Source organism: Papaver somniferum, chromosome 2, assembly GCF_003573695.1.
Source record: "Papaver somniferum cultivar HN1 chromosome 2, ASM357369v1, whole genome shotgun sequence".
NCBI lineage: Eukaryota > Viridiplantae > Streptophyta > Magnoliopsida > Ranunculales > Papaveraceae > Papaver > Papaver somniferum.
In genome coordinates this window covers 114,153,482-114,225,256 of record NC_039359.1, presented here as the reverse complement: position 1 = coordinate 114,225,256, position 71,775 = coordinate 114,153,482, and the positions used below count along the sequence as shown (strand labels likewise).

Below are 71,775 nucleotides of genomic sequence, written 5' to 3'. Positions count from 1 at the left end.
TAATGGTAACAGTAACATCCCACATACATACGGGTGAGTTTGGATCGTTGAAGCATGATCCACAACTCGGTAGGAAATTTTTTTAAACGATCTGAAAAAATATTCCTCCAAGAGGATATATTGCTGAAGGCCAAACATGAGCTCCATCTTCGAAAACTCGCCGGAAAAGTCATCAGAACTTTTCAACTCGCTTGAAACATGGACATCAAACTTGGGGTACCAATTTTTCCAATAAAAATCGTTACCTTTCTTGAGCCATACAAATTCCAGAATCAAACCAGCAACCCAAGATAACAGCACTACAGGAAGGATTAGAAGCACACGAGCACTAACAACCATCAAATCCACACTTGACAGAGATTCAAAAACCCTAGCAGCACAACTGAGCTCTACTTCTACAGAGAAATCAAGCGCCCACCAGAGATAATCCTCACCGGTTACAACACAGACGACTTGCTTAGACGGATCAGGATCTTGAGTTTCTTCAACATCTTTCACCGGCCGGAGAAAATTGTCGTGATAAATCTGGTCGCTGTAAATCACACTTATTTCAACATTCCTACTACAACATACAAATATATATATAAACTTGCTAAAACCCCATCGTAACAGTTGGACAAGCCCAAAACCAGATGAGGAACAAGAACAAGGTTGAAACTTAAAATACAAGATTTAAAAACTGAAAAAGGATTACAAACTACTGCAGAAATAAAAAGACAAACAAAACCAATAAAAGACAGAAGAGATCTGCTCAGACCTGCTCTAAAAAGAGACGATCTGAGAAGACGAAGAGGCGCCGGCGGTGGGGTTTTAATTTAGGTTATAGAGAGAGAAAAAGAGGTGAGAGAAAAAGAGCTTAATGTTTAAATCATGTCTATATATTACCCAGGGCTCCTCTTTTTAAAATCCAAACTGATGATGATTGGGATTGTTCTTGCGCTCTTGTTGGGACCCAATACATGCTGATTACGTCATTCTTCGGGTAAAATTAAACTCACATATTAAATAATATACATTTGACTTACACAGATCCATGACCAATTTTCTCTCTTAAATTATATCTTATTGCTATCCCTCCCTTTATACATCTATAAGAGTGTGGCCACGTGCATATGCACGTGCTGAGATCGATGGCCGGGAAACGATTTAGAAGGTGGGAGTTCACTAATTCGTGTACAACCCTGTTACATCGTAGAAGTTGGCTAAGCCTAATCTTGTTGCTTTAAGAAGTATCAAACTCGATGTTCCAGCTATTCTATTCTACACCACGTACCACAAAGAGGCATGCATATTTAACAGCTGTTAATGAGATTAGAAAATGTTTTCTTATATATATTTTTTTATTTAAAAAAGGGATTTTATTGATTACGGAAGTAAGATTGGATTAGAATCCTTCATATCTTCCTCTAACTGATTACAAATAAAATCTGGAGGTGTATCCTCCAATAAACATGACAACTTATGCTTCCTAAAGTGTTTAGCTATATTGTCAGCTGCATGATTACGCTCTTTTATTACATGTCTTATTTCCCAAGACTTGATACTACTAAGATAAAATTTAACATCATAAATAATTGATAGATTTTCCCAGCATACTATTGCATTGTCTCCATTGATTGCAGCAGCAACATTTGATGAATCAATTTCTAGAATCACATACTCCAGCTGTTGACTCATTGCCCATCGTACCGCCTCCAAAGCAGCAATGCATTATGCTTCCTCTGCATTCAAGTTTCCTGTAGATGCACTTTGATCATTAATGCCCCCTGCAAAATTTCTCATAATTAGTCCTATGCCACAGTCTTTAGATAATAATTTAAAAGAAACATCAAAATTAATAGTAACAAAAGGTGCAGCTGGGGGTTGCCAATGACTTTTTCTTGGCAATGGAATTGTTGAGTTAACTACTCTAGGTTGTGCATTGTCAGTCCTGATAAATTGTTCTAGACATTGGGCTCTTCTGATGTATGAAATTGAGTTTGGTTTCTTCTTTTGAAAAACTGCACTGCAGCTTTCCTTCCAAACTTCTCATAAATAACATGATATCTGTATAATCCAATCTTCATTAGTAGGTTCATAAGATTTAAACCACCTAATGACCCAATCTTGGATCGCATTTATTCCATTCATGGAATTCAGACCATTAGGAACAGAAGTAAGGACTGTTTTTGTGAAGGAACAACTCATCAGCAGGTGCTCAGTTGTCTCCCAATCTTGCTGGCAGAAATGACAGTATGACACTTCCCCACCAGTATTCCTCTTAAGTCTTTCACTGTTGGATACAAAATCAGTGAGACACTTCCATAGAAATAACTTGATTTTTGCAGCAGTTTTTAGTTTCCACAATCTCTGCCATATTTGCTTCTCTACCCCATAATCATGCAATGAACTGAGTTTGAGCTCCATTAGTTTGTTGTATGCAGATTTTACACTGAACAAACCATTGTTTGTTAAAGTATAGACCAAATTGTCTTCTGACTGTTGAGGGATTCTGATTTGCATTATTTTGTTTGCTATTTCTGGCTGGAACAAAGCATGAACTATCCCTACTTTCCAATATTTTGTATCTTAATCAATTAGATCAGAAACCAGATTAAAGTCTTGTATATTGAGATTGGTGTCAGCAGTTAGAGTAACTTGTTCTTCAACCCCTGTAGCCCATTTATCCAACCAAATATGGATTTTTTTACCATTCCCAACCTGCCAGAAACTACAATCTATAAAGAAAGCAATGATGATGTATAACCTCTTCCAAGCCCAAGTGGCATTCTTCTTTTCATGTGCATGAAGAAGTGAAGTATTAGGGAAATGTTTTACTTTTAAATCTTTTGCCCATAGTTGACTCTCTTGTTTGCATAATCTCCAAGATGATCTTGCCAAAAGAGCTATGTTAAAACTCTTTAAATCTCTGAAACCCAAACCTCCAGAATCTTTGTCTCTACATAGGTTCCTCCATGCTGTGATAACAATACCATTTCTAGTAGTTTTATTCAGCCAAAACTGCCTCTGAACTCTTTCTAATTCTTCAATGGACTTGTCTGGAAACTTAAAAGTACTCATTTGATGGACTTGAATTGCATTGAGAACATGTTTTACTAATGTAGTTCTTCCTGATTGATTAACTAGCTTGTCATTCCATCTGTGTAGCCTGTTCTTCATGTTTCTAACTAGTGAAGAAAAGGAGCATGTCTTTTTCCTGTTTAGGAAAAGAGGAATACCCAAATAAACTTCTTCCATACTCATGCTTAGCACTTTTAGTCTTCTTCATAGTAGTCTACAGTGCCTTGGATGTAAGTTTTTTTGAGTAATAAACTGCAGATTTATGAAGATTTATCTGTTTCCCTGAAATGTCACTGAATTCTTGAATCACATCCAACAGGTTGTTTATATTATGTATATTTGCTCTTGTAAACAGTAAGCAATCATCTACAAATAGAAGATGTCTTACTTGAGGAGCAGTTCTTGAAATTTTTACACCTTGAATTTTCTGCATCAGCCATAGCCTTTGAGAAGACCTCCATTGTGAGAAGGAAGAGGTAAGGTGAAAGTGGATCACCTTGCCTCAACCCTCTAGTTGGTTTGTAAGAAGAAAAAAGAGAACTATTAAGTTTATGTTGATTTCTGAAATACTGATGCATTCTTCAATAAGATCACACCATTGGTTGGAGAATCCCATCTTTTGCATAACTCTTGTTAAGAAAAGAAAACCCATTCAACTCTGTCAAATGCCTTTGACATATCCAACTTGAGAGCCATATAACCTTTCTTCCCTTTTTTTCTCTTCATTGTTTGTATGATCTCTTGAGCAAGAAAGATATTATCTGATATTTGCCTACCAGATACAAATGCAGATTGCATTGGAGAGATGATTCTGTCCATATAGACTTTCATTCTTATATCAAGGATTTTTGTAATTATCTTATAGGTTGTATTGCACAATGCAATTGGCTTATATTCAGCTGGAGTTTTAGGGAGCTTTACTTTGGGTACTAGAGTGATATTGGTCTTGTTGATGCTTTTAAGAAGTTTGCCAGTTCTGAAAAATCTTTGAACCATGTCCACCACATCATTTCCAACAATATCCCACTGAGTTTGAGAAAATCCTAGAGGAAAACCATCTTGGCCTGGTGACTTCCAAGGTTTCATAGACATGAGGGCATTATGTATCTCTCTAGCATCTAGAATTATTGTAAGCACCAAGTTGTCTGCTTCAGTAATATGTTCTGGAATCAGCTCAATTAATCTTTCACTGATAGCTGGGTTAGTTGTTGAGCTGACCTGACTGAAATGCTGATTAAGAAGTACTTCCATCTCATCTCTTCCAACACACCAATTCCCATTATTGTCCTTTAAAGATTCAATTATATTCCTTGATCTTCTTTGATTAGCCATTATGTAAAATTGTTTTGTGTTATTATCTAGATCAATGATATGTCCTTCACCAGATTTTTGTCTCCAAAACTGTTTTTCTCTTGTTTGTCATTCTTCAATTTTTTGTTCCAGATTTTGCACTTCAGTTGTATTACTGCCATCTATAGAAGAACCTTGTAGAGATGTCATCTGATGCTCCAAATCTTGAATCCTGTGCTGAATATTCCCAAAAGTTATCTTGGTCCATTGAGATAAGTATCTTCTAGTAAATTGTAACTTCTGCTCTACGATATATCCAGTTGAACCTCTTGCTTCATTTTCCCATGCTGAGATGATTTGTGATTTATAAGAATTATCCCTTAACCAACATTAAAAGAAACTCCATGTTTTGTGTCCCCCTGAGTTGTTGGGTGATAAATTGAGAAGTATTGGACAATGGTCAGAACCCATCTGAGGTAAATCAAGTATATGAACATCTGGGAAGAGAATGAGCCAATCTGCACTTGTTAACCCTCTGTCAAGCCTTGATTTTATTCTCCCTGTACCATGTTTGTTACTTGTCCATGTAAATGGATTACCATGGAACCCTAAATCAGTTAATCCTGCATCATCAATGAGCTGAACAACACTAGAAGAGGTTGAGGAAGAAGCATTTTTAGAATTTTTGTCTTCCATATTAAGAGTTATGTTTGGATATCCAGTAATAATCCAGGGAAGTGTAGGATTCTCTTTTCCTAGATTACTGATATAGCTCCATTGATCATTTCTTAGATTGGGATAGGAGGTTCCATACATACATGTTAGAAGCCTTTCTAGTTTAGATGGGTCACTAACAATTAGACAATGAATCATATTGTTATCATGTGCAGCTATTTCTAACTTAAAGCCATCTTTCCATAGGATAATAAGGCCACCAGCTCTACCTATACTAGGAACATAAAAGGAATTTGGAAATTTAATAGGTTTTACAAATTTAAGGATTTTATCAGAATCAATCTTGGTTTCATATAAAAACACAATATCAGGATTAACTGATAATCCATTTACATGGACAAGTAACAAACATGGTACAGGGAGAATAAAATCAAGGCTGTTAATCCATTTACATGGACAAGTAACAAACATGGTACAGGGAGAATAAAATCCTACAGTTAATCCTGCATCATCAATGAGCTGAACAACACTAGAAGAGGTTGAGGAAGAAGCATTTTTGGAATTTCTGTCTTCCAGATTAAGAGTTATGTTTGGATATCCAGTAATAATCCAGGGAAGTGTAGGATTCTCTTTTCCTAGATTACTGATATAGCTCCATTGATCATTTGTTAGATTGGGATAGGGGGTTCCATACATACATGTTAGAAGCCTTTCTAGTTTAGATGGGTCACTAACAATTAGATAATGAATCATATTGTTATCATGTGCAGCTATTTCTAACTTAAAGCCATCTTTCCATAGGATAATAAGGCCACCAGCTCTACCTATACTAGGAACATAAAAGGAATTTGGAAATTTAATAGGTTTTACAAATTTAAGGATTTTATCAGAATCAATCTTGGTTTCATATAAAAACACAGTATCAGGATTGTAAAACCTATTTAAATTTTGTATATGATTCCTAGTGTTAACATTTTTGAAACCATTACAATTCCAACTTATGATCTTCATGGTAATAGTAAGTTTTTTGCCTGTATGAATGCTATTATGATAAATGGAGAAAGTATTATGTAAATTTTGAATGAAGCCTATACTTGTAAGAATTTTATAATAGTGGGAAAACAGAAATATATAAGTATGTCTAGAAGATACCTAAGTCTCCACTGTGGTATTGCTAGATTGTGCAGTTCCTTGGATGGTTGTTGGTGGTGCAGATAACTCCATATGCTTTCCATTACCAATTGCAGGAGGGTTAGGCTTTTCTGACTGAGGTACTGAGTTTCTTTGTCTCTTTCCTAGCCTACCAACTTCTTCCAAAGAAGTTTCATCATATTTTGCTTGTTCTTTTCCAAACCCAATGAAAATACCATCCTTTGGTGGGACAAATGGTGCTGCTCTTACCATCCTCCTCTGACTTGTTTGAGGGGCTTCAATTGAGATAGTCTTCTGAGTAGCAGGTTTATTCTTTGAAGTACCAAAATAGTGTGGCTTATGATGTGCAATCTCCAGAAATTTTGCTGTAGCAGCACATGCTTTTTCCGAGTGCTATAAGACAAAGCTCTTGGGACAGATTTTATGTGGTTACTTCTCATAGTAAAAGCGAATCCACTTTGTGTTGCCTGCTGAATTGACTGCCAGAATTCCTCTTCTTAGTGGTGTCTGAAGATTGATTTTCACACAAACCTTAACAGATTTTCCAGGTGCCGGAATTGTATCTTTTAGTTCAATAGCACGAACTTCTCCCATTATTTTACCCATGTCTTCCACAATATTAACCTTCATAAGCTCCAGAAGTAATCCTTTGAGTTCAATCCAGAAATCTTGAGAACACCAATCAAAATCTTTGTAAAAACAACTTTCCCAGTAGTGATGGAGGACAACTAAATGGCCATCGATGCTCCAAGGTCTTGTAATGAAGATATTATTGAGTTGCGTTTGGTTTTTGAATTTGAAAACCATCATATTTGGATCAATCTCAATAACTTTGACTTATTCTAGAGGGATAAAATTCCAAGTGTCTTTGATCTGCTTCTCCACTGTCTTGTCACTCATTTTTCCTTCGATGATAATCATACCAATAAGACAGTTATCCCATTGGCTTCCTTCTGCTTCTTCTTCTTCAGATTCATAATAATGGATAATTGCATCTTCTACATTTCCAAGTTCAAGAGCTGCACTCTGAAATTTTTCAATTAACTCAGTTACAGCTTCATGAGAGTTTTCGGCCATTTCGATGTTCACAGTAATACTGTTGTCGCCTCCAACAAAATTTTATTGTTTATAAAGCTTCGAGTAATTGGGATTAGGGTTAGGGTTAAGAGTAATCCTATAATCAATTGACTGCTGTATTCTCGGGGAAAAAAATATTTTCAAGGCTGAAAATTCTGAACTAACTATCAAAAGGTGGTTGTGACTGGTTGTGCGACAATAAGAGGGGGATAATTGAAATTCAAATTCAAATTTATAACGGCTTTTACGGGGCGGTTTAATCTGAATGACACATGGCATTAGATTTTGAATTTGAATCTCTTTTGTAACCGAATCGTTGTTGACTCGGTAATCGGTTTGAACTCTAACCTTGGTAATGGAAACAATGGAGAAATCTTCAGCTTCAACGAGCTTTTTATCAACCACAGCAAACGCTAAAACCATAAAAAAAAACACTAAGGAAAACACATGTGTGACAAACGTCGAATGGATAAGCGCCATTTTATAGAACTTGCACAGTCTACAACAAACACAATAAAGAGAATTGGTAGTTAATAAGTGTTCGAGGGTGAAAACTGTTTCTGCTGGTTTTGGTAAATTTAGGTGTGTGTGGATGAGAAACGAATCTGAACCCTAAACAAATGCACTGCATGGGAGTACTTTAGATTCTAAAGATCAATCTGTACAATTCTGGCCTAAACCAAGAAATGGTCATTTCATACTTGCTTCGGTCACAAAGTGAAGGAGATGGGGTTGATCTTAGGGAGGGAATCGAATAAGGTGTTGAGATTGTGAAGGTGTTGGCTGTTTATGACTTGTATCAGAATGTTGAACTGGCTTGCATGATGTAAGCTATCAGTTCTGGGTGTTTCTGGATACGGTGTTAACAACAACTTGATTTATTGTGTTGTTTGAAAATAGTTGAAGGACCTATTTATACAAGTCATTTGAGCGCCATCCCCATCTCGTAGGAAATGGAGGAAGTTGAGTGATGGAGTAGTGGGGTCGTGTAGGTGATTATCACACGATCACTCCTTTGCCCACTTCCCTCATCATCGTTAACCGTCCATGCTTCCTGACACGTTCTCGTAATGGGTGTTGCACGCCGTATGTTGTAAACCACCAGACCAATACCCCAGTAAGTATCCCCCAGTTTGTGACATATTTGTTGTCTCGAATGAGTGGGTCGAGTCGTGGGACCCGCCGTAGGAAATATCATATGGTGCTATTAGGTTAAATAACTAAGTTATTTAAGGATTTGATATTCATGAAATATCGTGCATGCTTGATGCATGTAATGCATCGATTTTAAAGCAAGCAGCTCAAAACAATCGATATGCATGAAGCATCGCTGTTTTAAAGCTTGATTGAATAAGTCGCGGATTAAGCGTCTTAAAATGGAAACACGTCCAACCATCTTTGAGTGATCGTTTGGAGGCCACATGGGCGGGCCACCATCTGGTCGATCACTCCCGGTGGCAGAGTAGCGAATGGTAATCACTGAGGCGCTTCATTGATCGCCTAACTTTTAATCTAAGCCTTCCGGCCAAGCTGGAAAAGTTGGACGGACAAGATGATTTACGGCACATATTTGCTACCGTTGATGGATTTTAGGGTTTTTTAGAGGTGCACAACATCCCCTCTTTGGCTTGATCGAATTCAAGCATGGGCACTAATTTTGGTGGGACCGACCGGGAATGCGTGGTACCGACCTGCTGGCGAGCATGTCTACACCTCTCGGTTTCACAAAGATTTGATCTAGGCCACTCAATTTGACCGGCGAAGATGAGTGATCGTGATCGATTTGCGACAGGAATATACTGCCGTAAAAGGTTTAAAAGGTCGTATGGCATGCCACCTATGGGCGTGCGTTTCGAGGCGCCGGGTTCTAGTCTGCCTAGGTCGGCTGGTCATACGCAAAGGTCGGACTACGGTGATCACATTGACATCCTTGGGACCTCTCGAGTCTCTATATCCACACCCTCCGTTTAGGCTGGCAAAGACGGATGGTCACGATCGAACTACGACAAATGTGCATTGCCGCAAACCCTAATTAGGGTTTTGAAACAGTCACGCACACGTGACTTTGACCAAACGGCTTGGCAAGCCGTGATCCTCCTTTGGGGAGATCGATCACGTGGGGCCCATTTTGGGATGACGGTGAACGCATGTGCACCTTCCTGATGGTCCTCAATGCGATCTAAGCCATCCAAATAGGTTGTCTAAGTTGGATGGTTGTGATCGATTTAAGACATTAGTGGAATTCCGTGATCCTTAGAAGCATCACTCCTGCCATGGTTTGAGAAATCGTTTCATTGCTTCATGGCCTTGCCGTGATAAAACCGATCGCGTGAGGGAGAAGTGGGCCTGCCAACGTGTGCTTTAGCGCTTCCTGATCATTCATGGGATGATCTAATCCTTCCAAGCAGGATGGAGAAGTTGAACATTTGTGATGGTTTTAAGACTGCCTTTAACAGTCTATGCTCGTCGGGCTTCTTCCAAAACAGCGTGGCCTCTCTATTTTAGGGATGGCGTTTGACGCGCTAGGAAGTATGGTGTGGTGTTCGACCGGCTAGGGCATAAGTGGGCCCTCCGGTGGTCATCACAACAATTGCCTATTTTTGTCAGGGTTTGGATAGGCTTATTAAATTGCGTGGCCAACTTGCGTGGCCGTGGTCATTTCTGAGACTGATATGGACAGTTTAGATTTCCCTTAAGGAAATTAAACATGTTCGATCGAGTTGTCTTTAAGTAAAAGTGCGTCGATACGAACATCTCTTTGTAGCCTGTGTGGGTATTTTCATGAAGATCTCAATACTGGCACTTCGGGAGATTCATGCTACTCTGCTGAGAGTGAACACTTAATCGTCATGTCATGTCAATAATGAGAGTTCGGCTGAGAACATAGCACGGAAAAATACTAGGAGAGTCAGGCATTAATGGGCAATGCTAGTAGAAGAAGGAATTCACAGAATATTTTGGGATTGCTGCTACGCGCACCATTATGAGTGAATTTCATATATATTGAATTGCTCAATGAACGAGGAGGTTTTTTTCACTCGTCATTTTTCAAATGGTTTCACCCTTTGCAGGGTGACAGTGCATTAAATAATGGTTTTATAATTTTAGCCTTGAACTAAAAACGGCCATCAACATTAAGTCCCCTGCTTAGCACGTAATAGTTACACTATTGCGGGGTAAGCACTAGATGGTGACAGTTAAAGATAAAACTTATGAGACAAAGTTAGATGTTACCAGGAGAGATGAGTCGGCCTGTCCTTGGAACATGTCACGTTCAAGAGGCGTCCAGGTGAGCGTTCCCCTAGCATGATGTCGGTTGGCCCATGTAGATTAGGCTTACGGTTGGTTGGGATTTAAAATCATTCATGACGGTGTCATAATCCTCGGCTCTGACATGGAAAATCCCTACCATGATAAATATCCTTAAAAGGATGCTGAAGCAATTTCTGAAAAACATGTTGGAGCAGCTCCCAAAGAGAAAATTGATGTAGCTTCCGAGAAGGGCGTCGAAACGGCTTCCGGAGAGGATGTTAAAGCATCTCCTAGATAGGATTCTAGTGAAGGCACCATTGGACCTGGCATTGACGACACTTCTTTGATGTTTAGTAGTCTTTGTTTCATGCGGCTGGAGCCAGGGCTTGATCGAATAATAATCCCTCATTCATGTTGTAACTTCCATTTTTTATATCACGCGTGTTGTGATTTCGTGAACAGGATATCCAGGAGTCGTATTTGTTAGGTGCGGAGGCTCTATCTTAAATTAATAACGCGTGTGATGTGATTGGACACGTCTGAAGAAGTAATTGCAATCTGGGAGTACCGCGTGCACTAGCTCGCTGCTTCCTGATTCTGTGAAGGGATTTCCCAAAATATGAAAATTACAGATGGCGAAACTTCTTTCTGGGATATAGGCACAATGAGGTGGTGATTGAGAGGTTGTTTCGTCATTGAAGCAGCTGCACTTCAGGGTACGAATGACGCTTGCCCTAAGAAGCATGTATTGGCTGCTTGATGATTTCTTTCAGTCATCTTGCTCTTTCTGATTGTGATGATGATATGATGGGGATGCTTGTATGGGCACAATCTTACGGAGCCGTTAAATGAGGTAGACAAGCTGAGAGGCGTTCCGTTATCGACGTGCCGCTATCATGTCTTCAAAGACTTCGTTTCAAGCAACATCCTTTGAACCGTCTTCTGAATCTTGGATGGTTGTATAGAATGGGATGCGATTAGCAGTCCCCAGTAACACTTCAGAATCGACGACGTGGCTGGACACGTAAAAACATCTCCGATTTGTACTTTGGAGTCTTTGATGCAATGTACGTCTTCATGTTGAGAATTGTATGCGGTTCGTAAAGCTTCAACAGTGATGATCGTTGATATTAGAAATAAACCGGTTAAGGGACGTGAAGGCATCCTGTGCTGGCAGTCCCCAGGTGTAATTATCCCGAGCTTATTTTCTCTTGAAAGACGTACTTCCATTGCACTTACTGGTAAGGTGTTGAAGCGTCTTCAGGAGTGAGTGTACGTTGAAGCGGCTTCTGGAGTATGCGTTGAAGCGAATTCTGAATCCTGCGTTGAAGCGGATTCTTCTGGAGAGAGTGTTGAAGCGGCTTCTCTTTCAGTTTAATTTTCCCCTTGAAAATTACATGCTTCTTGATTGACCTTTTCTCTTGTGTTTGAAGAAGTCCTTGACTGATGGTGAAGTAATTTCATACTGAGTCTCAGTCCCCAAGCGTGAGTTACATGGATCTATCTTGTATGGTCGGTGGGTTTACCATAATAAATATATCACCATCTCGCCTCCGTACTAGTGACTTTATTACTTCTCCATGGGAAAGAAAAATATGCAGAAGTTTGGATTACCTCTGTCCGTAGTGGTTGTTGCTATGGTGAAGCTTCGGAGAGCAACAACAATTCTTGGCAGCAGCTGTGATCAGAAGAGACTGGCAGGGAGAGGCGTGGTAGCTACTTGCATGATGTAAGTCTTCATATAATGGTAGATAACGTCTCATTATTAGATGGAGAAGCTGATGATGGAACAGATAGCTTCCTTGATGTTTCCTCACAGAATGGAGAAGAGGGAGACATCCCCCTGTCCACGAGTATCTATTGAGCTTTCAACCTGATAAATGTTGTCACGCTGGGTCTCTGAAGAAATAATTTGGGAGAGAGTTGAAGTTGATCCCAACATTGATGAGGATCGTACGAGTTGTTGATCATGAGGCCGTGTCTACGTCGTGTTTCATAGACGTCGAATATCGCTGGTTTTTGAAAATACATCTGCTCTCTTGAGTATGTCCCCATCTTTGGACATCCTGGAATTACAATAATAGCATGCTTGCGTCTCTCTAAATTCATCATCTTTGAGATGGATAGTGCTGAGCAATCCCGAGCTACACTCCTTTGTCTTTATCATCTTTGGATCGTGACTTTTAGGAGTAGGGAAGTTCCTTCATGCGAATGACTTAACTATCATGTTTGTGAAAATATGATGAAGCTCTTAACATGGAGAGTCTATATATACCTATTAAGTCTCAGGTGCGGCCTCCTTCGGTAATGCAACTACTCCTTCTACGGGAGACGAAACTCTGAAAGCTCTCACTGATATTGTTGCCGACAAGCCAGATATGGTATGTCTTGGACGTTGTTTTATCATTGTGATAGTCGTGCATGTGGTACTGGAGTTGAAGTGGGCGATATTGGACGCGCAGGATGTTGTGTCTCGGTGGTTTTTCTCTTGATGCTTCAGTGAAACGCTTACAGAAGGTTGAAGGTTGTATTGCTTGTTGGTACGACGTGTCGAAGAAGCTTTATCCTCCATTCATGTCATGAGCAGCGTGACTGGGTGCACCGAGGAGGTGGTTTCAAACTGGGAGTTCTACTGAGATGTGTTTATGAAGTTTGAATTCAATGCTTCCTGGTTCTATGAAGGGTTTTCTAAAATCCAGAAGCTGCAAGATGAAATAAACGAAGTTCCCTCCGTGGACTTCATTGTTTGGAAATAGGAGGATATCGAGAGGCTATCCTTGGAATTGAAGCTGAAGCAGGCTGTTCTCCACGAAAATGAAAGGCGCTCTTTCCAAAAAGAATGAATTGTTGCTAAAATAATTCCCTTGAATACTTGCGCATTTTCTTTTATATTTTCATTTTAGGTGTCTTGAGTGATGTAAGGAATTCCTTTCACATTTTGATTTTCTGGTTCTTGAACTAGTAGGTGATTGAATTTTGAATTGGTTTATTTTTGAGATGATTTTATAAATGAATTTCTGAAAGGAATTATGTTTGAATCGGCTGAAAGCCGGCATTCTGGTTTTGAATTCGATCGTTCTAAGTATCTCGTAAAAATTGCAAATGTTGCATAAAAAGGGAAACATGTAAAAAGAAGATAATGTGGTGTCTAAGAAAAACTGCATCATTGACTTCCTTCCTCGATGTGGGACGCATGCGTCAAGTCCCCATCAGGCTTTTAAAATGTAAAAATTTTTAACGAAACTTACTTGTTCACAAGATCTCGGTTGAACGACACTTGAATTCTCCAAGGGTGATCGCTTCGAATCCAAGTTGTTATGGAGCGCCTCGAGAAACCCGTAGTTGGTTCGATCACTTCGATGAAACTGCGCACGTTAATCTTCGGACAAAGGGGGTAACTCTCCCGAGTTAATCTTCCTTTGGAGAATATGTTTCGGGCCGTTGCATTCACTGGTAAAGCGGTGAACGAATCTGCGGTAGTGGTAGTACCTCGGGTCCGTCATCTCTTGATCATTTGGATGTTCGTTGTTTCGCTGAAACATTCTTGAGTGATTCTCCCAAACTGCGGATTATTTCTTGACATGATGACGCGGGCATCGTTATCTTCCTGAGGTTGTTCTCTTCAGGTGTCGGCTCCAGTAGACCTGAAGATGTCCCGGGCTCGCTCTTATCCGGGTTGACATAATAGGCGAACCCTTTATGATGTTTTGAAGATGTGTCAAGCCTCCTTTGTTATTGTAGATGTACGAATTCCCGAAATTACACCATATTCTGGATCTACGCGTTTTGTTGATGAAGTGATATCGGATACTCCTGATATTAAATTGGTAGCAGTGGTGGAATAGAGATAGACCTTTTCTTTTGTGACCTCTGAAGGTGTCTTCCCAAGACTCCACTGGTGTTGAATTTATTATCGACTATCTCCATACTGAAACAACGGCTACACGAATCTTCACTTCGTCTTTCTGGGTATGGACCCTTTAAGGCATTTATGGCTTGCTCCATACAACACTTGTGGTGTTGCAGAAAAGGTGATTGCTCCTTCCGGATCTCGAGAGAAGTTGTTGCGTTCTTCTAAGTAGTAGTCGCGTCTTATGTCTCCACGCGACTTTCTGGTCCTTTCATCTAGGAGATTTACTGGTGCTCAACTATCCAAGGTATTTCCAGTAGCATTGCTTGAAAAAGCATTTTTGTGAAGCTTCTTAATTAATGGAACACCGGAATTGAAATTGGTTGTTGAACCTAAATTTAATCTAATGATTGAATTGAATCTAAGATCTTTCCTTTTGAAATTGAGAAAACTGGAATGAATCTTGAGAAACTAATTTTGCAACCGATAGATCAATCTCCCACTGTGGTCGCCAATTGTTCGAGGGTGAAAACTACTTCTGCTGGTTTTGGTAAATTTGGGTTTGTGTGGATGAGAAACGAATCTAAACCCTAAACAAATGCACTGCACGGGAGTACTTTAGATTCGAGAGATCAATCTGTACAATTCTGGACTAAACCAAGAAATGGTCTTTCCAGACTTGCTTCGGTCACAAAGTGAAGGAAATAGGGTTGATCTTAGGGAGGGAAGCGAAGAAGGTATTGAGTTTGTGAATATATTGACCGTTTATGACTTGTATCAGAATGTTGAACTGGCTTGCATGATGTAAGCTATCAGTTCTGGGTGTTTCTGGATACGGTGTTAACAACAACTTGGTTTCTCGTGTTGTTTGGAAATAGGTGAAGGACCGATTTATACAAGTCATTTGAGCGCAATCCCCATCTCGTAGGAAGTTGAGGAAGTTGGGTGATGGAGTAGTGGGGTCGCGTAGGTGATTGTCACACGATCACGCCTTTGCCCACTTCCCTCATCATCGTTAACCATCCATGCTTCCTGACACGTTCTCGTAATGGGGGCGTTGCATGCCACACGCTGTAAACCTCCAGACTAATACCTCAGTAAGTATCCCCCAGTTTGTGACATGTTTAATGTCTCGAATGAGTGGGTCGAGTCATGGGACCCGCCGCAGGAAATAGCATATGGTGCTATTAGGTTAAATAACTAAGTTATTTAAGGATTTAATATTCATGAAATATTGTGCATGCTTGATGCATGTAATGCATCGTTTTTAAAGCAAGCATCTCAAAACAATCGATATGCATGAAGCATCGCTGTTTTAAAGCTTGATTGAATAAGTCGCGGATTAAGCGTCTTAAAATGGCAGCACGTCCAACCATCTTTGAGTGATAGTTTAGAGGCCACATCGGCGGGCCACCATCTGGTCGATCACTCCTTGTGGCAGAGTGGCGGACGGTAATCACTGAGGTGCTTCATTGATCGTCTAACTTTTAATCTAAGCCGTCCGACCAAGCTGGCAAAGTTGGACGGATAAGATGATTTACGGCACATATTTGTTGTCGTTGATGGATTTTAGGGTTTTTTAGAGGTGCGCAACATCCCCTCTTTGGATTGATCGAATTCAAGCATGGGCACTAATTTTGGTTGGACCGACTGGGCATGCGTGGATACGACCTGATGGCGAGCATGTCTACACCTCTCGGTTTCATAAAGGTTCGATCTAGGCCACTCAATTTGACCGGCGAAGATGAGTGGGCGTGATTGATTTGCGACAGGAATATATTGTCGTTCCCTTATCTGTCTAGGTCGTCCGGTCATACGCAAACGTGGGCCCACATTGATCAATTGACATCCTTGGGACCTCTCGAGTCTCTATATCCACACCCTCCGTTTAGGCTGGCGAAGAAGGATGGTCACGATCGAACTACGACAGATGTGCATTGCCGCAAACCCTAATTAGGGTTTTGAAACAGTCACGCACACATGACTTTGGCCAAACGGCTTGGCAAGCCATGATCCTCCTTTGTGGAGATCGATCACGTGGGGCCCATGTTGGGCTGACGGTGAACGCATGTGCACCTTCCTGATGGTCCTAAATGCGATCTAAACCATCCAAATAGGTGGCTAAGTTGGATGGTTGTGATCGATTTAAGACATTAGTGGAATTCCGAGACCCTTAGAAGCATCACGCCTGCCATGGTTTGAGCAATCGTTTCATTACTTCATGACCTTGCCGTGAGAAAACCGATCGGGTGAGGGAGAAGTGTGCTCGTCAACGTGTGCGTTAGCGCTTCCCTGATCATTCATGGGATGATCTAATCCGTCCAACCAGGCTGGCAAAGTTGGACGGTTGTGATGGTTTCAAGACTGCCTTGAACAGTCTATGCTCGTCGAGCGTCTTCCAAAACAGCGCGGCTTCTCTATTTTAGGGCTGGCGTTTGACGCGTTAGGAAGTACGGTGTGGTGTTCGACCGGCTAGGTCATAAGTGGGCCCGCCGGTGGTCATCACAACAATTGCCTATTTTTGTTAGGGTTTGGCTAGGCTTGTTAAATTGCGTGGCCAACTTGCGTGACCGTGATCATTTCTGAGACTGATATGGACAGTTCAGATTTCCCTTAAGGAAATTAAACATGTTCGATCGAGTTTTCTTTTATTAAAAGTGCGTCGATACGAATATCTCTTTGTAGTATGTGTGGGTATTTTCATGCAGATCTCAATACTGGCACTTCTGGAGATTCATGCTACTCTGCTGAGAGTGAACATTTAACCATCATGTCATGTCAATAATGAGAGTTCGGATGAGAACATAGCACGGAAAAATACTAGGCGAGTCATGCATTAATGGGCAATGCTAGTAGAAGAAGGAATTCACAGAATATTTTGGGATTGCTGCTACGTGCACCATTCTGAGTGAATTTCATATATATTGAATTGCTCAATGGACGAGGAGCTTTTTTGCAATCGTCATTTTTCAAATGGTTTCACCCTTTGCAGGGTGACAGTGCATTAAATACTGGTTTTACAATTTTAGCCTTGAACTAAAAACCACCATCAACAATAAGACATAATGAAAACCTGTGAAGAGGGATTAGCAAGGAAAACCAGTGAAAGAATAAAATCAAAATAGTAAAAAACGATGCAGTTTAAACATAGTGACAATGATAGACAGAAAATAGGCCACCATTCATTTACATTAAAAAAAAATAGGAAACGCAGCCCTAAACTTTTCTCTCATGTTTAGTTTTTATTTCTCCCTGAGCATTCTTAGATGCAGATTCATACCTAATCTTGTTCTTTTGATATCCCCCAATATATCAAGATCAAGTTCTCATAACCACTTCTTTTATCTCTTTGATTGCTTAAAGATCTTGAAATCTAATTTAGTCTACATAGGGAGATTTTTTGGGATTTCATTTTACCTAAATAATTCTAGGGTTTTTGAATCAACGTCGCAATGGAGATTTGTAGAGTTTTCAATCGAAGATTTACTGGTTGAATTGTTCTATTTCCTTGTAGATGTTTATCTATTGGGGGATATCAACTCAACTTTCTTTTGAGAAATTCTTGAGATTTTTTTTTAATTGACATTCTTGCAGGAGCTCCCAACATATCAAGTTCTAAAGAAATTCAAATTGATAGAAATGGCGAGTCCTTGATCTTTCTTAAAGTTATATTTATTTATTATTTTTCATAAACTTTACGTAAAATGACCCTTGTGCTTATGATGTACAGTTGAAGCCAAAATTAGCTGCTAAAAAGCAAATAACTCCTACAAAGGGCGATATAAAGGACATTCTAATGTTATGGGTATCATCAATGACTTTTTTGATGGCTTATGATTTTTTTATTTTGATGGAGTTGATAGTGGTACCATTGAATATGTTCTTATTTTGGTGGAGTTGATAGTAAATTTGGTAGCCTTTACTTGGGTTGGTAAATTTCGTGTCTGGGTTGGGAATGATGAACTTAAAGCTAAGGATTATGGAGAAATCGATGAAGAATGCTGCAAGGATAGATTAGGAGCTGATTTGTGCTTGGTGACTAGTGTTTGGAAAATACATCTGAGATTGTACACTCAATCGACATTCATCCTTCGCGAAATAATGCCTGCAGTAAGATTCCTTCTCCACTTCTCTTAGTTCCTTCCAGTAACATCATGCCTTCTTAACTTAGTTTTGCAAAATTAAATGGTGTGCTTTCAGACAACGCATCAGGCTTATGATGCCATCCTGCAGAAAAACGCATGGGGGAAAATCTTTATTTACTCATCCGTTCTCTGTTATTAAAAAGTTAAGACATTTAGTTTCTTACTCACTTAATCTTTTGATAGGTTTTGAACCTTGGAAGAACATTATCCGTTTCACCAGTTGCACTAATTTTCTCTAACATTCTATTTGGTTCAGGCACAAATACTTAAGAAAAATTTCAAGGAGAATCATGTCACTCAGGTATTTGTTTGTGTCTTTAATTTTGTTTTTGAGCTACTTTCGCTACTTGAACAAGTTCACCTAAGTATCATAATGTGCACTACTAATTCGTTATGATTTTCAGGCACTCAATATGATATAATCCAAGATAATTAGGTCTATGGTGTTGAATACAATCATGATTCATAATTAAATATGGTATGTCCAGATTTTCCAGACTGCTCCATGTTCAGATTACGGAGATTGTTAGGTTTCCTTTTTTTTCAACAAATTTAGTAAACTGTCGTTTGATGTAATATTGGGTTAAAAATTTATCCAAAATGTCAGGGATATATCGGAGTTACAAGTATATATGATGGCTTTTGCAATATATTTCTTCTTTCTTGTGTATCTGGAGTTTGCTATTTCTCTCTAACTTAGGTTTATCAATGCAACCACCTGATCAAGAAATTCTAATGTTCTTTTACATCACAAGTTTGCATGTCTTGATAAGTTATGTTTTATATGCTTTCAGTGTTTTCGACTGAATATTAGATTATTAGGGTGATTTTGATATGTTCTCAGTGTTGTGACCTGAATTTTGGCCTGAAAATGTTGCAAGGGACCCTTGACTAGGTCAATAAAAGATTGACTTAAATTTTAATTTCAGTTGCAAAAATTTAGTAACGACCATGAACTGTTGATAAATTTTGAACCAGAATAACAAAACCCGGTCCGGCTAAGATGAGCCATTCTAAGTTTTTTTGGTTCCAAATTTCGCAATGGCTACGTAGCAGTTGCGAATTTTTATTTTCGCAACTGGTTAAAGATGTTGCGACAAAAATATAGCAAAAACAGGAAACAGTTGCGAAATCAGGGAAAAAACACTTGGCTGAACCGAAAACCGTTGAGAGAAAAATTCGCAACGGCTTTAGAGTTGTTACAAAAAAGATGCAACGCCATGTTTCGCAACAACTGGCTGTTGTTGCAAATCCCTTTTGCAACTGCATGAAGCCGTTGCTAAACCCCAAAAATGGTGTAGTGATTACTCCTAGCAAAGGGCGAAACAATCGTCACATCGAAGCAAACATCCCGACCATTATCCTAATTAAGCACTAGAACATCAGCTGGTCTCAGAAAAGTACCATTGTTCGCAAGAAGACCCAAGTACACCTATTTCTGTGCCGGCACTCAGCCCGGTAACACATGTCTTCAATCGTGTCTCGCACCAAGTCATGTCGGAATTTTAACCCCACTTCATTCATACAGTGCACCGCATGGTCACCAAAAACATCTATCTCTCTCTTGCAGAAGAGGCACAAACTGTCCAATTCAAACAAGGGGACACCAAGTCTATAACATAATATCGCACTGAACTTCCTCGCACCAATTTTCTGATTTAAACCAACGATAGGAAAAGCCAGTAAGAAATCCATGGCATGCTCCATTTGGTTACTCTGCCATAGCAATGAATCACGTTCAGACAACTTGAAATTGGAAGTCAAGTTCTTCTTTACTGCATCGAAATAGACAGTTTCCAGAGTTTACATAGAATGGGTGGCAATGCTATCGATGCATATAGGAGAAACGAGACTACACAAAGAGTTGAAAAAAGCTGCAGCTCGCTCAAGATGGGAGCTAAATCCACTGATGCCAGTGTGCCTCGAGATAACAGAATGCAGTTCTAGGGTTTGCAAACACAACGCCAAATAACAATAATGCATTGTGTCTTGCACTGAATAACCGCCTAACCCACCCAGTATGAGAGGCAACGTGGAAAACCTCATTTGCAAGGGGCCGAAACTTGGACCATCCCTTTTGATTACATGTCGTATGAACTTATAGAGACGAGAGTCCAACATATCTTGAGCTGCAAATGTGCAGTCTAGTAAGGTAGTGCATAAAGCAAAATACAAGCGAGAAACTCCAGCACAGTTCCTAAGCAAAAGACGCTCACACTGTGGATCTTCAATTTTTTTCACTACATAAATGAGTTCCACTGTTTATGCACTCTTTTTACAACCAGATCCGCGTTGAATTAGGCATCAAGACTAACAGGAGCACCTAGCATCTTAACCCCCTTCTCTGGCCTACTAATGTCAAATTGAAACATACCTGCAATGGCTGCTCTGGGGTCTGGAGAGAGCCAAAACAATTCAGTCTTCTTGATGTTCAAAAATATCCCCCTAGAAACACCTTCCTCTTGTATAATCTTCAGTGCTATTGCAACCATCATAGTGTCCCTAGTCACCGTACGATCATCAAGGTACCATGCCTGCAGTTCTAAATCACACCTTTATGAAATACTCAAGACTAGCAGATGGAGAGTAAGAGCAAACAAAAGTGGACCTAAAGGATCACCTTGTTGCACTCCCTGAGCTGAAGAAAGTACATGATCCATGTAATATAATCGAGCCGGTGAAGCGTAACAAAACTCAACCCAACGAGATATCGAAGGACATAACCTACGTACCTATGAGATCATGGTTGTCCTATCTATGAGATTGAATGCATTATAGAAATCCACCAAAAACATGGATAACACATTTTGGTCCCCTTTCTCTTCCAGCACGCGATTTATAGCATGTAGAATCGCTTCTCCACCGCACTTAGCCTCCACTCCAAACTGGAAACTACCCAGATAAGAGTTCATTTCCTTGCCTACAAAAGATGCTGCACATTTAGAGACAAGTCTCCTCCAAATGGTGCAAACTTCTATCATACGTAACCCACCACCAGGCTTGATGACTGGGGTGAGAGAAGCACTGGCTACATATTCCCCCAAAATAGACGGACATGATCCTGAAAGCCATAAGTTAACCACTTCTGTGATGGAGGCGAGTAACTCATCTGAAATAACAGCTGTCGATCCACTGAGAACATCAAGAAGATGTTGTGCACGGAAACCATCTCTTCTACAAGATGTCCCCTTAGGTAAACTCTTTAATCTGCTCAGCACCAGCTCCGTTGAAGCTATCATAGCTGAAAAAGCGAGGGTACAATAACCACACCTAATATTTCGCTTAGCAATCTGTATGGACAAACTCCAATATAATTTCTAAAGAATCGACTAGACAGTCAGACTCAATATAGATGAAAAGTATATCAAAGAGTTAATATCTCAATCTCTCGATTTGATATATACTCAAGAAAATAGAAATCTGCGAGTCTTTATCAAATACTAGAGATATAACTTGGATGGTACCAAATACCAATATCCAAGTGTCAATCAATTTAAATCAACAACCAAAAGGTCGGATATTCTAATTGATTGAACAATGCACAACCTGTGATATTTCAATTATATAGCAAAATATAATGCGGAAAAGAAATAACACAGACACCAGAATTTTGTTAACGAGGAAACCGCAAATGCAGAAAAACTCCGGGACCTAGTCCAGATTGAACACACATTGTATTAAGCCGCTACAGACACTAGCCTACTTCAAACTAACTTCGGTCTGGACTGTAGTTGAACCCCAATCAATCTCACACTGATTCAAGGTACAGTTATGCTCCTATGTCTCTGATCCAAGTAGGATGCTACGCACTTGCTTCCCTTAGCTGATCTAACCCACAACTAAGAGTTGCTACGACCCAAAGTCGAAGACTTTAGTAAACAAATATATATCACACAGAAAAGTCTACGGTAATAGATAAATCCGTTTCCCACAGAAATACCTACGAGTTTTGTTCCGTCTTTTTGATAAATCAAGGTGAACATGAACCTATTAATAACCCGGACTTGTATTCCCGAAGAACAGCCTAGTATTATCAATCACCTCACAATAATATTAATCGATGCGGCGAAAGAAGATATTGTGGAATCACAAACGATGAGACGAAGATGTTTGTGACTACTTTTTATCTTGCCTATCGGAGAAATCAATCTCAAGCCAATTTTTGCGGTTTTACTCGTACGATAGAAACATCAAGATCAGATCACACAACTACGAGAAAGTAGTATCGGTCTGGATTCACAATCTCAATGAAGTCTTTAAGTCGTTAACCTGGTTTAGAGAAGAAACCAAAGGTTAAAGGAGAACTTACTCTAGCTTACACAACTAGTATCACACTTAAAGTGTGGAGATTAGGTTTCCCGGTTGCTAGAGTTCTCCCTTATATAGTCTTTCAAATTAGGGTTTGCAATCAGTGTTAGCTTGGTAACAAAGCATTCAATATTCATCGTTAGATGAAAACCTGGTTAGATTCAAGGTAATATCTTTCAACCGTTGGATCAAAAACTTAGCTTGTTACACACAATTTAAATGCACGATTTTAGGTTTGTGTAACCGTACCCAAACATGTACATTTGTTATTTCAACAATAATTAACCAAATGGTTAGCCATATGAGCAATTTCATATCAACCATATTCTTATTCACCATAACTAGTTCAAATGACTCAAATGAACTAATTAGAGAGTTGTTCAATTGCTTGGATCTTATGTAACTACACAAGACACAATCGAAGCAAAAACGATTTGATTCACTCGAATAGGTTCATGAACTTTACAGCCATGGTTTGTAAATGCATTCCTTAGTTTATATAAACATGAGTTCAAGAACAATCGTCTTTAGATATAACCAACTCAAGTTCGCGGACTGGGTTCGCATACTTAAGTTCCCGGAAGGAGTTCACAAACTCCAGCAGATTTTCTCGGGTCGAGAACTTCCGCCAGTTCGCAGACTGGGTCCGCGGCTCTTGTTCTAGTTCTCTTGATCAATAAAGTTCTCAAACTTCAGTCAAGGAATAAGGACTTATACATATATGTGTTTCCCAACAATTCTTATATCCACCAATGGTTATATAATCTAAACTCTCATTTCAATTATTGAAACATTCTTAGAGGACGTTATATAGTTGTTGTTCACAAACCATTTCTCGTCTAAGCAATTTTCAAAGTGATTGAAACATAACATGACTTTCGTCACTAGGTAAAGATGAATTTGGCTAAAGTGAAAGCTTACAACCACATATTTCGAGAAATATATAGACGAGACAAACTCGGCTCGAAATATCAAATATGTATAATCAAAGTCTATATGGCAAAACGACTTTTGTCTCAAGATAGGAGATAAATAGACTTCTGAGTGATATATAAGTTCAAGTCTCCACATACCTTTTAGTCGATGAAGTTCCACCAGTTCCTTGAGTAGTTCTTCGTCTTGTGTGATGATTGCCATGGAGTTACTGAGCTCAACTACACTTTCTATCCTAGTCCGAGACTTTAGCTATAGTAGACTAGAAATCAAGACTTATAGTTTTGATCACTAATATTGACAAACATGCTTGAGATAGCAACACATGCAAGTTCGACCGAGCAATGCTCTAACAATCTCCTCCTTTGTCAATTTTAGTGACAAAACTATCAATACATATGGAATAAAAAAAATATATAAATAACTTTTGTAGCTCCTATTCCACATGTCTAATCTTCAACATTGCTCGAAATCTTTGTCACTTCCAAGTACTCCAGTGATCCCAAAGGTTGTAAGTTCAGCATCATCGTTGTTGAAAATCCGTAGCTATAACAATGAGAAAACATAATTCTCGATCATTGTTATACAGTATCATAGTATCATTACACAGCGTCAAAGTTCAATTGTATCACAACTTCAACAAAAATACTATGGTGATATATATCACTCCCCCTTAGTCAATACTCCATCTCACATGGAAACCACTCCCCCTTACATAATGATCCGAAAACCATATATATTTGTAGTGTGAACTACATATTAATTCTCCCCCTTTTTTCAATAAAATTGGCAAAGGTACAAGAACGGGATCCTAATGAAATTTCCGAAAGAGACATTTGATGACCAAAAGAAAGCACATATCATCTAATTATTTAGATGCAATCATAAATCCGAAGCTAAATGCATTCATCAAGGAGTTTAAAAATACAAGATAACCCCTATAATATTCCACAGCCGCACTCACCACAAAGATTTGGCAATTAAGCATAAGTTCAATTAATAACTCTCCCCCATAATATGTCATTCCCGAAAGAACAACAAGAGCGGCCTTAATTTCGAAAGAAAAGAAGGATTTCTTTGGATATAACAAATCACATACAAGTATGAATTTGAATCCAAAATACTCAATTAAATTAATCACAAGAGAACCCATGATTAATTTAATCGGAAATGCTCAACATAAGTGAACTTATGGAGGCTCAAAAAAACACTCAATTAGATTAATCACAAGAGAACCCACAATTAATCTAATCGGAATACACAACCAAACTAATCACAAAAGTAATCAATTTAATTGGTCATGCTCGACATAAGAAAACTTACGGAGCAACAACTAAATAACCAAACAAGATGATTAATTTAGTTGAATATGCTCGACATAAAGTATCTCAAGGAGCAACACTAAACCAAAACAATAACTCAGTCGATAGAGATCAACATAAGACACCTTATGGAACAACACAGTATATACACAAAAATTGTGGATTGTAAATCGACCTAATACCGTGGAATAAGCAAGGACTCATTCTATTTTTCATCACTATTTGCATAATGACATACAATAGACATAATCGTTGTAAACAAAATATTTTAACCTATCTTCCATCAATATTTGACATAATAGGCTTAACTTTTTTATTTGTAAAAAATCCATTCACTCTTTTATCAATACATGAATATCGACTTACGAAAGACTTTACTTTTGACAGGATATGGGACAATCATAGTTCACGGGCGCAAAAACACATATCCCATAACTGATTGCAACATATAAAACCATAAAGATTAATACTGCAAAAATCATCTTCCAAACAATTTTAGAATTTAAACAAATAAACCTAAAAACATGAAGATGAAGACGTTGTACATAGCTATGTGTAATCACAATGATGGCTATTCCAAACTCTAGTTATTCTTCTAAATGAAACAAGAAAGTAGAAGATTTACTAGGCAATAAACTTAACAGCCTAAATCAAAATCAGACTCCTATGCCAAAGCCTGACATGAACTGAAGTCAAATAGACGGTTCAGGATCCTCATAAGTGTTGAGGTCTTTGAGCTTGTGAACGATAACATCCTATGCAAATTTTGAGAGAATATCCTTATTGGAAAGTTCTTTAACACAGGTCTTCATGAGAAAAAGGTCAGAGTTAACCTTTTTCAACTTAGTTCTTACCACATCAAGACACTTCATTGTATCAACTAGTTGTTGCTTTGCATCCTCAAAGTTTTTGAGGAAGTCAATAACTACTTCAGACGAAATCTCTTAAACCTCCTCAATATCTGAATAGGAATCAGGAGATTGAGGAAAAGATCCTTCAACTTCAACAAAGGTACCCTTCTCTTTATCGAATTCGAAATATACCGCATTATCAACGAAGTCTTTAGGTAAATCCCAAGAGCAAGAGGGAGAAGCCATTGATAATAGAAAGCATAGAGTGAGAATATTCAACTCAATAGGATAGGTATATAAACAAGTTTCGAGAGACTTAGGGTTTACAGGATTGGTTTGTGAGAGAACCCAAAAACCGTACGTGTACCCTTAATAAGGGGGATCCACTTTGTTGATTGAAAAGGTCCATGCTTTTATTCTTCAAGAGCAATTTGAAGGCATAGATCCAAGAGAAAAACACTAAACAATGACAAACTTACAACAAATACTTATGTAAAGGTGCTACTTGATGATCCATCTAAGAACGATAAGAGATTAGCTAGACAATTAGAGACACTTTACAAAAGTATACCTAATCATTTCTTACTCAGTTAGGGTTTCACAAGTGAGATTTCAACCTTGTGATTATTTAACACAAGTATGAGCCATTGACTCATTAAATGGACATTAATTTTGGTTATCCTTTTCCTTACGAAATGTTGTAGGAAAACCATTATGATGTGAAAAGTAATCATAAAATTCATCCTTACAAAAATATGACTCAGAGAATTGATTCTTACATGTAGGACATCGGCTTCTTCCTGATAACTTGTTCACATCAAATGTATTATTAACTCCCCTTTTGACGATGGAAGGAATCTGATCATCTCTCAAATTGTTAAGACATTTGTTCTGAGTCAGAACATTTAAGGAACTTGATAGACACAATTTTGTGTCTTATTTGTCTCGGTTCTATATATTGATAGTGCTCATTTTTGTACTTATTATGGTGTTTTATGTGTGTGTAGGTATTTTTGGCCAATAAACATTTTTGGAAAAATCGGCACGAAAAGTTGCGCGGGGGACCCCCGGAGGACAGTTGCTAAACGGACCCCAGAATTGGCTAAGGAGCACCCAGGCTATGTATAGCCCAAATTTATCCTCAGCACCCACATTTGTCCACAACACCCAAGTCACCTACTATCGACACCCCCTACTCTGGATAGGGGGAAACCATCTTCTTCCCCAAAATTCAAATTCATTTTGGCGGGAATATTTGGCAGAAGTGAACAGATTTAGGGTTTGAGATTCAAGCGAGTTTTAGAGAGATTCAAGCGCTGATTTTCATGGGGCTGGACTTCCTAGAGCGTAACAGGCTTGGAATGTTCGTTTTGATCGATCGAATTTGGCTAGATAAGCCGGAAAAAGGAAACAAAGGTGTGGAGTTTCACGGGTATCCTGATTCGGTAGTTGGAAGAGATTTGGTCGGATTTTTCTCGCGTTATGGATTAGTATAACCCTTTTTCGTCTAAACAGGGAATGTATGGCGGCCAGATTCGAGAAAGAAGGAGTTTCCATCGTGTTAGACCAAAACAGAGTCATGGAGAAATATTATCGGGATTTTAGAGTCCATGAAGATTTAGGAAAGAATTTAACGCCCAGGATTGAGTTAACAGGGTCCTGCTGGACTATTGTAGAGGTGGGATTGACCCAGTTGACGCGTACAGAAGAGAAGAAATAGAAAAATCCGTGACTTGCCGTGAAAGAAGAATGAAGATAAACTCGAGTTGTTTAGGGTTTACTTGGGGGCTGTTGGCTATATAGGTTGGTTGCAAGTCAGAGAGCGGACGAACAGTTAGGGGGTAGTTTAGAGAATCAGAGGAGACAAAAATCAAGAGTTGCAGGAAAGCTGTTCTGTTGGTGCTGCTGAAGAACACGAAGAACATCAACACACGCCCAACTGTCGCAGAACACTGTCGTTGTTTTACAGCACTTCGCTTCTATCGTTATTGTAGCAGTCTTATTCCTTATGTTTCTCTTGTAACAGTCGATCTGCAACACATATAAACGTTGCGATTGAACTGTTTTACTCCTTTTGAGTCTCTTCACCTTTGAAAACACCTTTTGAGCAATGGAAAAATATTTTGAACCTGTTTTTGATATGAGGAGCTAAACCCCATTGCTGAGGCGATAGAGGAAGCTATTTTTCCAATAAAGAGTGGTATTTTCTATTTATCTTATTTATTAAACTTATTTATATGATTATTTGCCTTGTTTGAGAATTGTTTTAATGATTTTTATTCAACAATTGTGATTTCCATTGATGGTATATGCTTGGACTTAGGTTTTTGATATCCCATGCTTTTGATTTACACGTGTTATTTTAAAAATCTACTTGTTGCAACATCTTAGAATCAAATTAAACGAAAAAATTGAATAAATATAAATATTGGATTTAAATCACTTTGAACTTGGAAAATAGTGGAATCTTAGCCTCAGTTGTCTTTTAATATTGATATCAACTTTGTCCGTGTTTGCTATAATTATTAGTGAGTTTTCTATTTTAGCTTTAGAATTTAAGTCTATATTTTATCCTTCACAAGTCTGAGAATCGAACCACTTTTATCACTATCTATAAAATACATCAGAACTCATAGAACTGACTTTTCTGGTAGGATACACAAGATGAGTACTGAAACCAATTGATTTAGACATATGAAAGTCAGTTATTCCATTGAATATTACGTCAAAGGTGGGTTGAAGATAAACAAGGAAATTGTTACTCAACCTAGAGTTTCTCATTTTCCTGACCGGTCCTTTTGAATCATAAAAAGGACATACTTTCTGAACATTAGAAAACACTATTTTAACACTCTGTGGAGGTTTCCTCCTTTCATGTGATGTGCACCATTTTTGACAAGAGGGTATAGGCACATCTTTTCCGAAAGAAGAGGATACTGATTCTTCTTCTGGATCTTCCTCAGTCACAGTAGTAATTAATGAAGATGGTCTAGAGAGATTTCTGAAACATCCTTGAATTGAGATCTTGTTCAAGCGATGTTTAATTTCCAAGATATCCCTTTCAAGACTCGCCTTAAGAAGAGATAAAGGCAAAGCTTCAGAGTTTTTGGAATTGTAGTCTATTATTTACCCAAAAAGAATTTTGACATGTTGTTTCAATCGATCAGCTTGAAATTTAACATAATTTAACATCAATTCACATTCTTTAGTTGTTTCCCGTTCATTTAGAGAGAAAGACTCTTTTGAAGGGTAATCGGAATAACACATGTAGGAGCATGTATGTCTTGTTTGAACACAAGGTTCGTCTATATTTGAGATTGAGGAATCTTTCTCTTTAATAGAAATAGGTGAGACAGAACTTTTATTTCTGGTGACACGTTTATCAGAGATACTACTCATGTCCATAGAGGCAGATCGCTACAAACACATACTTGTAAGGTCTTAAACGTGGTTGCCCGCTCTGATACCAATTGAAAAAGCTGAGGTACAACAACCACACCCAATATTTCGTTTAGCAATCTGTATGGACAAACTCCAATATACTTTCTAGAGAATCAACTAGACAGTCAGACTCAATCTAGATAAAAAGTATATCAAAGGTTAATATCTCAATCTCTCGATTTGATATATACTCAAGCAAATACAAATCTGGGAGCTTTATCAAATACTAGCGAGATAACTTGGATGGTACCAAAGACCAATATCCAAGTGTCAATCAATTTAAATCAACAACCAAAAGGTCGGATATTCTAATTGATTGAACAACGCACAACCTGTGATATTTCAATCATATAACAAAATATAATGCGGAAAAGAAATAACACAGATACCATAATTTTTTTAACGAGGAAACCGCAAATGCAGAAAAACCCCGGGACCTAGTCCAGATTTAACACACACTGTATTAAGCCGCTACAGACACTAGCCTACTTTAAACTAACTTCGGTCTGGACTCGTAGATGAACCCCAATCAATCTCACACTGATTCAAGGTACAGTTATGCTCCTACGTCTCTGATCCCAGCAGGATACTCTGCACTTGATTCCCTTAGCTGATCTCACCCACAACTAAGAGTTGCTACGACCCAAAGTCGAAGACTTTAGTAAACAAATATGTATCACACCGAAAAGTATATGGTAATAGATAAATCCGTCTCCCACAGATATACCTACGAGTTTTGTTCCGTCTTTTGATAAATCAAGGTGAACAGGAACCAATTGATAACCCGGAGTTATATTCCCGAAGAACAACTTAGTATTATCAACCACCGCACAATAATCTTAATCGACGCAGCGAAAGAAGATATTGTGGAATCACAAACGATGAGACGGAGATGTTTGTGACTACTTTTTATCTTGCATATCGGAGATATAAATCTCAAGCCAATCTTTGTGATTGTACTCGTACGATAAAAATAGCAAGTTCAGATCACACAAGTACGATAAAGTAGTATCGGTCTAGCTTCATAATCCTAATGAAGTCTTTAAGTCGTTAACCTGGTTTAGAGAATAAACCAAAGGTTAAAGGAGAATCGACTCTAGCTTACACAACTAGTATCACACGTAAGGTGTGGGGATTAGGGTTTGCAATCAATGTTAGCTTGGTAACAAAGCATTCAATATTCACCGTTAGATGAAAACCTGATTAGATTCAAGCTAACATATTTCAACCGTTGGATCGAAAACTTAGCTTGTTACACACAATTGAAATGCACGATTTTAAGTTTGTGTAACCGTACCCAAACATGTACATTTGTTGGTTCAACAATAGTTAACCAAATGGTTAACCATATGAGCAATGTCATATCAACCATATTCTTCTTCACCATAACTAGTTCAAAATGACTTAAATGAACTAGTTAAAGAGTTGTTCAATTACAAGGAAATCTTATGTAACTACACAAGACACAATCGAAGCAAAAACGATTTGATTCACTTGAATCAGTTCATGAACTTTATATCCACGGTTTGCAAATGCATTCCTTAGTTTATATAAACATGAGTTCAAGAACAATCCTTTTTAGATATAACCAACTCAAGTTCGCGGACCGGGTTCGCGTACTTAAGTTCCCGGAAGGAGTTCACAAACTCCAGCAGATTTTCTCGGGTCGAGAACTTTCGCCAGTTTGCGGACTGAGTTCACGGCTCTTGTTCCAGTTCTCTTGATCAACAAAGTTCGCAAACTTCGGTTCAAGGAATAAGGACTTATACATATATGTGTTTCCACAACAATTCTTATATCCACCAACGATTATATAATCTAAACTTTCATTTCAATCATTGAAACATTCTTAGAGGATGTTATATAGTTTTTATTCACAAACCATTTCTCAACAAAGGAATTTTCAAAGTGATTGAAACATAACATAACTTTCGTCACTAGGTAAAGATGAATTTGGATAAAGCGAAAGCTTACCAACACATATTTCGAGAAATAGATAGACGAGATAAACTCGGATCGAAATACCAAATGTGTATAATCAAAGTCTATACAACAAAACGACTTCTGTCTCAAGATAGGAGATAAATAGACTTTTGAGTGATAGATAAGTTCAAGTCTCCACATACCTTTTAGTCGATGAAGTTCCACCAGTTCCTTGAGTAGTTCTTCGTCTTATGTGATGATTGCCATGGAGTTCTTGAGCTCAACTACATTTTCTATCCTAGTCCGAGACTTTAGCTATAGTAGACTAGAAATCAAGACTTATAGTTTTGATCACTAATATTGACAAACATACTTGAGATAGCAACGCATGCGAGTTTGACCGAGCAATGCTCTAAAAATAGCATCATGTGAAGGTGGAATAGAAGGGACAACATGCAAGGCAGCAGTAGGATGTTTGCATTGAAGTTCAGTCAGAGTACCTTCATTGTTGGGTGCAACTCCACTAGAGGTGAGAGTGCAACTTGCAGCATCAAATAAAATCGTGTCTGAGATTACCCCTGCACAATCTCAAGTTTATGTCTTCCTAATCCTCCTGTTTGGGCTTCATCTTTACTTTATCTAGTAATTTCTTCATCTCTTCATGTTTCTCAAGAACACTTTCAACCATCACAGCACACCCATTGGGTTCATTCCAAATACGTAGTGCATGATTAACTGGATTAATCTGAAGCTTTCTCCGGGTGTCAGCTTTCACCTCTTGGTACTCAGCAATATGAAGAGTACAAACAGGGAAGAGCAGTAGCTGAATCCATGAAGACAGTTCGTTAGGCATGGCCACAACTTTCTGCAACACATACCTGAAGGTGCGAGCAAAGTGCAACCTACATTTAGCTGGAATACTATAGATTTTGGGAGTCTGAGCTAGAAACACCATGTTCAATAGCTCAAGACCCAGAGTGGGCGTAGCTACCTCAAGCTCAGCAGCAGTATCAGAAGCATTATTGCTAACAGGAGCAACAATGCCATGTATTGAAACCGAAGAAGGATCAAGCTCACCCTTCTCTATATGCATACATTTTTTTCCTAGGCATATATGTGCATACAGCAAGTACACAACTAGCTCTCAAGGTGCGACAAAGTAGACTCTCATGCTTGGTAAACTTCACTGCAACAACGTACTCTCTCTCGACATCTATCAGTTCCTCCTTCCCTCTTGTAGTGTAATTTTTTCAAATGATTCAACAATGAAACCTTCAATAAACCCTTCCCTTTAACACCATTTTTGCACCCATCATAGTCTTTGAAAGGGCATTGATAAAGATCAGCTCTGCCATCAGAAACACCAAAACCAGGGCTTGCACAGGGGGTCGCAGGAGCAGGAGAAGATTAAGGGTTCACAGATGTACAAGTTCTCAGCATTGAAAAACTATTAAAACCCCTAGAAGAAACTCTTGCCTGATGCTAATGATGCTCACGCGTCAAGAGTGGTATTGATTTGTAAAGACAAAAAATGAGAAAATGATGAGAAATCGAAGACAGAAAGAGGAGATTAAAAGGAAATGGTTTGATCTGATGAAAACCAATATCCTAGAAATCTCCTTCTGTCGCCGGAAAACGACCTCTCCGATAAAAATGACATAAAAATTTGTTGGGTGGTAGCAAATTTGTAAGGAAATGGTTTCTAAAAAAAAAAATTTGTAAGAAAGTAATGGTAATTCTTTTCCGGGGAGTATCATTTAGCGGGGTCTGGGTTGCACCGACGCGGACGTGTCGACGCGGACGTGACACGAGGCGGACGCGGACACTACAAAATTCTTAAAAAACTAGGACGCGGACACGTATATACACATTTTATTTATATATACAATTATGTATTTATACAGCTAAGCTAAGTGTTTCGATCCTAAAAATTAAAAAATAATGCTACATGTGTATAAATTTCAAAAGAAAATGAGAAATCGTTTGTTTGTACACGTCGAAGGTCAAGCAATCAATTACTATTAAACACATGGCACAATCAAAATGCATTTTTAGAACAAAACCTGCCCAACCAAAGGTATATGTGATGTCATTTCCAATTTATTTTTATTTATTTTTTTGAAACTAAAGATGAATATATTGATATTAAGTCATTACATATGAAGCTTCAGCTTCTAGAAGAATGTTTATCTGACTAGGAGGATATTGTATCCAAGTTTGATTTAGCTTATCTACTCTAGCTAGCTTGGACAAAACGTCCGCTATTTTATTCTTCTCCTTTTGGACATAATAACAGTGTCAGAAGCTAAAAGCTTGAAAAAAAGTCTTGATATCTCTAATGAGATTATGCAATCTCCAATCTATGTTGTAAGTGTTGTTTTTCACTGCATCCACCACCATCTTTGAGTCCAATTCAAAGTGCACTTCTCGCAAATTCATCTCTTTAGCCCACTTCACCGCTTCCCATAAACCATTGCACTCTGCATGTTCTGGACTTGAAGCTTTAGCTAGATAGATGCACCTTGAACCTTTGTGACAACCTGCAAAATCACGAATAATTAGACCAATGCCTCCATAATAATTATTAAAAGAACCATCAGAATTAATAGTAAGAGTTCCATTAGGAGGGGGAGTCCAATGTAAATTCAGTCTTGGTTGTCTAGTTGTATTAACAGGTTTTTTACGCGACATCTCAGTAAACTCAGTTAAGAACTTCCTGCATTTCTTGATGATTGATCTAATTGTTTGTCTTTCTTCATTTAGTTAATAATAGTAAAAATAAAGGAAGAATTTTAAATGAAAATGAAAAAAAATGCTTTAAACTCGAGTCATTGGTGCGTCCAAACAAGACGCCCGCAGGACGCGCATATTGGTGCGTCGGACATGCGTCGTGTCAGTGTCCAATGCGCATCCTGTGTCCGACGCGAGTCGAACGCGGACACGACTCAAAAAACGGAGCGTCCGTGCAACCCAAAGCGGGTAGTAGCGACATAAAAATTTGTTGGGCCTTACGTAGAAGACTTATACTGCCATCCTAGGGCGGGGGTAACGAGTGAAATGACCAACAGAGGTAAAGAGTTGGCTGCGCCTGCCCCAACAAAACCAGACCTCTCCTTCCTCTTTCATGTCCTTCAAAAAATAACCTTCGGAAAACCCTAGATTTCTACATATCCAGATACCCCGACCTATTCTGTTACTTCTTCTTGATACGAATTGAGAGGAATCTGGAAATTTCCCAATCTTGCAATAAACAGGAACCATCATTATTCAACTTAATCAGTCGTATGCTACACCTCTTAATGATTCTGATCTTGATCTTGAAAAAGGTACGGTTTTTGTTCAACCTAATCTCTACATTACTGAATAAAAATCTGATCTTTGAAAATTTCAATGGAAATGTCATATGGGAATTAAACACTTTGATGTATTTGGGTACTTTGTTATGGAACTGTCTTCCGTGTTTGATAAAATGCCCAACTGAAAAAAGTGCTTTGTTATTGAACACTGTGAAGTTAAAGAGAATATGAAGAAGAAATCTGAATGCTGCTTTATTAGTTGTAACCATGAATCTTATGGTTCTATTTAGTCGTACAAACAGTATGGGCATTTCTCATTATCATCGCTATGTTTCACGATTATTCCTTTGTGATGCTAGTAGTAGTAGTTTCAGAAACAACAATATTGATGAGAATGCATCTGATATTACTGCTGACGACTTTAGAAAAAGTGCAAAAACGAGTTTTGGTTTTGATTCTGATGGACAAAATGTTTTCGAGGAGACACTTTTAGGGGTTTCCTCTTATAATGATAGTGATGATGATTCTGAGGAGTGTTTATGGTCGAGAAGGAGGCCGTTTTCTGATATTGTGGTGGATGTTGATAGAATTTTGAGAGTACTTCAACAAGATAGACCTAGTTTTGATACTATATTAGCACTTGATAAGTTACGGCTCAATGTTTGTAGTAAGATAGTTAGAGAAGTTCTTGTAAAGATCTCGAAAAGGTTTAGTGCGAGTAAAGTAAGGTGTGCTCGCTTGGTATATGAGTTCTTTATGTGGTCAGCGAGGCAGGAAAGCTACAGACATACATCGAATGAATATAACTTAGCGATTAAGGTATGTGCTGAGTGTGAGATGTACTCGACTATAGAGGAGTTATTGGATGAGATGATGAAAAGTGGTTGTAGGACTACAGCAAGAACTTTTAATCTCGTGATGTATAATAGTGGCAACGTGCGTAATGCGAGGAGATTACTTTTGCGGTTTTTTAATTCTAAGACGTTTTATTGTGGGCCATTCAGACTTTCATGTAATGCCATTTTACATTCTCTTCTTGTGATGAAACAATACAAATTGATAGAGTGGTTTTACAGACGGATGCGTTTTGAAGGTCATTCCCCAGATACTCTGACTTATAATATTATTTTATGTACAAAGATTAGATTGAAAAAGTGGGGTCAGTTTCATGACCTGCATTGTGAGATGATTAAGAATGGGTTTCTTCCAGACCTCCATACATATAATATCATTCTGTATATGCATGGAAAAGCAGATAACAAACATTTGGCGATTGAGGTCTTGAATTCCATGAGAGAAGAGGGTTGTGATCCTAGTGTTCTTCACTTCACCTCATTAATATATGGCTTGAGTCGGGCTGGAAATCTGGAAGCATGCGAGTTTTTTCTCGATGAGATGATAAAGATAGGTTGCATGCCTGATGTAGTTTGCTATACAGTTCTGGTTACAGGATATGTTGTGAAAGGCCATCTAGAGAAGGCTCAGGAAATGTTTGATGAGATGATTGTCAAGGGGCAGTTACCCAACGTTTTTACATACAATTCTATAATCCGTGGGCTTTGCAATGCAGGGAAGTTTTGTGAGGCACATTCCATGCTTGAGAAAATGGAATTTAAAGGTTGCAATCCGAATTTTGTAGTGTACAGGACTCTGTTGATTAGTCTGAGAAGTGCTGGAAGATTTTCCGAAGCTGATGAAATACTAGGACTGATGGTGAAGAAAGGATTCAAGAGGTATAAGTTGTATCAAAGTGACAGATCACGCAAAAGTTGAAAATGTTCGTTTCGATGTGAACTTATTTGGTATTGTGTGACCCAACTCTTTTCCAGTTGGACGAAGTTATTCCAGGGTTGAGCATCATGGATGCAGAAGGAATTCCTTTTGATCGTCATGGAAAAGGAATTGCTTTTGATAATTAAAGTCAATTTATTGAAGAAAGGAGGAAAACGATGTATTAGGGAGAGAGGAAAAGTAAAGGTACGCATAGCCACAGCCATCCTGATGTTGTACAACAAGAGAAATATAAAGCCTTCAAAGGGATACAAATAACACAGAGACTGGGCATTGGACTACTTGAGAATTAGTGATGATCTTGTTGCTGCCCTCATTGTTTTGACTGAAGCGTCTCTGCCATTGAAGACGAGATCACTTTTCCTCTTTTTTTTTCCTCCCAATTAATCAGTCAATAGCCAGACGATTGTGCTCCACAACAACATCTCTCTCCAGGGGACTAAGAAGCAAACATCCCCAAACACTTGCAGTTGACAAAACCAAGTTAAACATCTGGAAAAAGATAGACATGGTATGTATTCTTTCTCTACTTCTGTTAGACATAGAGTGAAAGCTTTCTCTGTTACTTTCCGTCAATAACATCTTCTGTCTATTCTCACTAACTCAACTGGTCCCTTATCGCTTGTTCCAGAACTGAGGTTCTTGCTCAATAGCCGAGCGAAATCTTTGAGCCCAGCTGAACCGGGATTAATGGACACGTTGTTCAGTGCTTTTGAGGTGTTTATGAGGATGTATGCACTGAGATTTTCTGAAATAAGTGTGGTCATCTATTGCCTCTATGAGCATATTGGAACCTCGCATCAGCGATGGGTATATCGAATTTAAGGCTACTGGAGCAGAGTAAGAGTTTATAGAAACACAGATGCTGATTCCGCAGAGCTGGAAGCTTTTGGTATCTCCAGAGAGTAAGAGTTTGGCTGCTACCATGTGCTATTACTGCAGTAATTTAAGCGTATCCTTTAATCTGGTACTCTGTCAATGTTATGCTTCAACTTCATTAACTTGTTTAAATCTTTGCAATCCTCTCAATAGTTGCTTCTAACGTTGTTCTATTATCTTTTATGGTCATGCTAATGTATTTTGAGGTCATATCTTCAAAATCCATTTGTTTCAGTGCTTTTGTACAATTAAAGGCTTTTTCTGTCAGTGTACAACATCTTTTCTCCTTCATATTTATATTTTTCTGTCTAAATTAAAATCAGTATCAGTGGTGATGGTTACCTACAACATTAGAACTTCATGTAAGAATCTGTTCTATAATTTTTGTTCGTTTGTTTGGTTTATTGAATCGAGGGGCTATGCTGATTATCCTAGCTGCCTACAATCAACAGTGCTAGTAACTAAAGTAAATTTCGACAAAAGAAGCTGTTAATATGACTATAGGAAACTCTCATTACTTATGGACAGGTAACATTCTTTTGTTGAGTCATTCGTGTTCTATATCAGGAAGAGAAAAAAAAAAGTTTCAATAAACAAAGCAAGAAAAACGAAGATTTCCTGAAGTAGTCTAGTATTCAAATCGACCATAACCAGATAAGTGTCTTTTATACGCCTCCTTGGACTCCCCACAGGATGCTTCGAAATAAGGCATTACCTTTGCTGCCGTTGCCAACATCAGATGTCTCCTTAGTCTTTATTCCGGGACTGCTTCCTTCTCCAATGTATTTTTCAAACAAATTCATGTTCTTTATGATATTTTTCTTATTTTCGCCAACTTTTTTACTCTTGGTTTTGATGTTGTTGAATTTGGCCTTAATTCTGGTGAAGATGGATTTTGGTCTTGCTGTTTTTGATTCTGGTGCTGATGTTGTGGCTGTTTTTGATTTCGGTGATGATGCTTGTGATACTGTATCTTCACTCTTGGTGTCCATCTTTTTTTCTAGAGAGCTATTGAATGGCAGGAAGCTTATGCAAATTGTAGCAAGCCAAAATTGAGAGGTGGTGCGTGCAGAAGTATGTATTTATAGGGGTCTATAGCAAGATTTGTCATAGTTGTACATGGAATCCTATCCCGTTCCTTTCAGGACAGGGAATTAGAATTCTACTAGAACCATGTTTCAAAAATTAAAACTCACACTAATAGATATTACAGTAGGGACAATTGGGCTAAGGCGCGATCCGTGGATAACCCATAATATGAGGCCCTTAATTAAAAGAAGTTTAAATCTAGACCCCGAGTTATTAAAAGACATTCATGCCTTTTAATTAGGGCTGCACAAGACCCGCCCACGATACCCAAACCCACCCGTACCCGTTAAATCCGTGGGTTTTTAATCCATACCCGCCCGTTGTGGGTGCGGGGTTGGTTATGAAAAAGAAAAACCCGCTGTCTGTGGGTGCGAGGTTGGTTTAAGCTAATACCCGCCCATACCCGCCCAAAAAACCCGCAGATTATATACCATTAGATAAAACTAATCCTAGTCGTCCATTATGAAACCCTAATACTAGTAGATAGGATAACTGATAACCCTCATTCACTTTCTACACTCTTCTCTCTGTTCGGCCTCTCCTCTTCTTCCTCCTCAGTTCTTCTTCTTCACCTACGAACGACAATTACCAGAAATCTTCACCAGAAATCGACAACAACAACTTCGAATCTTCACCAGAAATCGACAACAATCGAAAAATCAACAGATTCAACACTTAATCTTCATCTGTGAACTTCCTAGATATGAATATTTTGGGGGTTTTGGTTTTTTTTTCTCACTTAATCAAGGAGAATAGAAGTTACTCTAAATACTTGAATATAAAGCGGGTTTAAACCCGTTTAAACCCATACCCGCCCAACCCGTAGCGGGCGGGTAACAAAACCCGCCCGCTGTTTGTGGGTGCGGGGTTGGTTATGAAAAAAAAAAAACCCGAAGTCTGTGGGTGCGAGGTTGGTTTTAGCTTATACCCGCCCATACCCGCCCATGTGCAGCCCTACTTTTAATATATTGTCAAGCCCCAAATTAAATAAAATTTAAATTTAAGCCCAGAATTATTAAATATAAGCCCAAAATTATTAAAGTATAGTGTGAATGTGTAAACAGAAGTTACACATGCATATGACATGTGTATCCAGAAGTTACACATCCTTATGCCACGTGTAATGCAAAGTTACACATCAAAAAAAATAGACATAAAAAAGAACGCATACAAAAAATACATGTATTACTTTAATATTCATTTACAATAATTTTTAGCATGTGTAACTAGAAGTTACACACACTTCTGTCTAGTGTAATTGAGAGTTACATATGCATCTACCTAGTGTAATTGAGAGTTACACATGCATCTGAGTTGTGTATTCAGCGTCAACTCCAATTCCAGCGAGACCATTATCACATTTAAGCAATTATCTTTTATGAAGTTATCTGAAACCTGAAATATAACAACAAGCAATTAATATTTATAAGATTAAAATTAACAGTACATACAACAATGTATATTTAGTTTCACCTACACGAAATCACATTCTATCATAAGGAGATGTGAAATCAAGTAATTAAAAACCAGAGCTTAAGAAACAACTTTGCTGTAAGAATTCAAATTTTTTGCAAACTCAAAACAAGTGCTCATCAAACACACCAAAGTATAAGCATATACAACAGATACACATCCACATAACATGTGTAACTCATAATTACACATTCAATTAGCATGTGTAATTTATAGTTACACATCTAATTAGCATGTGTAACTAGCAGTTACACATCCATAAAGCTTGTGTAACTGGCATGCGTAATTTTTTGGTTACAAGGTTTGTTCATTTTAGCATGTGTAATTAGAAGATACTCATGCATCTGTCTAGTGTAATTCAAAGTTACACATGCATCCTACTTGTGTAATTAGGAGTTACACAAGCATATAACATGTGTAACTAGAAGTTACACATGCATCCTACTTGTGTAATGTGAATAAATGCGCAGTCTAGACATAGAATTTGAAACAAAAAACAACAAGAAAGGGATCTAAAAAGGTGTACCAACAAGCAAAGAAATATCGTCTTCCCTGTCCCGTTTTCACCAAGCATAACTACAATCCGAGGATCAGCAAACTCTCCCTCCATGATATGAAGCTCAAATTTTCCTATCTGCAATACGAAGTTAACGTCGAAAGATGAGGTCAATTCATGAACTATCGCATCATTGAAAAGGTGGTTAAACAATAAAGACTTCAAACACATATGTAAACGGGAAAATAAACATCCCAATTAGAAGCTTCACCAAAACTTTTCTCATACATTAAAACAACTGAAAGTCCTAATCATTCAGCTAACGTTTAAATCAAATAGGGATTTTACTGAAATTGAATCTTAACTGTAGCATAAACTGAAATCAAATAGTTACCTATGACGACTGTCACCACCACTTTCTAGCAAACGATCATCATGCATATAACATAGACTTTATATCCAATTAGCATGTGTATCTATAAGTTACACATCTAATTAGCATGTGTAACTAGTAGCTACACATCTAATTAGCATGTGTATATATAAGTTACACATCTAATTAGCACATGTAACTAGTAGCTACAAGTCCATTTATCTTTCCAAGTTATAACACTCTGCAAATATGATCAAATCATGAACTGTAAAATAAACGTATAATGTATGTTGATGTATATAAGAAATCACAGACCTGCTCCGCAGAACGATACATGGCATGACTATGCATTAAGATTCAGATACACCAGATTGGCCTCCAACAATAAGCACATAGTTCTGTACAAGAACTCCAGCATACTCTGCCCCATCGTGCAATGTAGTTACCATCTTTTCAGAGCTGAACGAAAACTCAAAAGTATTATATTCCAAATTCTCTCATATTTCTTTTGTTACGATCTGAAACAAAATAAACAAACCTTTCAGTCGGCATTGTATTAAGATCAACACCAATACTAAGCATCGAAGCAACTTCTTCTGCTATCTTTTGCTTCTGTGCCTAAGCTACTCACAAAGAAAAACTTCAAAAAGAATTTGAGTGCATTGAATAGTTTTTTACTTTTCATGGAAGAGTTTTAAGATAAATAATTGACCTGCTTTACTCGCTTCTTTAGCTAGATCATCATCCAAACCGAATGATGGTCTTTTACTGAGAACAAGCTGGCCATAAAGCAACTGCCAACTAATGTTATCTAGTCATTCCAATATGCATGATATACCTTTTCATAAGAACCTGCAATATATAGAACATAAACTTTATATCCCTGGATGTGTAACTAGCAGTTACACATCCTGCTAGTTACTGCTAGATCATCATCCAAACCGAATGATGGTCCTTTACTGAAAACAAGCTGGCCATAAAGCCACTGCCAACCAATGTTATCTAGTCATTCCAATATGCATGATATACCTTTTCATAAGAACCTGCAAATATAGAACATAAACTTTATATCCCAGGATGTGTAACTAGCAGTTACACATCCTGCCAGTTACTGCTAGTTATAGTTTTCAGATAACTAGCAGTTAGACATCCATATGCCAACATATATGGATACCTAAATGTGGCAATCACAATCAAATTTTATGGAGTCATGTTTACCTGAAGCTCACTCGACAACACCATCCTCATCTTCTTAACCACTTTTGTGGTATCAATATCAACACCACCACTCCCTGCAATCCACATATACACGTAAACAATGTATAGAGTCATTAAGAACTTTATTTTTCTGAAACTTCATTTGGTCAATACTGTCCTAGCAATTGAAAACAGAAACACTGAATATATACTTTGCTTCATGTCTTAGCAATTGAAACTCAGAAACTTACATTCATGGACAAGCATTATAAGATTATTTTGAATTAAATTATCTTTTGCGAAGGTACAGAAGTATAGATTGACTTTAAGGTAATGAGAATTACAGAACATTTAGCTTATCTGTTTGAGCAAGATTGTTACTGAAATTTGAAACACTCAAGTTTGTTGAAGGATAAACTTCAAGACCTGCATCTGTGTATTCCTTTTCAATCATCATAAGAGAATGGAATTACCGCAACAACTAACGAAACAGAACATGTAGCTTATCCAACAAACACAGTTCTGATGCCAGTGAACTTCCCTCTGAAATAAGAGATAAGACAAGTTAAAGATCACCATTACTTCACATATCAATTTGTTTACTTTACAGTCCACCTACATATCTTTCTGAATCATAATTTCAGGACTGCAGTAATGCACATATTTCAAAAAACAAACATATAAAACACTAAAATAAATCATAATTTCAAATCATATTCACATTAAAAAAAAAGTTCACACATATTTTCTCTTCCTGTTCTACAAGTTTTATCCATCAATCTCATGAACCGTAAAGAAGCTCAAAGAAACTTATCTAATTTCACTGAGTTTCTGTCGAAATTGTTTAGATTCAATCGTACGCTACCAGGTATCTTCGTTGATTAAGCTTTAATCCGCAGGACAAGGTACTGAATGTAGAAAATATATATTGAACTTAAAACAATCTGCCAAAGATGAGCTCAAATCAGTTCGAAAATCAAAGTAACTGAAATTCGTATCAAATAAGTGGGTAAAAAAGATAATGATTCACAGATTTCGAATCTGAAAACCGATTTTCGATCAAGATAAGAGATTAAAAGATAGATCGAATTTCGTTCAAGAACCCCAGAAAATTTTCTTTGAAATTTCTTTGAAAATTTTTCTTTCAAAAGTAAAATTGAGGTGAGATTACAACAAATCGAACTCTGATTATGATTTCAGTAACAGATTTGATTTGAAATCAAACTATTAAATTTTTCCAAATGATTTTTTAGAAAATAAAAATCGAAATCTAAGAATTAAATCAACCGATTGAATTGAAATGTTACCTGTTCGTTTGATTTTCCAGGAGAATCTTCAGATTCAGTTGTTGTTGATGATGATTATCAGTCATTGTCTATTGATTTTCATCGAATCTTCAAAGAACAAGTGATGTTGATGACGAATTTATGTTCAGATAATCAGGATCTTTGTTTGTAAAGCTTAGATCTAGGTTTTGAAATCAATTTTCACTGAAAAATTCGCTTAGAAATCGTTCTCGGCTTGTTTCTTCATCAGAGAGAGAGCAAAAGAAAATGAGAGAGAGAGAGTGAAAAAGAAAATGAAAATGAAACCGAAAATGAAATTTAGACCTAGTTTTATTACCTATATATACTAAAAGGCAATCTTGGTATTACGAAAATGTCACTTTATTATCAAGCCCTGAAAATAAAAATATTGGACCTAGAAATATCAAAAAGTGAAAGTATGGAGTTGATAGTGGAGGATCCATCTTGTGGGACTTCTAAATACTGAACCCATATAATAGGGTGGTTCTAGTATTATTCACATTATTAGGAAATAGGACAATCCCCAGCATCAACCATAACCATAGAAGTGTGTTTATATGCACTTCGAATTCATTTCCTGGTAGGCACTCAACGGCTTAACCTACCAGTCCCAGACTTCCAGCACTATCACTATTAGATAAGCCATCAATGTGTAGTTTAACAAGATTAGGACTTTGCCAAACAAGATTAATTTATGCCATATACTAGTTTCTGTTACGGGAATTCTCAAATTCCTTACCTCAACTGTTAAGAGGCTCCAGAATGGCCTCTTCCTAAGTAGCTCAAATTTTCTCAAAACACTGATAGAAACACATTTTCTATTTTATGCAAGGAAGCAATCATAATCAATTAAATCATTTGCTAAAAGAAACCATTAGTTCACCACAGTATTTACGTCGGAGATTGCTGATAAGCAGAATGCACTTTTGATTCCAGCAAAGATACATGCTTGTCAAGCACAGAAACTACAGCTTCAAATTCTGTCAATTGCTGCTCCATCGCTTCAATTTGCTGAATGTATTCATCAAAGTTTCCATTTTTTTCCTTCAACTGCTCCACAAAAACCCGTAATCCAGAAGCTACATCACCCAGACCCTTGTATTCCTCTGCTACTCTGGTATTCATCTTCTCCAAAAGTTCCAGCAAGTTATTTGTGCCCTGACAACATCAGATAAAATCAAAATTTAAACCCTTCAAATGGTATATCGGTATTTAAGCCATTTCTAGTGCAATCTGAAACTCTTTTCAAGGAAATGTGAAAGAAAACTAGGCAGAGACAGTAATTCACTCTCATTGCATGGAAAGTGAATCTGAACTAACCAATTTCAAGAAGACAATTCTATCTCCGTTATTAGTATATTGATTGATCAGAAAATCCAAGATTACATACTAAAAGGGAAACGCAGAATAAGAAGAAACCACTCTTTTAGAAGAACCCTATACAAGACAAATACCACCCCAAGACGATCAAATTATAGACGAGGTAGTGAGAGACCTGGATTCAGATGTGCAATTTGACTAACAGTCTAACACACAAACGTAAGAAAAAATTAAGTGGAAAGAGTTGAGACCTGGAGTTCGCCTTTGATCATAGTAGAGACATTGGTGAAGAGATCGTTCAGTGATTCAGAAAGTTTATCCACCTCCTCATTTGCAGCCTTTTCCCCCATTCTAACATATGTATATTGATTCAACTTTGATACTTGGATGATGGTCTCATCTATAAAAAAACACTTAATCATCTTTCAACAAATCACACAGATACAGCTAACAACCAAAAGGACGCAAAGAAACCAACAGTAAATCTTAACCAGATGTGTCAAATTAATCACACAACTACAAGGAGTTGAATAATCGTAAAGCTAATAAGTTAAAAATTCTGTAAGACCTTCAAAATATGCACAACTCAGAGTGACATTTGAAATAGTAAAGGTGATATCTTAAGACTACAATTTACTTGAAAAATACAGCATCTTTCGCCATATCTAATCAGAACCCGAAAAGATAAAACAATTGGTAGAGAAAGAAAAAAAAAAAGAACTCACATAATTGGTTTGATCTACAGCCCTGCAGCTATGACATTAGAAACCTTCGGAATGTTGGGTTTTCCCTCTAACCAAAAGAGTGATAAATGACAAACAGACAAAGTGACTGAATCAATGAAGTTTCAGAGAATTTGATAAGTTCAAGTACCTTCTTAAAATTAAAGATGCAGTCAAAACTTTCTCAATAATCAATATTTAACAATAGATTTTTCAATCGCAATTAGGTTTCATTGATGCAAAACCCTAAACAATCGAAAGAACTGAACCATAAAACGAAACAAACCTTTAGATTTTTCAGCAGCAGATCGCTATACAGAGAATCCCAAAATAATGTCAAAATCAAATCGAAGTCTTTTACTCTGTTTCTAATTCTATTGACTGGGAGATTTTTTCTAAAATCGAAGAGTTTTCTTGTCCATTTTCTCTGTGAACAATTTTCAAGGCACCTTTGATTTGACTTGTGTTGACCGTTAGACCATAAATTGACCCAAGAATATACTCCATTTTCTCTGTGAACAACCCACTGAAATTATGACACTGCGAACATTACTACGTTAAGCTTTTTTTTTTTTTTTGGTAAAGTACATTAACCTGCTCAATGCTTAATACATATCCATTAAATAATCATGACTAAACTGGGGCATATGCCACTTAAATGGAGCCTATAGATTATTTCATCTACCCAATTCACAATGATAGGGGGTGTCTAATATTTATGTAACTACCAAAATTATCCTCAAAAAAATATTAATATTACTAAATTATCCCCATCAATCCTTAATAAACCTAACTAACAAAAATCAGTTTTTATTTCTAACGTGAAAACCGATTCATCTCCTCCACTCCCTCTTTTTCCATTTTTTTGAAACCAAAATTCGTCGATGATCGAACGATTCAAAAATGATTAATCGTTTTCTTTCTTCCATAAAATGTCAAAACCAACAAGAACTAAGTATGCTACTAACATGAATCATTCTAGTGCCGACAATCCCGGACTTGTTCAAGCAATTCGAAATAAAACGAAGGAAGTGCAACAACAAATCGAAGCCGATCGTATCGCATAAGAGGAGGAAATGGATCTAATCAGGTACTTTTCTATCAACCCAATCCTCTAAACTAGGTTTTAGTAACATGCAATAGGTTAGAAATCGAGAATTTTGAAATCAAAAAAATTTAGTGTTCACAGAATCGGATTACGTTAATCACGAAGTAACCCGATCCTTATTAGAAACAGATTATGTTCATAAACTTATAGTCTGATTGTTCTGCATGTGAAAGGAATCGGGGAACGTTAGTGTATAAATAGCCCGATTGTTGTAGCCAATCTTCCTGAATCTTATTTTGTTGGAATCAGATTACATATGTCTCAACAAAAACCAATTGTTTCGTTCAGAAACAGACTTTATATGTATATCGAGTAAACTGATTTCGTGAATCGGTTTACATTAGCACTTGCAAAAATCCGATTGTTATTTTTATATGTTTGGAATCGGATTTCATATGTATATCGAGTAAACCGATTATATACCCTGGCTTTAAAAATGCATTCTATTCCATTTTTTTTTGTCGCTTAAATCCGTATTCTACAGGAAAAAAAATGAAGGAGAAAAGAAATATAAGAAGAAATATGACCATGTTACTCCTAAGCTTTTGGGACTTCGTCGAAAAGACGGTAAAAATTTGAATGCTTCCCGCCTTTGTCATTGTTCACCGGCCTTTCCCATCATGCGATTATTGGGATAACAGAGCGTTTCACAAATATCCTTTGGTTAGTCCATCTCGAACAGATGATGAGGCAATTCCGGGTTACATGTCGTGGTACCTCAATGTTTCGCATACTCGAGTGATACGAGTAGATGAGAGGCCCATGATAGAGGACAAAGATACGACTCTCGAATACTTGGTGCGTATTGTTACTCAATTACGATTTTGTTAACGGTTTTAGCATTATATATTGAATGTTTGTGATTTGAAATTGAACAGAGAAGACGAGTCGAACACTTGATAACCCAAGCAAAGCTAGAAATCCGGGAAGGGAAAAATGTGAAGGCTAATGAAAAGCTGATTGATGAATTGAACGGTCTCGAAGATATAGAAGTTGGTGAAAAGTTTGGGGAGGAGGAGGAGGATGATGAGTAGGAGGAGGAGGAGGAGCCAAAGAAGAAGAGAAAGAGAGCCCCCCCAAAAAAGATGTCTGAAAGTGCATCGAGCAGCGCCTAACCTGGTAACACAAGGACGTGGTGGACGTGGTCGTGGTGGGATGTTCATGAATGAATAGTTATATTCATGTTTATGACTTTAAGTATGGATAATTATGGAGTCAAAACTTATGTCTTGTCTTAAAATTATTGTCGAATTATGTTTGGTTACACTCTTATTCTATGAATTACTTAATCTGGTTTCTAGTTTATGAATGACTTAATGTGTGTGGAAAAAATGGAGGATCCTGGCATTATTTCTGTCAGAATCGGTTTACATATAAAAGTATTTAACCTGATTCTGACTGTTTCCCAAATGTTAAGTTTCGTAATCGGGTTACATCTACTTATATGTAATCCGATTGCTAAGAAGAAAAGTTATGTAACTTTTAAAATCGGTTTAATGTATAAATATGTATTCTGATTTTGGTGAAGAAAAGTTTTGTAACTTTGAGAATCGGTTTACATGTGCATTACAAAAGCCCGATTGTTTGGATTGAATTCAAAAAAAAAATAGCCGTTGAGACTTCATCTATATAAGGACAACCTCTTTGAGCCACTCCCACATCAGACACTTAGCCTAGAAAATGGAATGGGAACCCTTTGAAGATTTGTGTCTCGTTAAATCCTTTGCTAATACGTTCCGTGAACGTCCGAATGAAATCTATTCAATGTTTTGGAAGAGAGTTAAAGAGTTCTTTTACGGGCGTACCGCGAATCCCAATAACCGAAAATGGAGATACTTGGCTTTTCGATTCAACTACATAAAAGGCGCAATGCGAGAGTACGTAATAGTTAGAAATATGGTGTACCACTATCATCCACGAGCTCCTCTTAGGGAAAAAGTGAGTAATGCTATCATTTTTATACCCATGTCAACTACACTAGTTTACATACTAACATATAAGAATTCAGTGAATTTCAGCTGGAACGTTTCAACGGGCTATGGAGAATTCGTAATGGGGAAAGAAAGTTCATTCACCACAAAGAATATACGACGTTGTACCGACATGCTCGGAGGTTCATTGATGAGCATTTGATGTGTCAAATTCTAGAATTCCCGTACTGAATCCTATATATATGTAGTGGGCTAATTTCCTAAACTATGTAATGAATATTTTGTTTCTGAAAGTAAGCCATAATCGGTTTACATGTGCATTACAAAAGCCCCGAGTTTTGGAATCGGGTTATGTGGGTATTGATCAAACTCCGATTATGGGTTTACATCTTCCTAAGCATAAAACTCAACCCATAATCAGTTTACAAATGCACTAACATAAACCGATTCTGGATCGAGTAAAAACTAAATTTTTTACAAGTTTTGATTATCGATTAATGAAAGTTAATTTCATGATTAACTTGATTAAACATTATTTAATAATCCGAATCAGCAATAATTTAATAAGAATATATTGGGCATTAATATAAATATTGAATAAGGGGTTTCTATGAATTTTCTCCCAATGATCCTATTTTGTCATGTAGTTATAGGCCCCAATTAAGTGGCATGGGCCCCAATTTATCCAGGTAAATAATTACATGGTTTAAGCTTAAATGGCCTAGCATTTTTAGGGGTGATCCCAAAAGAATATTGGGGGCGATTTTTTTATTCCCAACCCATAGACAAGGTTATGGGATGTCTTAAATATTCGGAGAATACCTCAATGTCCTTGTATAATCGGTAGTTATTATAGTGATATTAGTAACCGATTATTAGTTTGTTTAAGAATGAGATATTGCAATAATCAGTAGATTAACAACATAACATAACTACCGATTGTTAAAGTAGAAAACTCGAATTTCATCTGTTTTGAAAAATTGAATCTGTGGCAACTTGTAATCGGAAGATAGACAAGTTAGATTATCTTCCCGATTATGGGAATTTCAAAATTTAATAAATGAAGGATTCTAGCAAAATCAAAATTTGGGGCAACTAATAATCGGAACGATGGTGATAATCGGAACATTGAGTAACTTTGTATGCTTCCGATTATATGAGCTCCAAAATTCGACTACATAAGGATTATGGTAGTCTCTGTGCCATCAAAATCTATGGATTTTGGCAAAGATTGAATCTGGGGCAACTTGTAATCGGAAGATAGACAAGTTAGGTTATCTTCTGATTATAGGAATTTCAAAATTCAATAAATGAAGGATTCTAGCAAAATCAAAATTTTGGGCAACTAATAATCGGAAGTTAATGGTGGACTCCATAAACTTCCGATTGTGATAACCGGAACATCTAGTAACTTTGTATGCTTCCGATTATATGTTATTTTATGTGCTGACCAGTCTTATGTTGCGTACACTCATGTTACACCTCGTCTCAACGGCTAGTTTTTCAAAAAGTAGAGTCGTTGGAACTCTAATCTATATAAGGAGGGTATCCTCTTCCCCTATATGCAACACAAATACATTTTAACTCTCTCCAACATCAAAAAAATCATCTTCAAGATAATGACCCAACCATTCATTAATCTTACGGAGTTCACGATAGAAAAAGTTTTATCTTTATGTAGGCGCTATGTTCAATTCTATCCAAGACGAAGAGAAGAACGTAGGCAACGAGGTGTAATGAGTATGAGTTATTTGGGGAGAATTCACGAAAAATTCTGCGCCGACACCAGTAACCCAAATAACCGTCACGTAGGAGATCTTTTCTGCCGAGTTGGTTCAATAAACGGACACGTCGAAGAATTCGTCTATTTAACTTATCTTGTGAATCAATATCGATTGAAGGGTGAAACCAATGATGAAGTTATAGCACGATCTCCCGGGGAATGGCGGAGATGGAAAAGATCAAACTTCCGTTACGATGCTCATTTCAGAATCCTTAAGGCGATTGACAGATTTAATCCGTTTAGTGCTCGTCCAAGACGTCCAAGGCACTAGTGACAAGTCATTGTAATATAATTGTAGAAGTACAATTAATAGTTAATATTATGATATATCCATCTGTTTAGCCTCCCTCATTGTAGGTGAGACTGTTATCATATTCAAATTATTTGCAACAATCAGAAGTTTATGTTATTAACTAACTACGATCATTCTCCAACGGCTATTTCCTAACTAGCCATGCCTCAAAAACCACACACAATCGGTGAATAATACATATTGATAAGCTTCCAACTATAGGTGTTGATTGAAACTGAGAACTCTGTTGTCAAAATTGCACATAATCGGTAATATATAACAATACATAACTTCCGATGATGTGTAATCAAAAACAGTTTTCAATATTTTGCTACCGATTACGAGCAATAATTGTAACCATATTGTACGTAATTTTAGTACACTATTGTAACAGTGTACATCAACGACCATATTTTCAAAAAAAGAAAAAAAAAGACGTTGTGACTCTCATCTATCCAAGGAGGGTAAGCTCTTCTTATTTATGCACTAAACTACACATATATGGCGTCATGTATTCTAAAAATAGATTTTCCATCGTCAACTCATTCTATGTCTCAACTTAGAAGAATGTCAACGTTTGACGCAGCTGAAGATTTGGCCATTGTCAAAACATGGTATCACGAAACAAGATGTGAAGATGTCATAGACGGGAGGATCGCACCCGAAATATTTTTGGGGAGAGTATGGAAATACAAAGCAAATATCACTCCAATAAGTTCACAATTGATACCAATTTATCCAAAAAGGAGAAAATGATTACATAACGATACAAAAGCGGATCTTTAACACTAGCCATTTAAGCTTGTCGATCCAACAATTTGTAAGTATTTGCATACTTCTTTTACATAAGACCGGGTGCATAATATTCCTTCCGAAGACGAGCTTCGCATTCTTTTGTATTTGTTGGTTTATGTAGGAGACACTCGCAAAAAGACACTACTTAGTTGAAAAGGGTGAAAAATTCATATATGATGGAAGTTATGAATTCCTGAAGTCCGTGGTCACAGTATAAAAAATGATTGTTATAATCGGAAGTTATTGTATTATTTTGTCTACCGATTCTGGGAATATTTTCCAATTTTTTTGTCAGAGTTTGGTAACAATCGATAGTTATTGTATTATTTTATCTACCGATTCTGGGAATATTTTGCAATGCCAGAAGATTTATTAATCTAAAGCTAAAGTTGCAAAATTAATAACCGATTATAAGATTGTTTGAATTTCTTTACAAAATCTTATACAATTGGATGATATATCATATGATATAACTACCAATTTTATCATATCTTCACATGATTTTCAAAAAAACATGTACAAAAAGGGCGGTTCAAAATACATCTTCCAAACGTAACGATTAAACATTGTCATCATCCGAGGGGATCAATTCGAGTAGGCCTTCCGGAGAGTTGTTCATGACACGATCCCAATCAAATACGTTGGTCTCATATTGTTTCACCGAATCCTTACAATGATTCTTTGGGATAATCCGTCCACTTACTCAACGGAGGTAATAGGCAATCTTTCTTTACCCTTAAACCGATAAAATGCATCTCATTCACAAATGCTATAAAAAGTCTTCTATCTTTAACCGGCTCCTCGCAAATCGTCCTTGTAGGTGCAAACGTCATACTAAGTCATACTTAGGAGGAACAAAAAAATGTACAACGCAATTCAAAACGTCCGCTAGGAGATATCCACATTTAGGCATTGTCATCCAATATTTGAATCTGATTGTCTTCAACCCCTTTCGGCACTTTAAACGCGCAACTAATTCTTTGAACTCTTGTTCTTTGTGGTATTTATCTCCTCGCCTCATCATCTCCATATAGAAATCCTTGTCTTTCATTAGTTGTACCACCATCTTATTTCTAAATATTTTCATTGGGTGACATCTTCGATAACCGCTTGTCTAAGGTGACCCTTTTGTTCCATAGCGACATGAAATCCACAGTTGCCATCCCCATCAACCTCGTCGGTGGACAAAGAAAATGGATTAATTAGTGGATGGAGTTGTTCCAAATACTCTTCGTATATTGTACACGTGGTTTGATTTGGTCTTCCATGAAGATCCCTTGGGCAACGAAGAGTACCTTTCTTCTGTTTTATAATCACAATTTCCATTGGTTGGGTTCGTTGCGATGCGCCCGTTTGCTCAACAACTTCTAAGCTAGTTTGGGTCTCCACTAGCACAACTTCTTCGACCACCTCGGCTTGACTTACTTTAGAAGGCTCCGTAGAGACCTTTGGTCTCACTTGTCATGCGGTTGGTCCACTTTGATCCTTTCTTGGACGACCTCTTTTCTTAGGTTCCGGCTCATCTTGAAATTTTTCTTTCGTATGCTCATGCCTAGAAAGGTCTTTTTTATGAGACAAATGCTCCTTCAACTCTTTTCTTTCGATGCTCCTTGACATTTCGGTGCTCGGCCTACCCACCCCTTTTACTTAATAGGTTCATCAACCTCCCTTAAACAAAGGTGAAGGGCTTCCTCCAAATGGTGCATCAATATTTGCTTCGTGGCGCCATTTGATGTTGAGTAACGCTCGGCTATTCGTGCACACAATTCCGACTCCAAAAACGACGGACCATCAACTACCGGTGTGCTTGGAGTGAAAGTTAATCGCTTCCAAAATGGATGAATATCATTGATGTCAATCACTTCAACATACCTACCCAAATTATGACGACACGGGATCCATTATTAACTTCGATTTCGTGTGATTCTTCGTTTTCTTCCATTAAATCATCGTTTAGGGTCTCCTCTCCACAAAAATTTGGATCATTCAACATATACCCCAAATCGTCCTCTCTAAACGGTAGTGAACCTCAACGTTAACTTCCTCGCCTTCTTCTTCATATATATCCATGCTTGTTGTTGAATTTAAGAAAAAAGGTTTTCCAAAGGTTTTCCTAAAACTAAACATATAAAACTTAACTACCGATTATTGAAAAATTACCAATCGATTATATAATTCACCTCCGATTATGGTTTCCGCAACACAAAAAAAAAATGCTGGTCAAATTAAACAGCCGATTGTAATATTATCTACCGATTATTAAGGGTATATTTGCCATTTCGAAAAATCAGAGATAAGGGATGGCTTCATTTTTGATTTAGGTTACCCTATTTTATCTTATTAGTCGTCCCTAATTCTTTCGGGGTCGCCCCTGAAAATGCTGGTTAAATGGGATGCAAATTCAACCAAATGTGTCGCAGAACAAAATGCAACGTACTCGGACAATCTTACAACACAAAAACCAATATTTAGATAAAAAGCGATTAGAAGGTAAATGATAGCAGTAAGCCTCTCCGACGGCGAAGTGGATCTTGAGAGTATATGCAGTAGAACCCATTGCACCCCTTCAGGAAGCGAACTAGAATATCTTCCATCAAAATCTTCCTCCACCTATATGGCCTAACACCACACATTTATGTCTGATTGTGGTATTTGAATCTAGATTACATACTAGATAACCGCGCGCGGTGAGAGGCTGACGAACCCTCGCAAACACGTATTACTTCCTTAAAAGCATCTTCAATAGAGGGTGAGAGTCTTATTTTTTTTTTTGACACATAGGATTTTAGACCTCCATCTAGATTAAATTCATCTCCAACAGTAGGTCCTATAAAGTCGTAACGATGTCAAAATAAATATGAAGATCTTAGAGAAAGTCTTATTTAGACGTTGGGAATGACCTCCATGTCATCTTTTTGACTATTTTTTTAATTATAATTATTAACTATTTTTTTTTAAAACAATAGGAAAAAAAAAATCATTTTTATCTTTATCCAAAAACCAAATTCTAAAACTAACACCCCACACTATTGGAAATGGTTCATAAGAAAACATTACTCTTTTTGCTACATGTATATAACCTCACAAATAAGGATCTAAATAAAAATTCCACATAAGATTAGTAGCACCGACTAGGGATGCACAACGGGTAGGGTGGGTAGGATATGGCCTATACCCGCCACCCTACCGGTTTATTGGCGGTTAAGAAAATCTTTACCCGTCACCCTACCCGCCAAATAGTGGATAGGATAGGATACGGTTAAAAAACTGGCGGGTAGGGTAGGATTGGCGGATATGGGTAGGGTATGTGCACCCCTAGTAGGAATTGCTCGAAGACCAGTAGGGTAGGATAATTTCGAGCTTTACCCACCACCCTACCCGTTTATTGGCGGTTAAGAAAATCTTCACCCGCCATCCTACCCGCCAAATAGTGAATAGGGTAGGATACGGTTAAAAAACTGACGAGTAGGGTAGGGTTGGCGGGTATGGGCACCCCTAGCACCGACTGTTGGAGATGCTGTAAGCCAAGGAATTTTAACAAAAGTTTAACTCTACCTGTGGAACAGTAAGGTTCACATCCTAACCATCTAATCCACTTACTTGAGTCACAAAATCAAAGCGCTAGGCATAAAAACCACGTGTAAACTTTTTGCTAAGGGGAGGATTATTTTTGTCATTTGAAGACAGATTTTTTTTTTTTTAAATTTTAACATAAATTAGAAAAAAGAACTTTTCATCTCTCCGCCGCCTGCTGTGTTTCAACAATCACCACCACCATCCCTCACCTCTTGATAATGATACTATTTTCCACTCTCTAAGTTTTTATTTGAAAAAATGGGTTTCTGATTTTATTCTTGGCTTGAGGAAAAATTAGAGAAGATGATTCAAAATTTCTGCTTTAAACATTTACCATGGAAGTGATGTAGTGAAGAAAAGAGCATGAAAGGGCAAAGCTTCAGTCGACCGGGATACCCCTCATCTTCTTCACCTTCTCTGTTACTATAACAGTTCAAAAAAATAACAATCTGCTATTGCAATTGATCAAGTTTGATCAGTCGTTATGCTATAAATCAACGGGTCTAAGCACAAAAGCTTCAGTTCAATCATAATTTTAAAATCAGCAGAGAACCTTTTTTTTTTTTTTTTTTAATGTAAGAAGAAATGGATCGATTCCAATCGATTTAATGGAGATTTTGATATACTTTAAACATGTAATTTGTTGATTTGATTGTCTTTGATTGATATCCATTATCAATTTTATCAATCGTTTCAAGCTTTTTCTGTAATTTCAGAAATTGAGTATTTTGTTGAGTTTCTTTGCACAAAACTTGTGACTGACAACCATACAAATTCTCATCCCTAAAGGACTCCTCCCTTCGATAGTCGTCCGAAAATGGAATTTAATCTCAAACCGTTTCTATAAGTTGGAATCGAACCCGAGAAATCCTCTCATCACCACGACCACACGATTAAAAATTATTAGTTCACACAGTAATATAATATCGGATATATAGAAGTACAATCATAATCGTAATAATCCAACACTAAGCAAGAAACCCACTGATTTAATAAGAAAAACATTTAGGAAACCTGAGAATTTGTTGATTGGCCTAAATTTTTACTGAATATGATGTGATCGACAAGCTATATACAGAAACAGTCCAAATGGAAACCGTCGAAGTTTCATTTGTAGCACCCCATACATTGTTTTTTTCACCATCTAGTTATCGTCTTTGGTTATGTCAGATAGGGAATGGTTAAATTCTGTTAGGAGTTGGGAGTTTCCTTTTAGTACTTCAAATCATGGAGAAAATAAACCCTTGGTAAACAAATCAGCTGCTGCTTGATGCAAAGTGAAAATATAGACCAACAGTAGGCCTTTGGACTGAACTAACTCCCTCACAAAGTGAAAGGCAATGGACCCCTTTTTGTCACAAGCAACTGTAGGAGGAGCAGGAAGATATATGTAGAGATCCTTTAAAACTTGACAAATCCTCAAAACCTCAGCTGCAATGGAAGCAAGAGACTTGTATTCAGCTTCTTTAGATGATCCAGAAACTCCAGGTTGTTGTCTGGATGACCAAGAGATGGGATTTCACCAAAAAAAATAAATACACAAAACCCTGCCAGCCCAATCTACATCCGTGAAACCTTTAAGACCAGTAACACCCTTGGTAAACAATAGACCATTACTGCATCAAAAAAATAAATGAATAGACCATTACCAATTGTGCCTTTGACATATCCAAGAGCCCTTTTAGCTGCACTGAAATGAGAGCTGGTTGGAGCTTGTATATATTGACATATATGATTTACTGCAAACTGATTTCTGGTCTTGTCCAGGTAAAGTATTGTAAAGAGCCAACAAGAGACCTATATTCAGTGGGATTTGGCAATAACTGAACATCTGTAGCAGACAACTTGAAGTTAGTTAGACAAGGTGAACTGCAAGGCTGGATACCAGCTAAATTGGTCTTCTGCACTTCCAATCCCAGCAAGAAATGAATATTACCAAGATTTTGATAGAAAGTATGAGATTCTAGCTGAGTTTATGATGGATTATGAATTGATGGCAACAAGTGAAGAGGCAGGATGGTGGAGAAACCTACTGTCTGACATCCCTATATGCCATAACAATTCCACCCAATGCCATGGTAGGCCTCACAGATGATCTAAGGAAGAAATGGTAGAGGAACTAAATAAGAGTACAGCCTCAAGAAGAGGTGTTTTGGTTACTGTAATCTATACACATGCAAGTATAACATGAATAGATAACAGAAGTTGCGCACAACTCAGTATATTTCATCGAACACCATAGAAAAGGATAGTCAGTTAACGCAAAAGTATCCTACAACAACATTTAGATGAGCAGTTGGATTACAACATAAAAATTGCAGAAAAAAACTTTAAAATACCAGAGCTCTCTACTTCTTCTTCCCAGCTTTTCCTTCCTTTCTTCTAACAATCTCGTCAGCATATTTAACTCCCTTACCTTTGTATGGTTCTGGGGGCCTCCACTTCCTAATTGAAGCAGCAAACTGACCAATTGCACACTTGTCATAACCACTAACGGTTATTCTGGTGTTTTCTTCGACTTTTACTTGAATTCCATCCGGAATTGGCATTTTAACTGGGTGTGAAAACCCAAGATTTAATACCAATTCGTTACCTTCCAACAGAGCTCGATACCCAACTCCTACAAGTTGAAGTTTCTTGTCAAACCCCTTAGAGACACCAACGACCATGTTGTCAGTAAGGGTCCTGCACCAAATCACGAAACAGAGCTAAGCAGATATTCAAGTTTCTTTTCTCAAGGATGATTCCTACTATGTTTATTTAGAGTCCTACACATAAGTACCAGGGACTCATTTATGTGAAGTTCAAGTTCCTTTTGGGGATCTGCTTTATCATGTAGAGTTCTAGAAGTAAATAAATTTAGAAACTTTCAAGCAGAAAACGTTTCAGAACTGAAACAAGAGGCAACCATTAATTATCAAATACAACAACAACATATTCACAATAAGAAACTATTCTGCGATGCAGATTAAATAAAACCTAGGAAAAATCAGTTTACCTGAATAGACCATGCATCTGGTTAGCTCTTCTGGTGTCCATTGCCTTAGTCACCTTTAACACACTGTCCTGTCTCTCAACTTTGACCTCACGTGGGTAAGTCCTTGACAGCTCCCCAAGAGGACCCTTAACTTTCAAGTCCTGTCCTTCCAGCAAGATTGTCACATTTGATGGTACTTCAATTGGATTTTTCCCTATTCTCGATTCCTTACACTCAATCGCTTTTCTTAGAAAGCCTAATCGAGTCGTGGGAGTGCTGCACACATGCATTCCGCTCGTCTCGCCAAGAAATACTGATCTAAAATTGCTGAAAGAGGAGAGAATTCTTTCAATAACCCCGACCAGCTAATGTGATAAAACATAACGTATCTACATCTAAGACAACCAGATAGGATAGGATAGATACTTCACTGGACCTCTGAAGTACATTTTCACCCAGACTCAATATAGAAAACATCCCAGGCAATTGGGATAAAAGCAATAATTACAATCAACAAACTCTAAAGCTCAAGAGAGAAATTGATTGAACATTTCAAATTACCCAGAAGTTTCATTTATGATAAGCATTCTCTTGAAAGTCTTATGTTTACACCCAGATTCAACACATAAAATAAACAATTAAAACCATCTAAACAAGACATAAAATCAGTTCAAAAGCTTTATTCACTTGTCAATTTCATAGCTTCAGCACAACAAAATAAGTTAAAGATCCAGCAATTTAATGAATTTATTTCACATTATGATGAATGCACATGGCATTAAGCCATAAGCTCAAGATATTCTGAAAGATAAAAAAGAGAGAATTGTTTCAATAACCCCGACCAACTAAAGGGATAAAACATAACGTATCTACATCCAGGACAACCAGATAGGATAGGATAGTTACTTCACCGGGCCTCTGAAGTACATTTTCACTTAGACTCAATACAGAACACCTCCCGGGCAATTGGGATGAAAGCATTAGATTAACAACCAACAAACTTGAGAGAAATCGATTAAACATTTTCAGATTACCAAGAACATTTATTTAATATAAGTCTCTTCAAAGTCTCATGTTTACACCCAAATTCAACAAACATAAAAAAAAACTATCTAAACAAGACATAAGCAGAACCTCATTCTTCGATTGCCAACTTTATAGCACCTCTCACCCAGAATAAAATACTTCAACAAAACTAAGTAAGTTATACTCCAGCAGTATGATGAATGTATGGAACATTATAATGAATGCACATTCCATAAGCTCAAGAAATTTCAAGTTCTCTAACAACAGAAGTAAAACAAGATGAAGGACAAAACCCTAGAATTAAAATTGAAAATGTAGTAGAATAAAGGGTTGAAAAATGACTTACCATGTCTGGAAAGAACCAGTGAGGGATGAAGCCATGGTTTCCCTTCTTTATCTACCAGAGTGCCTCTACTTGTGTTGTTTAATGGCATCCCTTTTATCTTCCGTTTACATTATCCACGTCGAGTCCAATTTTAATTACAATAATACCCTAAACTTTTATACACCATCTTTACACTAATCTCTATCTCAACCGTACATTTATTCACCTCTGATGTTAGGCTTATATGGACGGTTATTATTAAAATGCTATGAAGGGTGCGCAGATTAAGTGATTTGAACTACCGGCGCAAAACAGAACAAATTAGCTCTTGTTTTTGTTTCTTCTCCTTTGTTCCATTTTTTCTAGGTCTAGACTCTGGAAGAACATGGCAACAGAGGAGTTGCAGAAAGGGGAAAGTGGAGGAGGAACAGGAGAAGAGAAGATGATGGAGAACTCGATCTCAATGTTAAAACTTTCACCAGAAGAGGAAAGATTAGTTATTAGAGATAGTGTTTTCGCTGCTGAATCTCAGTGCAAAGAAGGAGATACTTTTTATCTCATCACTCAAAGGTTTTTCTTTATTTTCTTTTTTCAATTTTTTTTTCTTTGAAGTTTTATAATTTTTCATTCAAGATATTATAGTGGTCAGAAGGATTTTGAGAAATTAAAACTACTGTGATTCAGTTTTAGACACAAGATCTTGATGCATGCATAGATTTTCTTATGTTTTTCACTAAAAGGATAACCTTTATTTACATTCATGTTTTAATGCAAATACAGCATTTGAAATGCCCTAGTAGAATGTATTAAAGATGATATGTGAAGGAAATGGAGAAGTAGGTGGACTAGGATTTAAAGGTTGAAGTAGTTGTAGAGTAGGGAAAAACATCTTCTTTTCGCTTATAAATTACGTGTCAAACTTAATTGCAATGCCCATGAGATTTCTAGGTCTTTCTTCTTTGGCTTTACTGTTGTCACTTCTCTCCTTCAAGATTTTCTTTTATGAATCCCGTCAGCTCGAGGTTCACTAGATTGGATCACATTACAACATGGATCAACTGTTGGTCCCATTTATGTTATGCAGGAACTAGCACTACAGGTTATTGGGGTTTTAAATCCAGGCCCCTTTTGTGGGTAGCTAATTTCTTTTTAGTTCAGTTTTTTCATGTACATTTTTGTAAAGGTGTCTAGCCTTGCGTTACTAGATTTTTCGAGCTGATTTTTGTTATTTTTTTGGTACAAATTACTAATTGAACTGTTCTGTTCGATTGTTACTGATAGATGGTGGCAACACTGGCTTCAATATGTGAACCAAGGCATGGCAACTACCACAAATGACGGTGCTTTACATAGTTCTGAGTTTTCTGAATTGGCTTGTTCAACTGCTCAGAAAAGGCCCCCTGCCATTGACAATTCCGATTTAATAAATGATGCAACATCGGAGGACTCCAGTATTGGGATAGAGCTTCTTGATACGTTGGTGGAGGGGCGTGATTATGTATTGCTTCCAGAAGACGTGTGGAAACAATTGTTTATGTGGTAAGTAGAGTGAAATTTTGAAAAGTACATGCTAATTGTAATGCAACTCATGGCTTGCCCTCCTCTCTGATGGTTATCAAATCGATTCCACTTTTTATCATGTTTGTTGGTTTCCTATTTTTGAGATTGCTATGGTAGTTGGTAGATGAATGCAACATCTGCCGTTTCTCTTCGTTTTACATTTTTCTCCGAGTTACCTTGTTGGGTTCCATAGTAGGGATCTCCGATAGTGTATGAGGTTTTCTGAAAAATATATCTTGATATCGGCATTCTATTACCTTTCTGATATACATTATTAATTTGAAGGTTTGTAAATATGGTTTAACTTTTAGTAGTTCGAGATGACAAATGTTTGGTTTTGGTTTGTTTGCGCTATCTTATTGTAATACTGTTACTCGTGGAGTTATAAACTTGTTCAATTAAAATGTTCTGGTATCCTAACCTTCGCAAACGTTTTAGAGGATTTTAACTGCTAAAGTTAAAGAGCAGACTGCCAGCCCCCCCCCCCCCCCCCCCCCCCCCCCCCCCCCCACCCCCCCCCCCCAATAGTTTTATTTGATTCATTGACAGATGTGAATCTCTTGCATCAGGTATGGTGGAGGGCCAGTATTGCCACGTAAAGTGATAAATTCAGGTTTGTCTCAGACCGAGCTTGGCCAGTTGACTGTAGAGGTCTATCTTCTGCGTCTCCAGCTTATTTATATGCCAAAAAGAGAACGCTCTATCATTAGGATAAGCAAAAAGGTATCGTTAAAACATCCAACAGGCTGCACTTTGTATCTAATAAAGTAACTATATTATCCTTACCGATATTTTTAATTCTAAAAAAATTAGAATTTAAGGATGAAGTTTTACATTTTGGTCAGGAAACAATTCGGGAACTCCACCGAAGGGCTTGTGATGCTTTCAATCTTGATATGGAGCAAGTAAGTCCTCAGGGATTCATAGTTTCCTATATCTTCTTCATATCACAGTTCAATAAAATGCTAATATTCATTTTCTTTGAGGCTGCAGATTTCAATTTGGGATTACTACGGCCATCGGAAACACGATCTTATGAATAACATGGATAAAACTTTAGATGATGCCAACATACAGATGGGCCAGGATGTATGTCCTTACTCTCTGGATGTTTCTTATTGTATATAGTTTCAGTGACATTATATGATTCAACTTGCCCTGCATTGGGACCATGGGATTTTTTGCACGCTGTAATTTTGATTTGCCTTTTGTTAGTAGTTCTAGTTAGTAGATAGTAGAGAAACTCGATGCCTAAAGTTTAGATCAATAGCTAATTTATGACTTATGACCTAATATATGTCTTATGTCTTCTCATGTAGCCTCTCTCTCTCTTTCCAACTTTTGCTTAGGTTGGTGTATCTTGAACTTGTCAAATCCAATACATATTGAAAAATATGAGCAATTATTGCATCTGGAGAATCAGCAGCAACCCATAAAACTTATAATTGTGATGATGTACATACCTTTTTCACATTGCCTTGAGCTTTATTTCTGTTGCTTGTATACCATGCTTAGCATAGATGTCAGTAGTCTAGCATATCTCCAGATATCATTGATGTAGGGAGTGACCCATAATACAGATGTATATATGTTTAAAGCAAGATTTTGGTTCCACTGGCCTCTCTCTCTCTCTCTCTCTCTCTCTCTCTCTCTCTCTCTCTCTCTCTCTCTCTCTCTCTCTCTCTCTCTCTCTCTCTTACATATGTATCATGGTCACATCTGATTCGCTTTCCTGTATGAGCAGATATTAGTGGAGCTTCTCGGAAATGAGAGTGATACATTTGGTGGTTGCCTGAGTTCTCTGCAAGAAAATGGATCAACGTCTGCCCTTATTGAACCTAGCAAATCAAGCATGTCCATTGCTGGGGGTCTGTCAGCAAGCAGAGGTGTTTTCCGTGGTTGCAGTACAGAGTTTTCTCAGAATCACTACGGGGCTTCCCAAGTTGGAGAAGTGGATAATTCTAATGGAATTTGTGGTGTTGTTACAAGAGGAGCAGCTGGAGGCTTGACTGGATTACTTAATCTTGGAAACACTTGCTTTATGAACAGCGCAATACAGTGCCTTGTGCATACACCTGAGTTTGCTAGATATTTTCGAGATGATTATCATCCAGATATAAACAAAAATAATCCTCTGGGGATGGTTGTAAGTACCTGATATGTGATTTACTCGTAGTGACTTTAGTTTCTCCTTTTTTTTTTCTCCACAAAATTTCTTTTTAGACAAATCAAAGATCTGTCAGTGGCAGTGCCGATCTGTTGGTGAACTCAAGTTAGATTACTTTGTGAGACCGGCCCTAAAAAAGCTTACTTTAGTCTCGTAGGTTTTATTTATGGTTTCCTATCACTGTTTTGAAATTTTAGTGTCATTTATTGAGTGAGCATGTTAGTTCTGTAGGGTGAACTAGCTTTGGCATTTGGTGAGCTGCTCCGGAAACTGTGGGCCCCAGGACGCACACCTATTTCTCCTCGTCCATTTAAATCCAAACTTGCTCGATTTGCACCCCAATTCAGTGGATATAATCAGCATGATTCACAGGTTTAGTAATTTTCTTATGCTGAAACTTTTTTTTTTGACCTGTACACAACAGCATATATTTTATCAATCTATTTCTTCAGGAGCTTTTGGCGTTTTTGTTAGATGGGCTTCATGAAGATCTAAATCGTGTAAAGCATAAACCTTACATAAAGTCTAAAGATGCAGATGGTCGACTGGATGAAGAAGTTGCTGATGAGTACTGGGCAAATCACATTGCTCGTAATGACTCCATAATAGTTGATGTTTGCCAGGTAAATAAATCTCAATTGCTTTACAAAAGCTGTTGTTTCTCTTTAATCTGAATTCCTTGGAGGTGATACTATTATTGTATACTACAAAATTAGTCTTCAGTTTTAGGCAAATATTGTATTTGTGTGGTATATATAATATAAAAGCCTTTCAGCATTCAACACCAACAGAATATTCTTGTGCTTCTCTCACATAGCACATGAGAGGATTTTCTTTATTGACAAGCACAAAAGAGCCATTACCTTTTCCATCTAAGTTCTATCCTGATCCTACATAACATTTCCCTATATTTCCTCTGTGTGTGTTCTTGTAGTGGTAAGGACTGTTAATAGCATAGACAAATTTTGTAGTGGCTTCCAACTGCTGTTAATTTTTTATCTGAGTAATCCAAATTTGACAGGGCCAATACAAATCAACTTTGATTTGCCCCATATGTGCCAAAGTTTCTGTGACCTTTGATCCATTTATGTACCTCTCGTTGCCGCTGCAACCTACCAACCATCGGTCGATGACAGTTATGGTTTTCAATAGCGATGGTACTGCACATCCAGAACCATGCACTGTGACTGTTCCAAAGCAGGGTCGGTGCAGGGATTTGATCCAAGCTATCAGCAACGCTTGTTCCATAAAAAATGGCGAGAAGCTTCTGCTTGCAGAGGTCAGTAAGAGTTAAGAAGCATTAACTGTTTTAATAGGTAATGAATACGTGATTCATCCGTTTCACTTCTTGTGCATGCTTCTTCTTCAGATACGTGGCCACCAGGTTCATCGGTTTCTTGAAGATCCTTTAATATTGTTATCCACCATTAAAGACGATGACCATCTTGCTGCGTACAAGATACAGAAATTAGTTAAGGACACTTTGTATCTTCAACTGATACATCGACGTGAAGAGCGGTATGTATATTCAACATTAGGAAATGCTCTTAATCTCCGTAGTAAATGGCATGTTTTAATCTAGAGATCTAGAACCAAAATTATTGCTTCTCAACCTTAAAGGTCTTAGTAGTGCCATCCTCAATTGAAGTATCTGACTGACATTCCCATGGTTTCGAATTTTGATCTTGATCCACATAACTCTCTTGTTTTGTCACCAGAAGCATTGCATTGATGAAAAGTTTGAGCTATTTGACTTGTAAAAGTTGACATCGACCAGAATGTACTCCTAATTGATCTTATAGCAATCTTCCCTGGAATTGCTTCAACTGCCTTTTTCATATTTAGTGTTTAGTTTTTCCTCTGTATATTGGGAGTGAGTAACAGATTAGTCGGTTTTAGTTTTTAGGCTTTTAGAGTTTTAGTTATTATAAGAGAACAGTAGTTCCTCACCCATAGTTTGTCCAATTGAAACTTCTAAAATCCAAAATCATGGTCAACTGTTTAAACATTCTAAATTTGTTTGATATATGTTTCAGGGAGTCCAGCAGTGCCAAAAGCGCAATGATCTCGAAGCCTTTTGGCATACCACTTGTCTCACCAATCTCACGTGACCGTCGTGTCACGGGAGCTGATATACAAGAAATAATTTGCAAAATGCTCTCTCCACTAGAAAGAGTTGGGACTCTTACTCCTTCTCGTCTTGCTAATAATACAAGTGTCTCAGAGTCAGGGGCAGCATCAGACCCTTCTGAAGATGCAACTGCAAGTGGAACAGGTACAAAATCTGCTGCATCAGACTCCATGGATGAAGATCCAAGTGACCCTAAAATAGCGGGCACATTGGAACTGCCTCTGCAATTGGTGACGGAAAAGAATGAAATGATTGATCTCTCCAAGGAGAAGGAGAAAACTATCAGTCTATCTTCATCGTCTGCATCAATTTGTGTGTTTCTTGATTGGTCAGATAAGCTTTTGGAGAAGTATGAGACACAGTATCTTGCAAATTCACCTGAAGTGTTTAAGTATGTACCAGCTACTAAGAAAGCTCGTACTGAACCACTTTCCTTATATACCTGCTTAGAAGCTTTCTTGCGGGAAGAGCCACTTGTGCCTGAAGACATGTGGTAAGCTCATTCACCTATTTGAGTATACTTTGCCGTTGACATATGTTGCTGACCCTGGAAGACTTGTAGTAACCAAATGTTAGGGGTCAAATACCCTTGGAAACCCTATTCAGTGAATCAATATGGTACCTCAACAGTGCCTGTTTTGGCTCCATGGGAAAGATCTCATACACACCCTTGTAACATGGGTGAACATCACTGCTTTAGATGGGAAGCTTCAAGCAGATTACTTAAGTATTCGAATCCCTTAGGGTGCTAGGGTTTCTATACATTTGATGTTCAGTTGGTCCAGACCTTTGGATGGTCTTGGCTAAAGTGTGTCTACTGGCAGTATGGTGCATCTTTTAAGTCTATTTATAGTTCTGTACAATCAGATCCTGATATTCTTTTCTCTGTGAAGGTATTGCCCACAATGTAAAGAGAGGCGTCAAGCGAGTAAAAAGCTCGATCTATGGAGACTTCCTGAAGTGCTTGTCATTCACTTGAAGAGGTTCTCTTATAGCAGGTCAATGAAGCATAAGTTGGAAACGTTTGTCAACTTTCCAATTCATGACTTTGACTTAACAAACTATGTTGCCCATAAGAGTAGTTCTAAGCGTCAACTCTATGAGCTATATGCATTGAGCAATCACTATGGCGGAATGGGAAGTGGGCACTACACAGCACATATCAAGGTGAGTGCACACCCTAAAACATCTTTGACCACATTTGAATTCTTTATTTGATCATCAGGCATATTTTGCAGTGGCAACTTAGGTGCTCTGGTTGGATGAGCTTAGGGCTTCTGGACCAACTGGTTTGGTCACTATCTTCTAGAGTGGTTGTAGGAAAGAGCCTTATAGGATAGCTGTTGTAATAAATGAAGGATTAATTTCAGTTACTGCAAAAAAAATTTGGACCATCCAAAAGTTGGTGCTTAATCTAGGATAATTTTTTTGCAACTTCTGGCTAATAGCTCATCCCCCTTTAAGCTAACTGACGTGGACCAAAACCCAGCAGCTTTATGGTCCATATTGCTGTACTTCTTATTGGATATGAGAAGTTATCTTGTTTACTGCCTAAAGTGGCAGAGTATCCAGTACGCTTTATCTGGAGTGCTGCTATTTTTTCTTTTGTTATTTCATGTTTTACACAAGGGGTACTTCAGTCTCCATCTTGTATGAGATGATCCCGCACTGGATCAGATGCCCATGTGCCATTAGTTGTATAGGTTTTAGATTTGAGTTCTTATTAATTTGAATGCATGTGATTGATGCAATTCTTATCTAGATGCAGCTTCTGGATGAAAATCGGTGGTATAGCTTCGATGACAGCCATATTTCCCCGATTAATGAGGAAGATGTGAAGTCAGCTGCTGCTTACGTGCTTTTCTACCACAGAGTGAAGGGTGAAGATGTCACTGTAAGCAACGGAGAGCATTCTTATGTAGGACACAACAATATTTTGACTCAGAAGTAGATTAGTATTCTAGGCAGTTGTAGGGAAATATAAGAGGGTGAAACCATTGTTGCTGTATATAAATTATCCCAGATAAGAGGTTGCCCATGCGGAATCCATAAGAAACAGAGGTTTGTCCTAGCAGAAGAATTTCATCTCTATTGTATTTTGATACGCCGTGAGATTTATTATTATTTTCCTTCTTTTGGAAAGTGCGAAGCGTGCAAGTAAATGAATTCTGCAGTACAGGACTTGTAGCATTCAAATATTTATTGAGCATCAGATAACATTTTATTTATTTTTTCTTGAAAATGATTACATCAGTCACTGACTAACCATGCTATTTCTCTTCTATTATTCTATATATATATTAGGTTTTTTTGTATGCCATGTGTTTCTTTTTCCTCATCCTTTTACTATGTGTACAATAGAATATGGGTTTCTAAAAAAATTGTTAATAGGATTTTAGATGCTCTTAACCAAAAAGATAAAAAATTCTCTCCGATAGTGTTTTTTTTTTCTCTTAAAAAAAATAAGCCTCCAATGGTGAATGGATAAAGTAAAATATGGATTAGCATGAATTTTGAGTATTTATTTTCGGAGGCTCTTTTCGGAGACTCTCGTCCAAATACATGTCATTATTTTGGGTTTTTGAGAGTTTTTAATTTTTGTGAAAATATTATTATTTCAGCCAAACATACATATCCAAACCCTGGCTTGATTGGGGTTATATCCAAATTAATTGGGGTATACCTAATGAGACAAAACCCAAGACATTAGAAGTAAAATAGCCCACCCCTTAACTACATATTTTCTAAATGAGATTAAACCTTTTATCTGTCTTATGAGTTTGATTTCGATCAAAAATTTGGTTTTGAAAATGTGAAAGGTCGGCAAGGTCTACGTTTGAATAAGGTACCGACTAAATTCCACCGGCATCGTCGCCGTTTGAATAAGGTGCCGACTAAATATAACCGGCAAGGTCCGCGGATGAAGAATACGCCGGCCGCCGGAAGGGTCTTTGAATGAAGAATATGCCGATTATATTGGGCCAGCAATCTTATGGCCCACATGTAAATATTTCCTACAATGCCGGCTATCTTATAGTCGGCATGCAAATAATTTATAACATTGTCGGCTGACTTATAGTCGGCATGCAAATAATTTCTAACATTGCTGGCTGTTGAAAAGTCGGCGCCGACCTTTGCAGAAAACAGAATATGGGAAGATGTAATCCACTTTATTCATGCAATTTTGGTTACTACATTGATTGAAACATAAAATATAACTCCTTGTCGACAGAAAAACGAATGCACTTAGCATGTGCATCAAGCCTTTGAACCCCTAGGCGACCCTAGTGGACGAGTTATAGTCTCGTGAGGGTTTACATAGAGATCTACCCACAAAACCTACACTAAAACCATCAATCTTCGTTGGAGGAATCCCAGTCATCTCCCGCCTCCATGAAGTCCGTGGCATACTCCGGGGTATTGGATACCATGAATTGATAGCTTGCGTCGAATGCGAATGCTTCCCCTTTTCCATCAAATAGCGCGCTTTGACGACTTCATGCTACAAAAGAAAAACACAAACTTACTTTGTTAGTGGTGTTTATTAGGAAGAGCAAACAACATGGATCACGTAAAATAAACCACAAACAATACTTACAAATTGTTCAATAGACAAGTTGAAGTTGGTAGCGTTGAAAATCCGGGGTTGGAGAGCTAAAAAAGAGTATCGCATTTTCGATGACTAGGTGCCTATCATGAACTTGTTGAACACTTCTTCCATTAGGATTTCCAAACCTTGCCTGAATTTATTGTGTACCCTAGCCCAAAAGGTTACGACATCCACCCTTACGGAGGACTGATGTCTAACTCGAGTTTTCGCGTACCACGCTTTGGTGATTGCCAAATCTTCATTTGAGTCAAATGATGCCATTGTTGTACGTAGAGATATTGGGAGAGTTAGATAGAGTGTATGATGATATGAGCTTTGGAGAGTATATGCAAATAGGTGTGTGTTGTTTTGTAAATAGAACTAGTATATTTATTGGATAGTGCCCAAATTTGGCCATTATAGTGCCTAAGTACAAGTCAATCAATGCAATTGTACTTGCAAAAAATTTGAATTTTGAATTCGCCGACACGGTTTTGTTCCCAATATGCCGACTAAGTTTTGCCGGCAGGGTCTTAATTTTCTTACCCTACGGACCTTATTATGATTTTAGGCATCAGGAGTTCATTTTCTTCTGTTTAACCGTCAGAATGGTATTTGGTCATTAGCGTGCCGACTTGATTATAGTCGGCAAGGTCGTAATTTTATAACCCTACGAACCTTATTATTTTAAGGCATCGGGAGAAGGTATTTTTTTGCAACAGATAATCGGTAAGGTTGATAATCTAATACCTTGTCGGCTGTCAAACAACCGGCAAGGTGGTAATTTGCTTACCTTGCCGACCCTGGTAACTACACCATTTCTGCTGTCAGGGACGACAGTATGACAGTTCATAACCTTGCCGGCACTGGTTAAGTCGGCAATGTAACTTAACAAAAGCATGCCGGCTGAACTATTGAAACTTTACATAGCTAAATAAACCATTCATTCAACAACTAGAAATCCAACATTTTTTGTCCAAAATACGAAAACATGTCCCTTAAACCTTAAAAAAACATTTGTCCAACCATTAACCTTAACATTTTTCTACCACAACATAAATAAATAAATTAGGAATGCATTCATTTACCATCACGGTCACGACCACGACCACGGCCCCGTTTAGGAGCACCACCACTACTACATTCACCACCACGGGAACGACTCCTCTTTTTGTCAGCATTCATCTTGGATTGTGCTTCCTTCCTGGATTTTTCTTCCCTCTTTACTTCAGCATCAGCTTGCTTGAACAATTCATAGGCATCCTCATTGTCAACATTGCTAGAAAAGTCAATGTGCTTACTTTTGTCTTCAATCGACAAAGGCTCTCCTCTTTCTCTCGCGCCCTCACAAGGCTCTTCAAATGCTCTTTCTATTTTCAATTAAACAATAGACAATTAATAGAATGATTCGATCATTTAATCTTAAAACAGTAAGAGAAACTCTAAAATACTTACAAAGAACTTAAGACTTGTTGCTGGGTATTTCGATGCCATATTCCTCTTACGAGCCAATTCTTCAGTAGTCATTTCCCTAATCACAGTAGGACGAGCCCAATCTAAGTGGATGGAAGCATTTTGGTTGTAGGAGTTGAGGAACCAATCTGATTAGATGGAAACATCTATAGAGTCTATTCATAAAAGCACAGAGCTCAGGTGTTAGAAATAACATGATAGTTGCACCATATCTCGTTGAGTCCTTTTCACTTCTGTTTTTATTTTGTTTTGTTTTTAAACTATGTTTCTCTAAGTGATTAGGTGGGGCTCACAATTCAAGTTGTTACCAATGCTAGGGTGAATTAGAGTGATTGAGATAAAAAAAAAAAAGAGGAAAAAAAAAAGAAAAAAAAAACTAAGACCAGACCATCAGACCAACCGGAATAAATTCAATAAAGTCGACCACTGGTACCCTTGTATATGCCAGTGTGTTGACCTAGAGTTAGGATTATCAATCACTGGTTCCCTTGTATATTCCAGTGTGTTGATATTAGTCAGACTAGTATCTCAGTCCATTAGGATAGGTTCATTTTGGCGGAGGCCTTCAGACAGATATGAGAAACACCGTTCACCTAGTAAACATCAAAACCATCTATGTTTTTCTCTATATCCATCATCTTGATCTATCCATGTGATTAGTTTTGACTCCGGATATTGATGTCTATAGTGCGACTATCTGAGTAGAGCTCTGTCACTTATATATGAATTTTAGTATGCTTGAGTGCAAACTCGTGTACAACAATTGGAATTTCGCATCAGGGTACTTCCTCCTGTAGTCAATAAGTATGCCAACCAAGGAGATTCTTTAGTGCCTTCCAAGGTTCTGTGTAGATAGCTAGGGTCTGGAGTATAAAGGTTTTGTGGGTATACCTCTGGTAAGCCCTCCCGAGACTATAACTCGGCCACTAGGGACACCTAGGGGTTTAAAGGCTTATTGCATATGCTAAATGCAATCGACGATGCCTGCGACAGTGAGTTAAGATTTTTTTTTTATTTTTGCTCGAGGACTAGCAAATAATAAGTTTGGGGGTATTTGATGGACGCATTTTTGTGTCCGATTTGTCTCGATTCTATATATTGATAGTGCTCATTTTTGTACTTATTAAGGTGTTTTATGCATGTGTAGGTATTTTTGGGCAATAAACACTTTTGAAAAAATCGGCTCGAAAAGTTGTCTAAAGCACCTGGAGGAAATGATATTGGCACCCACGCTTTGGATAAGGGGCACCCACAAGACACCCCCAAGGCAGTTGTTATTCGCACCCCCACTCTGGATAGGGGCGACCACCTTTCTTCCCAAACTCAAATTTCAAATTGGCGGCAAAATACTACAGACGCAGGCAGATTTAGGGTTGGAGTTTTGAGCGATTTCTATGGAGATTCAATGGCTTATTTTCGTTGGAATGGACCTGTTAGAGCCTGACAGGGTTGGTGTGTTTGGATCGAGTATTTTGGGATGGATAACCGTGTTGGAGTGAAACAGAGGAGGTGGAAGTTTATCGAAATTCTGTTGATGACTAGGAGCAGATTTAGTCGGAGTTTGACGTGGATATTTGTTGGGATTCACTAGATTCATCAACACAGGGATGATAATCCCTCTAGGTTCGAAAATAGAGGAGGAAATCATCGAGTTGTCTAAAACAGGGAGGTGAAGTTTTTCACGGGATTTTGGTTGATATATGGAAACTATCAGATGCAGATAAGGGAAGAATGATAGTTGTTCGATTCTTAGATATCCTTTAGAATTTCTGGGACGTTGGATTTAATATAGAGGAGGAGTAAACAAGATTTAGAAGGGA

At 37.7% G+C, this 71,775-nt stretch overlaps 6 protein-coding genes across 9 annotated transcripts; 2 read left to right on the top strand and 4 right to left on the bottom strand.

The window, feature by feature from the left end:
• Positions 1–2,568: 2,568 nt before the first annotated feature.
• LOC113351780 (uncharacterized mitochondrial protein AtMg00310-like) lies at positions 2,569–3,159 on the bottom strand. Its single transcript, XM_026595714.1, has one exon. The coding sequence runs from the start codon at positions 3,157–3,159 to the stop codon at positions 2,569–2,571; it is 591 nt and encodes a 196-aa protein (XP_026451499.1).
• Positions 3,160–33,577: 30,418 nt separating this feature from the next.
• On the bottom strand, positions 33,578–33,970 carry LOC113351779. The gene has a single exon (XM_026595713.1). It carries the CDS (start codon positions 33,968–33,970, stop codon positions 33,578–33,580), a length of 393 nt encoding a protein of 130 aa, XP_026451498.1.
• A 380-nt stretch (positions 33,971–34,350) lies between these two features.
• On the top strand, positions 34,351–37,536 carry LOC113348862 (pentatricopeptide repeat-containing protein At3g60050-like). Its single transcript, XM_026592752.1, has 2 exons — positions 34,351–36,877; positions 36,998–37,536. Exon 1 carries the CDS (start codon positions 34,843–34,845, stop codon positions 36,346–36,348), a length of 1,506 nt encoding a protein of 501 aa, XP_026448537.1. The 5' UTR covers positions 34,351–34,842; the 3' UTR covers positions 36,349–36,877; positions 36,998–37,536.
• A 6,317-nt stretch (positions 37,537–43,853) lies between these two features.
• On the bottom strand, positions 43,854–45,656 carry LOC113353823 (biogenesis of lysosome-related organelles complex 1 subunit 2-like). Of its 3 annotated transcripts, none has more exons than XM_026597309.1 (4): positions 45,509–45,656; positions 45,226–45,247; positions 44,752–44,900; positions 43,854–44,338 (listed from the first exon to the last, which is right to left on the bottom strand). In XM_026597309.1, exons 3-4 carry the CDS (start codon positions 44,848–44,850, stop codon positions 44,072–44,074), a joined length of 366 nt encoding a protein of 121 aa, XP_026453094.1. In that variant the 5' UTR covers positions 44,851–44,900; positions 45,226–45,247; positions 45,509–45,656; the 3' UTR covers positions 43,854–44,071. The 3 variants fall into 3 exon arrangements, with proteins under 3 accessions (XP_026453094.1, XP_026453092.1, XP_026453093.1); XM_026597307.1 differs by having other exon boundaries at positions 45,226–45,292; positions 45,509–45,634; XM_026597308.1 differs by lacking the exon at positions 45,226–45,247.
• Positions 45,657–56,890: 11,234 nt separating this feature from the next.
• LOC113348861 (50S ribosomal protein L6, chloroplastic-like) lies at positions 56,891–59,171 on the bottom strand. The gene is made up of 3 exons (XM_026592751.1): positions 59,057–59,171; positions 57,706–58,011; positions 56,891–57,392 (listed from the first exon to the last, which is right to left on the bottom strand). The coding sequence occupies exons 1-3, from the start codon at positions 59,089–59,091 to the stop codon at positions 57,056–57,058; spliced, it is 678 nt and encodes a 225-aa protein (XP_026448536.1). The 5' UTR covers positions 59,092–59,171; the 3' UTR covers positions 56,891–57,055.
• A 193-nt stretch (positions 59,172–59,364) lies between these two features.
• Positions 59,365–67,146, top strand: LOC113348859 (ubiquitin carboxyl-terminal hydrolase 5-like). Of its 2 annotated transcripts, none has more exons than XM_026592749.1 (13): positions 59,365–59,605; positions 60,317–60,574; positions 61,165–61,318; positions 61,441–61,500; positions 61,589–61,684; positions 62,340–62,741; positions 62,994–63,134; positions 63,215–63,385; positions 63,784–64,041; positions 64,132–64,280; positions 64,799–65,386; positions 65,787–66,060; positions 66,656–67,146. In XM_026592749.1, exons 1-13 carry the CDS (start codon positions 59,421–59,423, stop codon positions 66,842–66,844), a joined length of 2,925 nt encoding a protein of 974 aa, XP_026448534.1. In that variant the 5' UTR covers positions 59,365–59,420; the 3' UTR covers positions 66,845–67,146. The 2 variants fall into 2 exon arrangements, with proteins under 2 accessions (XP_026448534.1, XP_026448535.1); XM_026592750.1 differs by having other exon boundaries at positions 59,366–59,605; positions 66,662–67,146.
• Positions 67,147–71,775: the final 4,629 nt, after the last annotated feature.

What these genes read in the sequence shown, in the direction of transcription:
- LOC113351779 (XM_026595713.1), bottom strand. Translation starts at nt 33,970, where the DNA reads ATGTCGCGTAAAAAACCTGTTAATACAACTAGACAACCAAGACTGAAT.
- LOC113353823 (XM_026597309.1), bottom strand. Translation starts at nt 44,850, where the DNA reads ATGGGGGAAAAGGCTGCAAATGAGGAGGTGGATAAACTTTCTGAATCA. An exon ending in TGATCAAAGGCGAACTCCAG is followed by an intron (nt 44,339 to 44,751) that starts GTCTCAACTCTT and finishes TGATGTTGTCAG; the next exon opens with GGCACAAATAACTTGCTGGA.
- LOC113348862 (XM_026592752.1), top strand. Translation starts at nt 34,843, where the DNA reads ATGAATCTTATGGTTCTATTTAGTCGTACAAACAGTATGGGCATTTCT.
- LOC113351780 (XM_026595714.1), bottom strand. Translation starts at nt 3,159, where the DNA reads ATGAAGAACAGGCTACACAGATGGAATGACAAGCTAGTTAATCAATCA.
- LOC113348861 (XM_026592751.1), bottom strand. Translation starts at nt 59,091, where the DNA reads ATGGCTTCATCCCTCACTGGTTCTTTCCAGACATG. An exon ending in ACTGGTTCTTTCCAGACATG is followed by an intron (nt 58,012 to 59,056) that starts GTAAGTCATTTT and finishes CTCCTCTTTCAG; the next exon opens with CAATTTTAGATCAGTATTTC. An exon ending in CAGATGCATGGTCTATTCAG is followed by an intron (nt 57,393 to 57,705) that starts GTAAACTGATTT and finishes GATTTGGTGCAG; the next exon opens with GACCCTTACTGACAACATGG.
- LOC113348859 (XM_026592749.1), top strand. Translation starts at nt 59,421, where the DNA reads ATGGCAACAGAGGAGTTGCAGAAAGGGGAAAGTGGAGGAGGAACAGGA. An exon ending in TCAATCTTGATATGGAGCAA is followed by an intron (nt 61,501 to 61,588) that starts GTAAGTCCTCAG and finishes TTGAGGCTGCAG; the next exon opens with ATTTCAATTTGGGATTACTA. An exon ending in ACTACACAGCACATATCAAG is followed by an intron (nt 66,061 to 66,655) that starts GTGAGTGCACAC and finishes ATTCTTATCTAG; the next exon opens with ATGCAGCTTCTGGATGAAAA.